This window comes from Dasypus novemcinctus, chromosome 4 (genome assembly GCF_030445035.2).
Source record: "Dasypus novemcinctus isolate mDasNov1 chromosome 4, mDasNov1.1.hap2, whole genome shotgun sequence".
Taxonomy (NCBI): domain Eukaryota; kingdom Metazoa; phylum Chordata; class Mammalia; order Cingulata; family Dasypodidae; genus Dasypus; species Dasypus novemcinctus.
In genome coordinates this window covers 88,553,603-88,617,304 of record NC_080676.1, presented here as the reverse complement: position 1 = coordinate 88,617,304, position 63,702 = coordinate 88,553,603, and the positions used below count along the sequence as shown (strand labels likewise).

Below are 63,702 nucleotides of genomic sequence, written 5' to 3'. Positions count from 1 at the left end.
CAAGAGACACAGAGGAGAGACAATGAGAAGACATAGCAGAACAGTTTGCTGGTGGCACAAGAGAAAGATTGCCTCTCTCTCACTCTGAAAGGTCCCAGGATTGGTTCCCAGAGCCACCTAATGAGAATACAAGCAAACATAGAAAAGAACACACAGAGAATGGACAAAGAGAGCAGACAATGGGGGGCGGGGAGGAGGAATAAATAAATAAAAGAAATCTTAAAAAAAATAAATAAATCACTACCATTATATCTATCCCTGGACAAATCTATTTGGAGGGAGGCTGTCTTGGGAGGATGAGAATATCTTGGGAGATAACTTTGGGAGAAGGATGTGGACAGCAATGTGAGGGGTAGGCTCTTTGTCTACAGTACAGGTATCAAGAAAGTCTCTGTTTTAAGATACTGTGTTTTATTATTGCCAAAAGTTGGAATCAACCCAAATGCCCATCAACAGATGAATGGATAAATAGAATGTGGTATATAAATACAATGGAATACTACTCTGCTTTAAGAACAAATACAGTACAAACACATGTGATAACATGGATGAATCTTGAGAACCTTATGTTGAGTGAAGCAACACAGGCACTGAAGGACAAATACTACATGACCTCAATGATATGAAATAAGTAAACCAAACTGCCTCAGAGAGCAAGAGACTGGATGGAATTTGGGGGTAGAGGAAGGTTGCGAGCTGACACCTACCGGGTGAAATCTATGATAAGCTGGAGATAAGTATTTGTACAGGGAAGCATAAGGATACCCTTGGTTGGGGCTTTGTGGACTTGAGGGGGGCTAGGGATGGGAGGATGGGTAACATGGCCCAAGAAATTGGGGGGAGGGTGGGAACATATGAACATAGGAGATTGTCAGGTATGTGGTTGAGAAAACTTTTTCAAAAATATAATAAGGAAGGTTACCTGTTTAAGATGCTTAAAGGGGAGTATCTGACACAGGACAGGCTTCTAGGGAGTATGTGAGTGCTCATTTTGTCATAGTGGCTTATATCATTGGATGGAGACCCATACAATGAGAGTGAAAGTATACCCACATCCTGGGGAGGACTGATGTTCTCAAATAGAGGGAATTGTACCTCTCAAGAGAAATGGTGGCTCCCAATGCATTAGGGCAGGCAAGCATGTCAAGCCCTCAACATTTTTGCGAGTATCTCTGAACATGGCCCTTCAAGCAATGAAGATTGATTGTCACCGTGGGCCCTGAGGGGAGGGGGAAAGAGATATTGAATAGATGGAATCAGTGTAACTGTAGGGCAATGGAAGTGTTCCACAAGATTATGCAAGGATGGATATAGGACATGTTAAATTACACCAAAAATGTATAGGGGCCTATAGGCTAAAATGTAAATCAATAATGTAAAACATAAGATAACTAAAAATTTAGAAAATTGTATAGTCTAAAATATAAGCCATAATAAACCCAAGTGTAACCTTGTTTGAAAGCTATTCTCTCAATATATGTACATCAGTTGCAGTAAATATAGTATGAACATGTAAAAAGATTATTGCTGGGAAAGGGACAAAGTGTCTGATGTTGGTTATGTGGGAGTACCATATATTGAATATATGAATTACTGTGATCAAAAACTTTTGTGAAAACAAGCTTAATAATTAGAAAAAAAAAGAAAAAGAAAGGAGATAAACACTGAGGAAGAGACGGAAAAAGTTGCCTTGCCAATGTGCATGCAGGGCAACACTTATTGCAGTGATAGAAGGCAAAACATCAAAAACAAAGCTTTTTTCATTTTTTAATTTTTTGATTCCCCAATTTATTTTTATTTTAATTTTTCTAAATTACTATGTATTCTATATCTAACCTTTAAACCCATCAGTATATTCCATTTTACTATTAATGGAACCTGGCAATATATTAGGCTTCATTTTCGAAGAAGTTTTGGACCACAGAGAGGTTCAACAATGGTAGGGGAGGAATACTGGTGTGGGATGTTATTGATAGGGGACACATGGTTGGGAGGGAGTTCTCCAGGGCATATATACAGGGTACATAAAAATGTTTAGGTATTTTCATAATAGTTACAGTTAAAAATGGCAACTGAGGGAGTGCTGAGTTCCTAACCAGGGGAGCTCTATCACATTCCCTAATGGATCAGCAACAATCCCCCAAGTGCAACGGCAAAGACCAAAAAAGAAGGACTGTCCAACAATGAGCCCTTGATACTAATGACTATGCTTGTGAGCCTGTGCGCCTGAAATAAAAACTAGACCTAGAGCTGCAGGGTGCCTAAGAGTTACCTCCTGAGAGCCTCCATGTTGCTCAAATGTGGCCAGTCTCAAAGCCAAACTCAGCATGTAAAAGCATTGCCTTCCCCCCAGCGTGGGACATGACTCCCAGGGAGGAGCCTCCCTGGAGCCGAGGGATTACTACCAAGTACCAGCTGATGATGTAACTAGAAAACAACCTTGAGTGGAAGGGTCAACTCAGACCAGCAGAATATCTCAGCCTACATGTAATATCAGGAGTTAAAAATGCTTTTTGACCTTGAATAAAAGGGGGACATGGAAAGCACAAATGAGTTTATATGGCTGTGAGTCACCAAAAAAGAGCTGGGAGGTTATCAGAGGGGTCGCCCTTATGCACACCTCAGCAGAGTTCCAGAGACAGCTAAAGTAGATACAACCCCAGATATTGGTTCTTCTGAGGGCTACAGAGATCCACAGGTTCTATGGTCACGGCAGATGGAGTTCAGTGCCATGTCATTTGGCCCTACTTTGGAGTTTGTGTTCCTGAGTGTGATGGAGGTGGACTCAGATGTGATCTTTGTTCACAAGCCCCCCGTTACTTTTATCAGACCTGTGGTTGGCACTGGGGTTTAGTGTATACTCAGGGGAACTGAATCTCTGGACCGTCCATGTGATAGCCAGGTCCTGAGCCTCAGCAGACTTGCAACTCCTACCCTCTGGTTTATTGGACTTACCCTAGCCAGCTAACAGAGAGGTGAAGAAGGTCAACCACCACACCGGGGAGAGTGCCTACAACTGCAAGCAGGAAAATTGCATCCATCATCCATGTGGAATCTAAGCCCCCTCTTGATATAGATGTGGAGTGGACATAACCATTCCAGGGTCCACAGGATAGAGGAATATAGTATGGATTAGAGTGGACTTACTGATAGTCTATTCATGAACCATTGTGATTATGTAATCGAAGAAAATGTAGCATTGATGTGGAGAAAGTGGCCTTGGTAGCTGCTGAGCATAGGGAGTGGGAAGAAGAGATATAATGTGGGGGCATTTTCAGAACTTGGAGTTGTCCTGGGTGGTACTACAGGGACAGTTACTGGACATTGTGTGTTCTCCCATGGCCCACTGGATGGACTGGGGGAGAGTGTAAACTATAGGGTGAACCATTGACCCTGTGGTATAGCAGTGCTCAGAGATGTATTCACCAAGTGCAATGAATGTCCCATGACAATGGAGGAGGTTGGTGTTGTGGGGGTGAGGGGGAGTATGTGGGGACCTCATATTTTTTTAATGTAACATTAAAAAATAATAAAGACAAAAAAATTTTTCTGAACATGATTACTGTCTTGAGAGTCTCTTCAAAAGTTTGAAAAAAGAAAGTGTGGGTTGGAGAATCTTCTATTCTGAATTCTTACATACTATCAGATTTGAAATGTTAGTTGGAAAATCCCCTCCTAAGGTCTGAAGTAAATGCGGCCATCAAAACTATAGATATGCTATGCTGTTTGTTAGTAGCAGAGATATTATTTGGGAATGACAGTGGTTGAAAGTGTAAGTCAAATGTAATGTATATTGCTAGAAGGAAAGCTATAAAATGTAACATGGGACTGTATAACATTGTGAAATCTTATGTAAAATGTGAATATGGGTGATACTGCATATATAATTTTTTTTACAGAGTATGAATACAAATAAATTAGAGAGACAGAAACAGAATAGCAGCTATGTGGAGTGGGAAGCATAATGAGATAAAGAGGTGATGAGATTTTTTGATGATGATGATGATGATTATTATTAAAGTAATCAAAATGTTCTAAAAATGATTGAAGGGATGAATACGCTATGTGATTATATTGAATACCAATGATTATACACCTTGAATGGATGGATTTATGCTTTATTAATATTTATCAATAAAATTGACTTGTTTAAAAAAGGAATATTATGATACATGGGAAAATACAATTAATGTAATTTATTAACCATAGTTAATAGTAACATTGTAATATTATGACAGCAAAGGCAAAGAAGGTATTATATCACTGCTAAAGGTTAAAAAAAGGATATGGGATTTAGTGTTATAAGATATGGATATGATTAAGCATTCTTTTCTTCCTTTTATTCATTGATAATGAGACCTTTGTCATATCACTTAATTAAACTGTGCTAATTTATATATATTGCTGAATACTGAAAAAACAACTGAATTTCTTTTTATGGTTAAATGAGATAAATGTGCCTGGACAGAACTTTTTAGAGTAGTGTTTCCATAATTTGTTAAGCTGCCTTTTGTCTGTTACTTCATTTTTTGAAGTTAACATAAAGTTTACTAAAAAAATTTATCCAAACCAAGAAGAAAAAAAAGATACTGTGTTTTATGGTTGCTGAAATTTGGTTTGCTGATGAGAGAAGATCAGGAAAAGAGGTAAATAAACTATTATTACCACTAAAAGAATCAAGATTTACTGGGAATATGGCATCACATATTTAACTTAATATTTGTGTTGAACCCATCTGAAAGCAAATAACAAGTTAACTCCTTGCTCCCAGGATACTAGTAATTAATGAATAAGACAGTACACAAATTGGAATTAGTTTGAGGAAAGTGATGTGCAGAAAGACTTCCTGAGCATCTTTTTTTTTTCTTTTTTGCTTATTTACAGTCTTTTTTTTAAATTTTATTTCTCTCCCCTTCCCTGCCCACTGTCCCCCGGTGGTCTGCTCTATGTGTGCATTCACTGTGTGTTCTTCTGTGTCTGTTTGTATTCTTGTCAGCAGCACTGGGAATATGTGTCTTTCTTTTTGTTGTTGCATCATCCTGCTGCATCAGCTCTCCGTGTGTGCGGTGCTACTCCTGGGCAGGCTGCACTTTTTTTGCGCTGGGCGGCTTTCCTTACAGGGCACACTCCTTGCATGTGGGGCTCCCCTATCCAGGGGACACCCCCGCGTGGCAGAGCACTCCTTGTGCACATTAGCACTGCGCGTGGGCCAGCTCATCACATGGGTCAGGAGGCCCTGGGTTTGAACCCTGGACCTCCCATGTGGTAGGCAGATGCTCTATCCGTTGAGCCAAATCTGCTTCCCAGTTACAGTCTTTTATTCCATTATATTCTTATTCCTAAAGCTATTCCTTCTATTCAAATGCAAATATTAGATAATTCAATTATATTATGTATACATCAATCTGTACCTCTATTAAATGGGACCATTTAAACACAGTAACTTTTAAAACGTATTGAAAAAGATGCTTCCACAAGACAAAGATGCATGATATAAACTTTGTTTTCTACAAAAAGGAACAAATAAGGGCTAAGGGATCAAAATATCCTTTAAAAATTATTATTATTACAAAATATCTGCTTGGCAAAAAGATTCTAAATAGTACAAAAGGATATAAAGCAAAAAGTGAAAATTTCCTCTAAAAAGTGAAAATGTCCTTCCCCACTTGCCATCCCATTCCCACACCCCAATTGTACTAGACAGGATAATACCCATACACACACAAAAAGTCCACTTATTTCCTGGAATCTGTGAGTCTGTTGCCTCAAGTGGCAAAAAACTTTGCAGATGTGATTAGATTAAGTAATTTGTGATGGGGAGATTATCATGGGTTATCCTGGTGAAACCAATGTAATCACAAGGAATCCTAAGGGAAAGAGGGGAGCAAGACTGTCAGAGGATGAGATTTGAAGAGGCTACCCTGATGAAGATGAAGGACAGACCATGATACAAAGAATACAGGTGGTCTCTAGAAGCTGGAAAGGCAAGGAAGTGACTTTAGCCTACAGGTTCCTGAAGGAATGCAGCCCTGCCAACACCTTGATATTAGTCCAGTGAAAGCCATTTCAGATTTCTGACCTTCAGAACTTTAAGTTAATAAATCACTAAATCTACAGTAATTTGTTACAGCAGCAATAGGAAACAAATAAAACATTTAAGCACTGCTGTGCTTTTTTTTATAGACACGTTTATTAACTATTTAGAAAATGAAGTTACCAGGAATTTAACATGCCTAATGTACTTTTGTACCTGATCCAGAATAGAAAAGATAACATTATAATTATTAAACATATATTTAGAACAGGATAAAAGTACAGCCCTTAATATTAATTAATGTATTATTTAATGCATAAGGATTCAGAGTTGCAATTAATAGTTTTAAGTTTCAGGTTTGTAATACTTTACATGTTTTTTTTTTCCTTCTTTTTTAAATTTTTTAAAATTAATAGATCACAAGGAATGTTACATTAAAAAAACATAAAAAAACAAAAAACATAAGAGGTTCCCGTATAACCCACTCCCCACTCCCCACCAAATCATTTTTGTAAATTATATGGTTTTGGAAGATATATATATCATAAAAAAATGTGACACTAAAAAATATAAGAGGTTCCTGTATATCCCCCCCCCCCACTCCTCCCACTCCAACAACCTCCCTCATCATTGCGGCACCCTCATCGCACTCAGTGAACACATTTTGGGGCACTGATGCACTACACAGATAATAGTTTACCCTGTAGTTCACACTCTTCCCCAGTACATTCAGTGGGTTATGGCAGGATATATAAAGCCCAGCATCTGACCCTGCAATATCATTAAGGACAACTCAAAATCACAAGAATGTCCCCACATCACATCTCTTCTACCCTCTCCCTGCCCTCAGCAATTATTGTGGCCACTTTCTCCACTTTGATGCTAAAATATCTTCTATTACTCGTAACAATATTTTTATAGTAGAATATCAGTAAGTCCACTCTAATACATACTTTATTCCTCCATTCTGTGGACCCTGGGATAGCAAAGTCCCCTCCACCTCTTGATCAAGAGGGGGCTTAGATTCCACATGGATGATGGATGCAATTTCTCTGCTCACAGTTATAGGCACTCTTGATTCCCTGGTGTGGTGGTTGACCATCTTCACCTCCCTGTTAGCTGACCTGGGTAAGACCAATGAACCAGAGAGTAGGAGTCGCCACCCTGCTGAGGCTCAGGGCCCAGCTGGCACATGGGCAGTCCAGAGATTCAAGTCTCCTGAGCATGGACCATCCCTAGCACCAACCGCAGGTTCAGTAAAAGTGACTGAAGAGGCATGTGTAGAAAGGTCACATCTGAGTCCAGCTCCATCACACTCAGGAGCACAAATTCCAAAGTCAGGCCCTCTGACATGGCACAGAGCTCCAAATCCATTTGGCATGATTATATACCTTGGGGATCTCCGTAGCCTTCAGGAGAACCAGTACCTAGGATTGTATCTATTTTGGCTTTTTCTGGGGTCCTGCTGAGGTGTGCATAAGTGTGACCCCTCTGATGACCTCCCGACTCTTTTTGGAAGACTCTTAGCCATATCAACTCATTTGTCTTTGCCATTTCACCCTTTTATTCAAGGTCAAAGAGCAGTTTTTAACACTTGATCCAACATATAGGCTGAGATATTCTGCTGGTCTGAGTTGACACTTCTATTCAAGGTCTCTTTCTAGTTGCTTCTCCATATTAGTGATTGGTAGTAATCCATTGGCACTAGGGAGGCTCATCCCCAGGAGTCATGTCCCACGTTGGGGAGAAGGTAATGCACTTAAATACTGAGTTTGGCTTAGAGTGGCCACATATGAGCAACAGGAGGCTCTCAGGATGTAACTCTTAGGCATCCTATAGCTCTAGACCTAGTTCATATTTCAGACACACAGGCTCCTGCGGTCGCCCCTCGGGCTGAAGTGTGGTTTGCTGACCTGGCGGGGGGCGGCGGCTGTGGTAGACCTATTCCAAACCGCTGCCCCTGTAATGGGGTGGTTGGTTGGGCCCACCACCACTCCTGAAGGAAGCTCAGCATGGGCGCAGAGTGCCCTCGGGTCTCCCCTTCTCGGCAGCCATACTTCCGTGGCCGCCCCTCCTCCCAGATAGTGCCACACGATGCCTTCTTTCTCCCTGCGCAGGTGCAGGGTGGAAAATTCCAGTCTGCCCTTTTCCCTTCCCCCGACAGCAGTAACAGCCAGGCGTGGGCGGGAAACTCAAGTCTGCCCTCCACCCCAGCAACAGCAGCCACCAATCCCTAAACCCTGCCACTTCCCCCAGCAACAGCAACAGCCAATCCCTAACCACCACCCCTCCCCCGTCCAGTACCTCCCACTGACCTTTCTCCGGCAACCAATCAGAACAGGGCGTGGCTTCGACCAATCAGCCTTCCCCAGCCCCTATAAAACTGTTGCCTCTCCCTCAATAAAGTTGGACTTGTGTGTTTACCTTGTCTCCGCGGTAGTTCTTCTGCCGTGCGCCCTCCCGTCCTGAGACGCCCCCGACAAGGGCCTGGCCTCCCTTGTCCCCAGTTCATCGCCTGCTTCTCCGGGCGACCCCCTCGTTGCCGGCTTTGCCGGGCGACCCCATCAGCCGAACCGCGCAACCCCTGTGAGACCGACCCCTCGTCTGCTGCCGGACCGACCGCTCGTCCCAAGTGGGACCGACCCCTCGTCCTAAGCTGGACCAACCCCTCGTCCGCAGCCAGACCCCACCTCTACCGACCGAGCAAGCCGCCGCAGGCTCCTAAGCATAGTCATCAGTATCAAGGGCTCATTATTGGACCATCCTTCCTTGTTGACCTTTGCCATTGCACTTGGGGGATTATTGTTGTTCCATTAGGGAATATGACAGAGCTCCCCTGGGTGGGAACTCAGCATTCCCTCAGTTGACATTTGTAATTGTAACTACTATAAAAATACCCACCATATAGCCTAACATATTTATGTTCCCTATATACTTGCCCTGGAGAATTCCCTCCCACCCATGTGCCCCCCATCAATAACACCCCACACCAGAGTTCCTCCCCTGCCATAGTTGAACCTCTCTGTGATCCAAAACTTTTCAACAATGAATCCTAATATATTGCCAAATTCAATTAATAAGAAATTGAAAGAGTGATGGGTTTAAAGTTTAGAAATAGAATACATAGTAATTTAGAAATACTAACATAGAGTGAAAATAAATTGGTGTATTAAGAAAATGAAAAATATTATAAAGCTTTGTTTCTAACGTTTTGCCTTTCATCACTGTAACAGGTGTTCCCCTGTTATACAGTGGCAAGACACTTTCATTTCTTCCTCAGTGTCTACATCCTTTCTTTTTTTTTTTTCTAATTTTTAATTTTGTCTTCAAAAAAAGTTTTAGATCACAGTAATTCACATACACAATATAAGGGACTCCCAGATATCCAACATCAAACCCTTTTCCCCTTTCCCCAGCAATGATCTCTTTACATGTTCATGTTATATTTGCTGCAGGTGATGGACAAATTTTGAAACATAGCTATCAAACATGGTTCCATTTTGGTTTCCATTATTGTTTATATTTTAGACTGTACAAATTTCTAAATTTTTAGTTTCCTTATGTTTTACATTATAGTTTACATTTTAGTTTATAGACTTTTATACACTTTAGATGTAAGTTGACATGTCCATCATTGCATGATCTTGTGGAGCACTTCCATTGCCCCCCAGTTCCCTGCTTCCATCCATGCTATACCTCTCTCCCCCTCCCCTCAGAGCACACCATGACACTCAATCTTCACCACTTGAGGAACCAGATTTACAGATACTGCAATGATGCTGAGGGCTTGACATACTAGCCTGCCCTAACTAATTGGGAGCCAGCAATTCTCTCAAGAGATATAATTCCCTCTCTTTGGGAACATCAGGTCTCCCTGGGATGTGGGCACACCTTCACACTCATTGTATGGGTCTCCACCCAATGATATAACACACTATGACAAAATGAGCACTCACGCACTCCCTAGAAGCTTCCCCTGTACCAGATGCCCCCCGCCCCTTAGGAACCTTAAACATGTGATCCTTCCTTATTATATTTTCTAAAGAGTTTTCTCAACATTATAGTTTCAACCATATACCTGACATTCTCCCATATTCATCAGTTCCCCCCAGCCCTTCCCCCAATTCTTTGGGTCATCTGACCCATCCTCCCAACCCTAGCCCCCCTCAAGCCTACAAAGCCCCACGCAAAGGTATCCCTATGCCCCCATACTTATCTCTTCCCTGTACAAATACTTAACTCCAGCTTGTCATAAACTTCACCCTTGTAGGCATCAGCTCGCAACTTTCTTCATTCCCCCAGATTCCTTTAAGCTTATCTTCCAGTCTTTAGCTCTCTGAGACAGCTCGGTTTGCTTGTTTCATATCAGAGGGGTCATGTAGTATTTGTCCTTCAATGCCTGGCTTGCTTCACTCAACATAAGGTCCTCAAGATTCACCCATGTTATCGTATGTGTTTGTATAGTATTCCTTCTTACATCTGAGCAGTATTCCATTGTATGTATATACCGCATTTTATTTATCCACTCATCCATTGATGGACATTTGGGTTGATTCCATCTTTTCGCAACAGTGTATAATGCTCCTATGAACATTGGTGTACATATATCGTTTTGTGTCCTTATTTTCTGATCTTCTGGGTATAAACCCAGCAGTGGAATTGCTGGATCATATGGCAAATCTATAGTTAACTTTTTGAGAAACTGCCAAAGAGTCCTCCAGAATGGCTGGATCCTTCTGCATTTCCACCAGCAGTGGATGAGTGTTCCCATTCCTCCACATCCTCTCCAGCACTTGTAGTCTTCTGTTTTTTTGATAGCTGCCAGTCTAATGGGAGTAAGATGGTATCTCATTGTAGTTTTGATTTGCATTTCCCTAATAGCTAGAGATTTGGAACATTTTTTCATGTGCTTTTTAGCCATTTGTATTTCTTCTCTGGAGAAGCATCTGTTGAATCTTTTTCCCATTTTTTAAATGGGTTGTTTGTCTTTTTATTTTTGAGATATAGGCATTCTTTATATATGCAGGATATAAGTCTCCTATCAGATATATAGTTACCAAATATTTTCTCCCATTGTGTAGGCTCTCTTTTCACTTTCTTAACAAACTCCTTTGAGGTGCAAAAGGTTTTAATTTTGAGGAAGTCCCATTTATCTGTTTGTTCTTTTGCTGCTCATGCTTTGGGTATGAAGTTCATGAAGCCATATCCTATTACAAGGTCCTGTATATGCTTCCTTACATTGTTCTCCAAGATCTTTATGGTCTCAGCTCTTAAATTTAGGTCCTTGATCCATCTTGAGTTGATTTTTGTACAAGGTGTGAGATGATAATCCTCATTCCTTCTTTTGCATATGGATATCCAATTCTCTAGGCACCATTTGTTGAAGAGGCCATTCTCTCCCAGTCAGGTGGGCTTGGTGGTCTTGTTGAATATCAGACATCACTTATTCTTCACTCTGGTTCAGCCTAGCCATGATGTGGCAAGGAAGCATTGCTTCAGTATCATTAGATCTCCCTGTTCAAGAGCTTGTGTATTTCATGATATTTTTCTTGACACAGGCAATGTAAATGAAATTCAGGTGCCCACATATGTTGTCAGTCCTAATTGCCACCTAGTCTTAGACCTTCAGAGCTTTGTGCATTCACTGCCTGACCCTGCAGTACCCTTTCCGTTGTTTAGTCGATAAATAACTACTCAGCCTCCAGGACTTATCCCAAAGTTGACTCCCTGGTGAAGTCCAGCTCGCACTCGCACACCAGGGATGGCGAGGGGCCTGCAGGGTGGGGGTCCCTGCTCCTAGCGGCCTGTCTCAGAGTAAACAGTAGAGTCCCCTCGCTGCCCCTGACGACAGGCGTGAATCCAGGCTCCAAAAGGCGGGCACTACCGCCTGCCTGTGCCCGCGCTCCCTCCCGCGCCCGCGCTCCCTCCCGCGCCCGCGCTCCCTCCCGCGCCCGCGCTCCCTCCCGCGCCCGCGCTCCCTCCCGCGCCCGCGCTCCCTCCCGCGCCCGCGCTCCCTCCCGCGCCCGCGCTCCCTCCCGCGCCCGCGCTCCCTCCCGCGCCCGCGCTCCCTCCCGCTCTCCTATTCTTTTCTTATATGCAGAGCTGCTACTCAGAAAATTTAATGTGGCTCTTGTTGCTCTATAAATGACCCCCATCTGTCCCCTGGAAGCTTTTAGTATGTGCTCTTAAACTTTCATGCTCTTAAATGTTGATGTACTATGTCTAAGTGTAAGTTTTCTCTTATCTATGTTGTTATATGAGCCCTTTCAACTAAGGCCTTAAACATCTTTAATTGTGGAAATTTTTCAATGATTATTAAATAAAAAATAATTTTTAAACAGCTCTTTCCCTCTATTTTAGTTATTCCTATGATATTCATATTAAATTTTTTTCTTCTATCTCCCACTGCTCTTAACTTTTCTATTTTTAATCTTTTTAACAATTCTCTTAATAAAATCATCCATCCTGGCAAATAATGGATATCTAGGGACAAGAGTGGAAGCCTAGACCCTAGTTGTACTAGTTTTTAGGCAGTAGAGTACAACACAGCATGGGGACCATCTGGAATTGCGGTCTGGGCTAAAACCCTCCCTTATGTGTCCTCCACCCATCAGAGCCTGCCCAACAGAACCACCTAGTACCTCTACCCAGAGGTATCCATTACTCCCCTTTCCAGAGAGCAATCATTTTTAAAAGTCTAACTGATTGTCCAGACCCTGGAGGCAATTGTGTAAGAAGGTTGGAGGGAACAATCCAGGATCTACCTACACTCAACTTCACCTAAATATCCAAGGGGCTCACATAGTCAACCGAGGATCTGCTCTTCACACCAGTTCAATTACTTGTGTTTATTGCACTGCTCTCTAGAGGCCCCATACTTCATTACAGGTAGCCGAGGGCACAGTTTTGATTATAATATCCTTCAAAATGAAGAGTTCTAGTTTTGCCATGTTCTCTATATTTACTAAAATGACTAGAACAAGTTTGTCCCACTTTTCTCAGAAATCTCGAGAGATCATTTGTATTTAGAGAAAAACCTGGAATATATCTTCCCTACATGTATACAATATAACAATTTGTGTAGATCAGAAGCTTCTTATTTTTGAGTTTTTACCTTTTAACTTATATGCAGAAAAGAGTTTTAACATAAGATGACTGAGACTACCATCCTCAAAAAGGCATGCTTGCAAGGTTTGCCCTTGACTGGCATCTGTGAACTTGACTGGAAAACAATTCCCAACACTGACAGAAAACTTTTCCTAAATGGTAAGAGTGGCTCACTATGCCTAAATTGTGTGTACAAACAATGTGGTCTATGCAGGATACCTGCTTTCCCTCTGGGGGTCTAGAATTTCAGTGAGTGTGATCAGTTATGCAGGCACTGTATGCCTACATGACCAACTCCTTATAAAAAACCTTAGGCTTAGACATGACACCAAGAGCACAAGCAACAAAGAAACAATAGATAAGTTTGATTTCATCAAAATTAAAAACATTGGTTAATCAAAGGAAATTATTAAGAAAGTGAAAAGACAAGCTACAGAATAGGAGAAAATAGTTTCAAACCATATATCAGATAAAGGTTTAACATGCAGAATATATGAAGGACTTTTACAATGCCACAACAAAAAGACAAATATCCCAATTTAAAAAATGAGTAAACGACTTAAATAGGCATTTCTCCAAAGAAGATATAAAAATAGTTAATAAACGCATGAAAAGGTGTTCAATATAATTAGCCATTAAGGAAATGCAAATTAAAACCACAATGAGATACAACCTAACACCCACAAAGATGGCTATTATTTGAAAAACAGAAAATAAAAGTGTTAAGGAAGATATGGAGAAATTAGAACCATAGTTGATGGGAATGTGAAATGGTGTAGCCACTGTGGAAAGCAATATGATGATTCCTCAAAAAATTAAATATAGACTTACCATTTGATCTCACAATCCCACTTTTAGGTTTATACCCAAAGAGAGTGAAAACTGGGTTGTAAACAGATATGTGTACACTAAAGTTTACAGCATTATTCACAATAGTTAAAATCTGCAAACAGCCCATATCCATCAACAAGTGAATGGATACATATAATGAGGTAACTTCAAAATATTGTATTATTCAGCCATAAATAAGTTACAAGACATGCTGCAACATGGGAGACACTTGAAAACATTATGCTCAGTGAAATAAGCAAGACACATAAGGACAAAAATTATATATCACTTATAAAAGATAACTAGAAATAGCATATCAGTAGAGATAGAAAGCAGATTAGTTATTATTGAGAAGAGGAGAATGGGAAGAGGCAGGAAGGGGGACTGTTTGAAATAAATAAATAAATATTTGTCAAATGAATAAAGGGAAAAAAAAAACTGGTCTCCTAAACTCAGCCAAGCTTTCCTGGTAGACAGCATTTCACCCTTGCTACAGGTTGAATTAAGTATGTCTTTTGGGACTCTACAGGGAAAATACTCTTGGAAGCTTGTGCCTGGTCTCCTCCAGACTTCTCTTCACATAGGACTTCTCCCTTTGCTGATTTTTCATTGCATCTTTTCACAGAAATAAATCATAGTCGTGTGTATGACTATATGCTGAGTCCTGTCAGTCCGTCTAATGAATCTCTGAACTTGGTGCTGGCCTTGGTGAACATTGACACAATCTACCTGTGAGAAGCCAAACAATTTGAATTTATCTCAGCATATCTTCCTGCAAAATGTCATCTCATCTATTCAAGATGCCAGAGAGCATACCATTCCCTTGCAATAACACAATGAAGATATAAACTAGAGGCATACACCAAAATAACCTGGACTAATAGGTAATAAGAATTACAATCTTAATGAATTAATCAGTGAGATCAACAGAAAAATCCATGCTTTTTCCCAACAACAACAACAAAAAATGAATTCATAAATATAAAAACACAAGTTGAATATGGCAAGAGTATGAAAAGAGGTCAAATATATTATTATAAATGGGAGAAAAATAAGAATTCTTAAAACAATTGTTTTTCTCTCTATGAAGAAAATCAACCTTAAGGGAAATGAATCTTTATACTCCTCTTCCCGCAGAACCCAAATCATTCTAAGAACTCACCTCCTACACATGAGCACTTTCTAATATTTAATCTCCAGATCTTGTTAGAGACATCTTAGTAGAGCAGGCACAACCTTAAAAGAAAGCTAAAAGAATCTAAACCAAGAAGAAAACTTCTCTGAAGTTACATTCTCTGAAGATACATTAATGAGATATAAAATAACTAAATTATTTGATGAGCTCCCAGAGAAGACAGTCATGGGAACTGTGTCTCCATTTTTTCTTGAATGATGATCAAAAAATTTTTTTCAAGAACTACAATATATATCTAATTAAGAAATTGGGAGAAAAGTCATAGATCATGTGAATGATATAAATTTGCATGTGTGTGCCATAAATTTGTATCAATTCATAAGTGATATCTAATGTAAGTTTAGAAATGATGCACAGAAAACTTGAGAAAAATAAGATTAAAAGTATTTTTAAATGAAAACATTCATTCAGATAATAATTATCACAATTCAAACAATTTAAGTTACATATGGAATTCTCTACCATGTTATTTTCATTCATATAACACCTTTTCCTCCTTCCTTTCCCCCAAGAATTCTTCCAAATATAAGAGTCTGAGGTCCCAATTAGATTGTAACCAGGTCTTTCTTATATTATATCTCTGGTACTCAGATCAACTCCTGGCATTCAATAAGTGTTAACTACAAAGGAAGAAGTAAAAATGAAGAAAAGGTCCTGTTTAAATTAGACCTGAGAACAAATCCACTACCTCTCTCTTCATCTAGAAGTAAGTATTCCTTACATTTCTTTTGTCAGGACTTTCCAACCATTTCTAGCCTAGAACCAGAGTTTAATCTCTGTATGTGCTGTGTTTACTGACTCTCTGATGTCCTTGATTTTGTCTACGATCTACTCCTACAATATTTGCCTTCTTCTTTTCTTAGAAGGATTCCCTAAACATTTCCTTTAGTGATATCTTCCAGTGATGATTGGCCATTGGGTTCAGAAAGATTCCATCTTATGTCCAAGTCCTATAAGTGTTAAGTTTAGGGATGATCCTGTCCCAATGGTAAAATCCCCACCACTGTTATGCCCATCTTCCTTCTATTCTCATAAGCTAAACATGACAGAGTATAACTATCACATTTAGGTCAGATAAAATTTAGCAATAAAAACTGATTGTAAGGAATGTGTATATTCCCAATCTTACCTGTCTGACTTCATCTATTATCACTCTCCCCCTTATTTACTCAATTCCAGCCACAGTATTCTTCAAACAAGCCATACACACACCTGCCTCTGAGCCTTTGCATTTCACCTGGAATGCTTCCTCCAGAAAATCTAATGGCTTGTCCTCCAACTCCATTAAGTCTGTGCTGAAATGTCACCTTTTCTGTGAGGACCACTCTAAAATTGCAATACCTCTTGCCTTACACACCAGCAAACATACACATAAATACATCCTATCTTCCTACCCAGCTTTAGTTTTTCCTAAGCATTTATCATTAGCAAACATACTCTATATTTTACAAAACTTATTTTCTGAGACAAGAACACAAGGGTAGGAATTTTTGTGTTTCATTCACTCACTCATGTATCTCCAGGCATAAGGTAGGTGCTCATTAAATATTTGATGAATGAATAGATGATTTAATTTAGACCAGAGGTACCTTATCAATCCTAGTGTTGTATAATATATACTACAGTACAATACCGGGACGAGTACAGAACAGTACACTCCATGAAGACTGCTCTCACTTATCAACCTCCCCAGGCTAACATAGCTTGGCAAAGTACTTTCTTGACTTCAGTGGTGTGGAACTAGACCAAGGGTAGGTTCTTCAGGGATGATTGCTAAGATACTCTTAAATAAAATCAAGCCCTATCTCATACCCTTGTTATGTTTGTGTAATCTGCATGGTTTTCTAACCTGTATACCCTCTCCCCACTAGGACTGAAACCCTATTCTGATTCTCAGCCCTGACACCCTGCCTATCCAAGAGGATAGATCCTGAGTTCCAATACAGAGCTGCGGCTAGGGACCTACATCACACGGAACCAAGATGTTGTCAACAACCAGATTCAGAGTATTGCCAGAACCCAGATGCCCTATTACAACATCCCATCCACCAGACTGGATTCCCTTCAACCCAGTCTGATTTTGGCCTGATTTTCCTGGACTTTGCCATTTCCCTGTATTCCTAGGATTCCTATTGCTGCTTTATGATTGCAGTGGTTCTCCAAAGTTAATTCCTCCAGTTTCTGGCTTTTCCCCCTTCTCACTAGTATGCCTTACTGCTATGAATGCCTCATATTTAATCTTCAGCCTACATGGAAAATTAGAGAAGAGTTTGACCATATTTACTCAAGGAAAATATAGTGTATTATTTACTCTTCTTGAAGTTAAATCTTGTTTACATGAATATTTTTAAAAAGTGATTAGAGGGAAACAGCTCTGGCTAAATCAGTTGGGCTCCTGTCTACCATATGGGAGGCCCTGGGTTCATGTCCCGGGGCCTCCTTGTAAAGGCAGGCTCAGCCACATGCTGTGGAGAGCCACTGGCCCGGGTGCTGGGCAGTGCTGCCCGGCCCACAAGCACGTGGAGAGCCACTCAGCAAGGTGATGCAACAAAAAGGGAGACAAGCAAAAAAAAAAAAAAAAAATGCAGAAGAGCACACAGCAAATGGACACAGAGAGCAGACAGCAAAACAAGCCACAAGGGAGGTAGGGGGATAAATAAATAAAGTGATTAGATAAAGTAGTGGTTTTCCTAGTCATATTTATTTCCAATGGATTATCTGTTTGACTCTCCACCTTTGGAAGATTATTTGTTTTGCAAAACCTCTTCTGTCAAATGATTCTGGATTCAGAATTATGTAGGATTACAAAATGAGTGCTGTGATATCCTTTAATCCCCAAATACCTCCAAAACCCCTGTAAGAATTGGCAAAAGTTGTTTGTGCTCTGGTTTATTTCCAAACCCTGGGCCTCAAGGTTTGGAAATGAAATGGCATATTTGAAAGTATTTTCAAAGTTAGGAGTCCTCTGGAATTAAACCTACTTACACATAGAAATTTGATATATTATATAGGTAGTATTAACAATCAGTGAAGAAAAGATGGATTATTCAATATTGTTGAGACAACTCAATATTTAGGAAAAAATTGCCTACCATACTCTTTCCACTAAATAAATTTCAGATGTATTAAATATTTAAACATAAAAAAGTGAAACCAGGAAACTATTAGAAGAAAAAGTAGATTAATTTGCTCACCACCATCCATTACCAGAATTTTTCCATTACCCCAAACAGAAATCCTACAAGCATTATGCATTTAAACTCCCTGTGGTGGTTTGGAGCTATGTACCCCAGAAAAACATCTTCTTAAACTTAATCCATTCCTGTGTGAACTCTTGTAATGGGACCTTTTTGTTGAGGTTACTTCAGCTAAACTGTGGCCCAGCTCAATAAGGATGGGTCTTAATCCCATTCCTGAAGGATTTAGAAAACTCCTCTAAGATTATGAACAAATTAGCATTTTTCTTCTAAAAGTTTTCTGGTTTCACTGTTTTATACTTAACAGATCTGAAATTTCTTTTCATGAAAAAAGTATAGTAGGAATTTAGCTTTATTTTTTCCAAAATGATTAACCAGTTGGCTGATGAGGGTAGTACAAAATCATGAATGTGATTAATCCCACGGAATGGTATGCTTGGGAGGGGTTGAGATGGGAATGTTTACGCTGTATAAATGTTTCCACAATTCAGAAAAAAGGGAGAGAGAGAGAGAAACAATGACAAGTAAATGCAATACATGATCCTGTACTGGATCTAATAACGGAGAAAAGGTCCAAAAGGACAGTATTGGGACTGATGAAAAAATTGGAATATAGACTGTAGGCCTGTATCAGTGCTAAATTTCTTGAACTTGAGAACTCTACTTAGGGTGGTTACATAAGGACTAGCCTTGTTCTTAGGAAATGGAAATATTAAGTATTTAGGAGTTATGACATGTACAACTTATTCTCAAATGTTTAGAAAATAGATAGATGGATAAATAGAAAGATCGATAAGGCAAGTGTGGCAAAATGTTAACAGTTGGTGGATTGTAGTTATCTGGATAAATGTATGTTGGAGTTTTCTGTATTTTGTATTATTTCTTATCTGTCCTGTAAGTTTGAAATTATTTCAAAATAAAAAGTTAAAAAATATATAGAACCTAAATGACGATCAATAGGAGACTGGGAAAATAAATGAAATAATATACCTGTATTAAAAATAATCACATAGTATGTCGGTTGAGCCCTGAATCTCAGCAGAGTTGCAGTCAACACCTACTCTCCAGCTTATCAAACTGACTAGCCTAGGACAACTAACAAAAGGATAATGATGGACAACGCCCATCCCAAAAAACAGAGGAGTATCTACAACTGCAAGCAAGACAGTTCCATCCATTTGCCCCATGGGGGAAGTAGATGTGGCTCAAGTAATTGGGCTTCTATCTACCATATGGGAGGACCTGGGTTTGATCCCTGGGGCCTCCTGGTAAAGGTGTGCCCATGTGGTGAGCTAGGTCTGCTCAGCAAGATAGTGATGCAAAAAAAAAAGAGAGACGAAGGGGAGAGTCAAGGAGAGATGCAACAGAAATCAGGAACTGGGGTGGCACACGTGACAGGGAACCTCTCTCCACATCAGAGGTCCTCAGGATCAAATCCCAGTGAATCCTAAAGGAAAAAAACAAGAAGAGGAGAAAAAAGAGAAATAGACACATCTGCCCCATGAGATCTAAGCCCCCTCTCATTTGGAAGCACAGTAGGCATCACCATCCCAAAATCCTCAAGACTGAAGAATGAACAAACAAAGGAGGGAATGCAAATATGGTCTATGTAGACTTACTGTTCTTGTAATGGAAGAACTTGTAATACTGATATAAAAGCACTCATCAACTGAGGTTCTGAGTGCAGGGAGAGGAAATAACAGGTGTAACATGGGGCATTTTGGGAACATCAGAATTGTCCTTTATGACCGATACAGACCATTAAACATTTTGTCAAAACCTATAACATTGTGTAGTGCAACAGGTAAACCATAATGTAAACTATAGTTAGTAGCTCTGCTTCAATATGTGTTCCTCAATTGTAACAAATGTACCACACTAATGAAAGATATTAGTAATAAGGAAAAGTGGGGGAGGGAGAGACAGTGGAGTATATGGGAATCCCCTATATTTTTTGATGAATCACTTATGTACTCTAAAGCTTCTTTAAAAAAAAAAAATTTAAATCTTGTAGGTCACTATAAGGATAGAATATATACAAAGCATACACTGTCCAAAAGTTCTGGATGTATACAGTAAAGCATTTTACTACTTGGGAGTGAGGCTGGGAGAGAGAATCAGGGCCTCAAAGATCAATAGAAAAAAATTAGCTGGCCAGCAGTAGGTCAGGCTCAAAGTCCTCAGTCCTGCTCACTGATTTTTGTATCACATTAGTAATCGTACTGATTAGTTTTTAAAAACCCTATGGAATCATTCAAGAGGCCATGAATTAACATTCCTCTGCTGTTTGCTGCTGATGCTTTAGAAGACCTATGATCTTACACAGTATTCTTTAATTCTTTCCTTATGATACCTGTATCTTCCATTCTACCATTAATCAGTTTAAATTTTTTAAAAATTGCTTTAAGAAATTTTTGAAAGAAGATGCTATTATGAAACTTCTATGAAACAATTTTTTATCACTTGTGCAAAACTTTTTTATTTCATAAGAAATATTAAAAGTTTAAAAGTCTCTAACTATAGAGAAGGCTGAAATATGAAGTTTCTCCCTGAAAATGAGCCAGTTTCAAAAACATTTCTCACCAGTCCTTTACTTTTTTTTGCAAAAGTGCTTTTCCTAGTGATGTTTGCTTATGACACATGTCACCGATCATTAGACGTCCAGAAATTGTGAAGACAAAACAGGCCTGGAACCCCAAGACCTTCACAGTTTTATGCCTTCCCTAAACTCTGAAGGGCCACACAGCAAGATGTGTCCTTTTGCCTCCGAAAACCGTTAAACATCCTCCCTAGAACGACGGATAAGTCAAAGGCACAGGTCTCAGGGCCAGGGTGTTAAAGGAACCCAGCAGCACCCCACCCCCACGCACCCTATGACAAGAACTTAGCCAGGAAACGAGAGAGGCCACTGGAGACTACAATTCCCAGCAGGCATAGCGGGAGCGGGTTTACGCACGCGCAGCCCAGTTTCTAGTAAGAGGTGCCATTCCGGAGGTTTTTGGGAGAAGAAAATGGCAATATCACGGTTAAGGCTTGGAATAATCAGGTCCCCTGAGATACGGACGGTGATGGGGCGCTCACGCCGATCTCACAGCACGTCCCAGGCCTTCGCTGAAGTGCTACGGCTGCCGAAGAGGCAGCTAACGAAGCTAGTGTTCCCACTACAGGAGCTCGAGCGGCACCTCCACCCGGACTCGAGGCCCGACCTTCACCTGAGGATCTTCGACCCGAGCCTGGAGGACATAGAGAGAGCCGATGGCTTCTTCACGTCCACCGCCCAGCACCGCATCGAGTACCTCAGCTCGGCTGTCCGCCTCGATCACGCTCCGAACCTTTCCCGCCCGGAGGTGAGAGTTGCGAGGGTTCACGTGCGCAGAGGGTGTTAGAGCTCCACCACCCCATCGGTGGTGCCTGCTTGGACGGGGATTTTGCTATCACCCATATTTTGTTACCACAGGGAGAGATATTTTCAAGCTTCGTGTTACTTAATTTTCTAACTTTGTTTTGACAAATATAGTTATTTTAACTAAATAAGCGTATATACCTCTAATTGCCTGGGTAACGAATATAGACTGTAGAAGGTTTTAAAGCGTAAAAGGATTAACTCTGTCCTTTTATTATCCTTTTGCAATAGGGAAAACATGTCGAATCAACCTATTCCTTTGTGACAAAGTGACAAATGTGAGAAAGCATAATAATTTCACAAATGGCATCATCCTTATTAATATATAATTTTCACGCAATCTAAATACCCTATCATAGGCAAAATAATGATTACAATAGAGATGGCAGTAATATGAAATATTTTTAAACAGCTTTTATTAATGTGTTCATTAGTCTGCTAAAAGAAGGCTCAGATCTCTACTGCTACATCACTGTAGCCGTAACTACAGTAACTGCATCACTGCACTGAAACTTTTCTTCTAAATACATTTAGAACTGATATAATAAATTGTGTAAACAGAACTCAGGGAGTACATAAGTTATTTAGTTAGAAGTCCTGACCCGGTTCTGCACAATATATAACATCCCTGGTCCCCAGTGGGGTTTTGCTTTGTTTTAAGATTTGTTTTATTTATTTATTTCTCCCCACTCCCTCCTTTTTTGGACTTGCTGTGTCTCTTGTCTAAAGGAGGCACTGGGAACTGAACCCAGGAACTCCGATGTGGGAGGGAGGTGCCTAATCCCTTGAGCCACCTCCATTCCTTGTTTTGTTGTGTCTCTCATTGTGTTTTCTCATTGTGTCATCTTTTTGCATCAGCTCACTGTGCCAGCCCCTTGAATCAGCTCACTGTCTCATTCGTTTTCTTTAGGAGGCACCAGGAACCATGACCTCCTATGTGGTAGGTGGGAGCTCAGTTGCTTGAGCTATATCCCCTTCCCTCAATGGTTTTAATAACCAAAAATTCCCTCACAAATTCCCAGAGGGGGTTGTGGGGGTGGGCAGTACTGCTCTCATGCAGAACCATTGGTTGGTAGTCCCCTCTTCAATATCAGTGTTAAAAAGAAGAGCTATGTATATTAATGATAACTATCAATAATATTTCATTGCTTTCCACACTACAGAGGATAAATACAAAAATCTTCATTCGGACAAGAGAGGTTAAGGGAAAGGAATAACCTCTTAATTGCATTGGTGTCAGTGTACTCTGGGAGTTGGTGGAAAAATGGGATTCCAAACGTAGTTGTATTTTAGAACCAGTTATGTTGAAATGTACTTGTTTATTTCAAAAGGCTTTGTAAATGTAGAATGCTTAATAAATGTTGCAGTTATTCTTGAATAGCATATTGTATTTAAAGCACAGGTTCTAGATAAAGATGCCCTAAGTTAAGTTCAAATCCCAATTCCTTCACTTTTTAGCTTTATAACTTTGAGCCAGTTATTTTATCTCTTTTGGCTTCTGTTTTCTCCCATGCAAAATGGGGATAATAATAGTACCTACCTCACAGAGATATTGTAAAAGGTAAATAAGAAAATATATGGGGAAGTGGATGTAGCTCAAGGTGTTGGGCTTCTGCCCACCACGCGGAATGTCCCAGGTGCCTCCTAAAGAAGATGAGCAAAACACCAAGCTGACGTAATGGGCTGGCACAGCCAGCTGATGCAGTGAGGAAACACAGCGAGGAAATGCAATGAGACAAAACAAGCAGGGAGCAGATGTGGCTCAAGAAAGCCTCCCTCCCACATGGGAGGTCCTGGGTTCAGTTCCTAGTGCCTCCTTAAAAGAAGATGAGCAGACACAGAGAGCTAATAGCAAGCACAAACAATGCGGTAGGGGGGGAATAAATAAATAAAATCAAATTAAAACCAATGGAGACTGCTTAGAACAGTACCTGGCATTAATAAATCAATAAACATTAACTGTAAGTTATAATTTGAAGTTTGACTAAGCATTAAGTCACTTTCAACTTGGGCAGGCAAGCCTACAAATAGTTTGACAGAGTCTTGCAGTTAATACAACATAAAATAAATAATATGTATAAATTAGTACTCGGGTATCTTCTTTTTTCTTGTTTAAGGTATGTTTTATAGGGAGAAGTAATGTTGGAAAATCTTCCCTAATTAAGGCTTTATTTTCACTGGCCCCTGAGGTTGAAGTCAGAGTCTCCAAAAAACCGGTATGTTGAAATTTTAAAATATGTCTGGACTATCTCTGAATTGATTAAGGTGAATAGCAAAAGTTGGGTGGTACAAGAAATCATGACTAAGTTCCTACAGAAGTAATTTCTTCCAAACAAGTAGTAAAGCATTTCATTAACACCTGTGTATTTCTCTGAAGAAAAAGGAAATGTGACTGGATTTACTTTAGTAATTTTGCCAATATCTTGAGGAAATCTTCATCAAAATCTTCTCTAAGAATTGTCAAAAAATATTCTATTGTCATTCTACATTGCATCTATGAAAGCAGTCATCTAGTTCCACATTGATTTTAAGACAAACAGCTTTAAAAGTTTTTTTCCTACTATAATCTTTTATACTGGAGGAGCTTTCTATCATTTTCTAATTCCCTTCACTTCCTCCTCAATGATGCAAGCTCTATCAGAATCTGATGCCTTTTCCTCAGAACTCATTCCCCCACACACACACTTTATTACCTATCCATGACAACACCTTTCTTCCAACCCTAATGCTCTGTCCCCTTTCATCATGTGGGAACCCTTCTGTGAGACTTCACTGGTTTTCTCTTCCTCCGCACTTCATATAGTTAATTCCCTGATTATTCCCTATTGCTGATGATTGGCAGAAATGGAGGGCTGATAAAATCCAATCTGTTTCCATGCCTTAGCCATCCCATCCTCACTCCTGTCCTGCCTCAGCAAATAACCCAGCTACACTATGACCCCTAGGTAGGGAAGTTCCCTTATTTTTGTGAGAGAACAGTGGAGGGATTATATTCTTGACATTCCCAATAAGTTGACCTTGGAACTTAGTCACCATTTATAAAAAATCTTTCCTCTAAGAATATTTGTTCTCAGTTCCAAGCAATTGACTAACTTATAAACTGTATAACTTAAAGCTCTTCTTTTCTGGTTAGTAAATGTCCCATAGATATAAAACCATGAGTAAACTACTTGTTATTGTCTTCACATCAATTTTAGTTACACAAATATTTATAATTTGAAAAAATTGTTGAAAGAAAGCATTAAAATCCAACTCATTAAAGGTATGTAGAGCATCTTGATTTTAGGGAAGCCATAAACCAGGTATAACAAAATATCAGACTTTAGATCTAGGTTTTCTAAAAACCTGTATGACTACAGTAAGCATTTTAACCGATCTGTGCCATAATTCATTTCCCTTTAAAGTAGAGATATATTAATTATCAGAGAATATGGACTAATACAGTCACACATTTAGAACACAGTGACTTTTTTAAGAGAGAGTTAAAGACTCCAAAATATTTTGTCTATTTGTTTATATAAAGTTCTTAAGTCACACAGACTTTTTTTTTTTAAGATTTGGTAAGAAGAAATGGTGTGATCTAAGCTTATCCTCCTACCACTTCTTTTCTATCTTCTTTTTCTGTATCACCAATCTGTTTAGTTCAGAATTTACATGGAATACTTAAGCTTTTAATAAATATTTTTTTACTGACTAGGTAGCAATATTGTGAGTCATGAAACATATAAAAAAACATTTTAAGACACTTTTTTTTTTTCATTTACTTTATCAGGGGCACACAAAGAAAATGAATTTTTACAAAGTTGGAAAATATTTTACATTGGTGGACATGCCAGGTTATGGCTATAGAGCACCTGAAGATTTTGTTGATATGGTAGAGGCTTATCTAAAAGACCGAAGGAAGTAAGGAAGAATTTTTCTTATAATAGTTTATACTTTTAACCCCAGAACACTTTTTCACCAATAGAGCATTCTACACATAAAGAACACTACTACTAAGTTTTATGAACTTATTTAGAATGTCCAATTTATTCTCCTTATAATATTCTGAAATATAATATTTACACCAAAATATGTACTGCTTGCTTTGTTTCTGCTTGAAGGTTAGCTTAATCTTAAATTCAAGTATTTTCCTAAATTGAGACTATAAAATGTCCTTCAGTAGAGTTTATTAATTTTTTAAAAAACCAAAGTTTTAGCTGGCTAATTTTGAAAATGAAAACAGTTAATGTGGTATATACTAGATTTAAATAAACTTCATTGAATTCTGATCATTGTTAAAATACTTCTGACCTCACATCCTCTGTAAATGTTATCTTTTCTTGTCTCTATAGATAGTCAGGTAACAAGTTCTGTTTCAAAAATTGCACAATATGTAGAAAAACTAATGTTAAACTTGCAAAATGTAAAGAAGTATGTACAAGTACTTTGCTTATTGTAGCTTTGCAGGCTAACATCGGTTTTCATAGAAACTAAGATGAAGTATTTACATAAGAAAATGCAAAATATGGGGCTGTCCCCTGCTTTCTATTAGGTGTCTTTAAAGAAATTCTAAGAAAATTAAACCTGACTATGATAGCTTATGTTAATTGGATTCATGTCTTTTTCACCCACTAGAGTTTAAGCTTTTACAGGAAGGGGCTCACTCATCTTTGCATCCAGTCCTAAGCAGAATGTCTTAAGTTCAATACATGCTTATTAAAATAGATGAATATTTAGTGAATTTAGTTTTCAAAGGTAAACAACACTGAGACTTGTTGAACTGTTAGATGAACTTCCTGGTGAATTGAGAATTCATTTTGCCCAAAGAAATTTTTAAAATTTGAATTGAGAATTATTCAAAAGAAACTTTCTTAGTCTAATGGGGAGTGGGGAGGAGGGGAGATAGGAATGAGTTTATTTTATATTGTCATTAATCTTCATTTCTACATTCTTATAGTTTGATGAGAACATTTTTGTTAGTGGATAGTGTTGTTGGAATTCAAAGTACAGACAATATTGCCATAGAAATGTGTGAAGAATTTGCATTACCTTATGTGGTAAGTATTTCTTTTGAACCCTAGTTGCAGTTAGAAACCCAAGTTCTGCATGGGTATTTGTATGTGTGGACTTTTTATTGAATGAGCAGGTTTTGCATCTGCAGAAGATAAGCAAGAGTGCCTTTTGGATAATTTCTTCAATTATCAGCTATTAATGTTAAAATAAGTTATCTGGCACTTTTATTCTTTTCCTGCTGTCAACTTTTAAGTTTTTGAAATTATAGTCAAAGCAAAAGTACCCTTTTTAAGCTGTGTTCTTAAGTGTTCTTTTTCATGTGTGTATGTGCACATGCATGTTTTAAGGCATTGTAGACTTCTTTCTAAAACATGTCAGTAGTTCCTTAATAGCAGCTTAACAAATAGTACTTATCAGAATGCAAGGAAAACAACTGCAACTGAGAAATTTGCTAAACCAATTTGGAATTTAAGAGCCATTCTAAGAACATAGCAGGCTCTAGCACACACATGTAGGATTATTTATGTTACTGGGAATATCTTAGCAGTGTTCTTTCTGTTACTGACCTAAAATAGAATACAGACTAGTAGTTTGGTACCCCCAATAATTCTGCTTTGTGAGACTTCCAGATAAGATAGCACTCTTTAAGTTCCTTTCTAAAGAAAAGTAAGGAGCCCAAAGACTATAATTTGGTTTCAAAAAGTGGCAGAAAATCACGAACATGTAACAGTGGATTTAATGCAAACCAAATCATATTAGATGGCCAATTTTTTGTATTGTACAGAATTCTTGAGATTTGCAAAAGCCCTATGAAGCATTAGCAATAATTTAAAGGAGTCAACAGATTATTGAACATAGTTTACACAGTAAAAATACCAAAATACTGCAAAATTGATTTTATTATTATTGTATTCCTGATTTGGTATTGTAGGTACCAGTTTATGAAATCATAACTTACTTTTTTGGAAAAGTGTTTGGGATAGAAGAATTATATCATTTTAAATATAAGCATATTTGCCTTTATAAGGAAAGACTCCTATTTGGGAAGATTCATAGATTAGAACACCTACACTTTCTGCTCCTTTTCCTTCCGCCATTAGCATTTTTTATGACGGAAAAGCATTAGTGATTGGTCAGGAAATTTAATTTTATAGAAATTCTTTAATTTCCCAGAAAAAATAGATCAAGGGTCTATTTTTTAATTGATTTTGTAATCTTCTTTGCCTTGACCATCCTCCAGGATGTAGTTGTCTTTGGACAAGAAAAATTTGAGACTTGGAATTTAACTGTAGTGGATACAACCTATAAAAACCCAAATTCTGATTTTTTTCCCACTAGTGATTATATATGAGATTGAACTATTTTATAAGTTAAAAATGATCACAGGATAGCAATTTTTTACAGATAACATAATAATACTCATTTATATGTCTTAGACCACAAGGTATGTAATGATTGTAAGAAACATATGGCTTAAGATGATTGCAAATATGACTACAGTGTCCTTTTCCACCTGATCTTAAAACCAAAATATTATGGCCCTGTGTAGTTAAAGCATTGTCAAATATCACAAACATAGTATATACATTATATGTTGCATATATTAACTCATTTAATCTTCAAGAGCAACTCCTTTAGGAGGGTATTGTTTTTATTTTATAGATGGGGAAACTGAGGCACAGCGCTTAAGAAACAGGCGTGGACCCCCTATTTGAAACTAAAAATTGGCACTAGAAAAACTGGCTAAAATGTGTAGAACTGTATGAAGAAATATTTTGTTTCCAATGCTTAAAAACAATATTTTCTTATAGATGGTATTAACAAAAATTGACAAATCTTCCAAGGGGCATCTTTTGAAACAAGTGCTACAGATCCAGAAATTTGTTGACATGCAAACACAAGGATGTTTTCCTCAATTGTTTCCCGTAAGGTAAGAGTTGAATTCTTTCTATAACTTTATGTAATAAGAACATTTAGTATTAAATCAGTTTCTTAAATTGAGGTATCACTTAAAATTAGAAGAATTTGGAAGCCTGCATGCTTAACCATGATTTGTTGGTACAATCCATTAGCACTTCTATTTTTCCCTTCCCTCTATTCTTCCTTCCTTCTGCTGGTTCTTGTTGGATCTTCCCAATGAGCATTTTGTTCATTTTCTACCTCAGCCTAGCTCAAACCTAGATCTTTTTCACCTTTTAAAATCAGCTTAACAATAGCCACAAAAAAAATGCTGCCATCCCTTTCTCAGTTCCAAAGAAAAACAACATATTCTTATGGTAGAAAACGGATAGAGGCTGTAAGGAAAGGAAAAAATTTCTTTTAAAAGGGACATACATAAAGTAAAAATGCTTCATATTAAGTTAGAATTAGTATTGGCACCAGAGGGAATAGTTATTTCCTGAGCTGGTAACTTTTAAGATATTATAATATGGCTTAATGATGAAGCATGAGCCTTTACTTTTATTGTATACCTTGGGTATAGTAAGTAACTTACTCTTAGTGGAAGCAACTAGCTAGTTGCTGTGAGAAAATAATGAATCCAAGTACTTCTTGGTTATATATGAACCTCCCCAAGCAGTCATTTTAGTTTCTCCCAGTCTAGATGAGATTTAAGTTTTTTGGAAATATGAACATGCCTTTTGAAATCCCTCTTCATTCATTCCTACAAAATATTATTTTCTCTTGGTTTACATTCATATATATATCATATTCATTTAACTATGTCTCTTATATACAATGGAAACTCCTAGAGGCAGTAATAAAATCCTAATTCTTCTTAGAGCTCTAAGCATCATCATATAAAATTAGCTATTCTTTTAAGTATTCAATAAGAAGGAAGTGAGGCTTCTGCTTAAAAAGCAACATAGACAAAAGTATGGGCAAACCATGGATTAACAGGAACATTTGTTGAAAAAAAAAGGGAAGTTTTAGTTGACTATAAGCTGAGTTTGTACTTATAGCGTGATGTGGCTTGGGAAAAATTGCCAATGTTTTCTTGGGCTACACTAATAGAATTATGGAGTTTAATACAAGGTTACAGTCAAAGAATAGTCCCACTGTGTAGTTGGGGTATGTGCTGCTAGACCAGTCAAGGCAGCATTAAGAACTATTAGCACTATCTGAAAACAAATGGACTTAGAGGAGATTATGTCACTATATAATTCAAAACACTTAATTGATCCTCTCAGGAAACATGCCTATTTCACAGTAAAGGTTACAAGTCAGAGATGCTAAGTGAGTTATAGCAAGGTGTAGCAGTTTAATATTATTGATGAATTCCTAAAAGAAATATTGGATTATGCTTGTAATCTGATCTGTACCTGGGCATGATTTAGTTATGATTAGAGCGTTGACTCCCCGCCCCTTGGTGGCAAGGGACTCACAGATAAAAGGCAAGGCAAAGGACAGAGTTGGAGCTTTTGATGCGAGGGTTTTTGATGTTGGAGTTTGATGCTGAAGCCGAAAGCTGGAGCCCTGGGAAGTCAGCTCACAGAGGAAAGAGAAGCCAGCACCAGGAAGAAAGGAACCTTAAACCCAGAGAAAAACAAGCCCCAGGAACATAGGAAACCAGGAAGCCTAAACCCTCACAGACATTGGCAGCCATCTTACTCCAAATAGACCTTGGTGAGGGAAGTAACTTACACTTTATGGCCTAGTATCTGTAAACTCCTACCCCAAATAAATACCCTTTATAAAAACCAACCAGTTTCTGGTATTTTGCATCAGCACCCTTTTGGCTGACTAATACACAAGGCATTTGCTAAAATAGAAAGAGCCTTAGAGTCAGACACCCTGGATTTGCGTAGTTCCTCTACTTCTTGGCTATCAATTTTATAGCATTTATTTAATTTTCTGAGTCTGTTTTCTCACTGATAAAAATGTGATTATTTAGAAGTATTAAAATGTATTGTGACTGATGTACACACTGTAGGTAAATAGTAAATGTTCGTTTCCTTCCTTTCCAGAGGCCAGGGTATCAGTAAATGGCTGAGGCCAACAGCCTCGATTATGAGATATCCAGTACTTTCTAGAAGCATTCTTTCTTCTTGTATGCCAGCATTCACTGCTGTATGATCCCAGAATCAGTACTGCTATCACACTCACCAGAGGTGACCAAGGCACTGCAGAAAGCTGTACTGCTCTTAAAACGTAATAATTGGGACATGGGAGCCTACTGGCTTAACTTTAGTATTCACTCTGACTGCTTTTTGTTTTGTTTTCTTTTATGATTTATTTTTATTTTTTTGAGAAACTTACTTTTCCTAATCTTTTTTTTAATCTTTTTTTTTTTTTAAAGATACATAGATCACACACAGTGACTATTAACAGCAGGAAGTTGGCAGGCTGTACCCTGTACCTCTCAAAACCCAATTCAAAAAGTAGAGTTATATATCCTACTTAATTTACCAGCATGACCAAGCCCCATTTCTTCCCTCCTAAAAGAAGTCTGGCCTATTCACAAAACAGTTATTATAAAGGTTTTATTTCATTCTCTTCCAATGTGTTCTTGGAAGGGGAAAGTTAGAAGGGTAGTGTAGAGATATAGTCCAATGAAGATTGGTCTTTAAACCTGTAGAAAAAGGTGAGTGCTAACCTTCATGCCTGAACTCTGCCCCAGCAGGATAGAGATAGTACAAATAGTGAAAGGCCCTCCAAGACTGATGCTAGAATCAGTCTATTAGCATTTTTTACAAATGGTATGGAAGAAATATATAAGTGGGCACAGTATGTGTGTTTCTATGGTTTTCTGTGAAGTGAAATTCCAAGAAGATAAGAACTGATTATAATAACAGAGGAAATTATGTATTAACAGAAATGTAGCAAATGACATCAAGGTGCCATATTTAGTGGGCAGACTATCAAACACGACCTTTTCTTTAAATGGTGTACATATGACTTCATTCATCCAAGAAATCATGTGGTTTTCAAGCAGCTTGCTTTGGTCAAAAAGTCTAACATGCTGCACTTTATCAAAAATGGAATTAGTAATAAAGCAGAAAATATTTTACCTGTATATAAAACCATAGTGTATCCATGCCTGAGAAACCATGTGGTCAGTTTCCATGCTGATGTATGGATGAACAAGTGACTGGATGGATGGATGGGTGGATATAGTCAGAGATAAATAATAGGTACACTAATGTTGATGGTAATTTAAAGAAACTGAAAAAGATCTAATTTACCAAGGTAATTGAATTTTTGTCACAGAAAGAACAAGCCAAAGAGATCAATACATTTATCCTAGAAGATAGAAAGCAAAGTAGAAGGCATGGGAAAATATTTAGAATTCATGAAGGAAATGGATAAGATTATTTGGATCATCAGATTTTAGAATGTTGGAAGCAGAGGCTAGGAAAGAGGAAAAGTAAGAAATATTAAAGGACATTCTGCTTCATACATGAAACTCAAAAGATTCTGTAAGAAAAATTTTTTAAGTTGAGATGAATTCTACCTCTGAGGTAAGGATGAAAATGACTTTTCTTTTCTTTTACAGTGCTGTGACCTATTCTGGAATCCATCTTTTGAGATGCTTTCTGGCAAATATAACAGGAAATCTTAAAATTAATGACTGAAGATTCAAAATTTCTATGCTGACTGGAGTTAAACACCTAAAAGAATTTAAACATTTTAAAAATGTGGGTCTGAAGCTTGTAAGAGGATTTCTTTCATTTTAAAACATGCATCTTCCCAAACCAAGAATGAATTTGTGCCTGGGAAAATAATTTATAAGTAATTGGATTATGCCGTTCATTAAAACAGATCCTAGCTGCTTTTCCTGATTTAACAAGCAAAAGCATACAGAAATCCATCAAGTGAAAACTTACTACAACTGTGTAGAGAATCTTTTGCCATGTTTTTCATTGGGGCTTTTGTCTTTTAAAGAAAGTGTCTATTATGTACACTTGTAAATATTAAAAGGAACTAGGTAAAAGAGACTGCTTTTCAGTTAAGCATTGATAGGTAGGTTGACAAATGCTCCTATATATTCCTATAATTTATCTTGTTTCTTGAATTTTTGTATATATAAAAAATATTTTTGTTAAAATTTAAGATGTCCATGCTGGAACATCAGTCATTTCATTCTAGGTTCATTCACCTTTATAGGTAGAATCAGAACATCAGAAGTCAAGTTCCAGTTCTAATACTTACATGTTGGAACAGATTACTTGATTTCTCTGAGCCTTACTTGTAACTGTAACCTCATTAGTTATGAAGATTAAGATGGTATTACATGGAGTAATATATGAAAAGAACACCTGCCAATTTGTAAAGTGAAACCAACTAGAGAATACAGCAGAATTCATAGGTAGATTTATCACAGAAAACATCCTGTCATGGGGGAAGTAACTTTTTCTCAAGTGAACAGAAAAAAATCCAAACTAGCTTGTAAGTGTGAAAAGTGATTTGCTAAAGACAAGAGAAAAAAGTTGGTGGGACAGTTTAGAACTAGCACATTAAGATTCAGAATAGAAAGATAAAGCCTTATTTTGAATTAAGTTAATGGACAAGCTTTTGTGAAGATGCCACTGCCCTATTCAGAAAGGACTTTTCAAAGTGAAGCTGAATATTAAAAGATCAGAGCTATAGTACTAGGTAAAATATTTATTAAAGCCATTAAACAGTGTGGCTCTTTGAAAGAACTCAGTTATAAAGATACTTTTACCTTTGTTTTATAGTTGATAGAGCAGATCTTTGTTGTTCTGTCAGTGTTTTAAACAAAAAAGACTGTTTTATTTGGATGAAATAAAATACATGGAGATGAGAATTACTTTTGAAGTCATCTTTCTGCATGCCAGTGTTACTGCTTGCCTTGACCTTAGTTCCCCTAAAAGCAGAGCCTGAGAAAAAGCTTGCAAGCAGATAGTTGATTTGGGAAATGATCCCAGGGAACAAGAGTGATGGACAAGTGAAGTGGAAGGAAGGAAAGCCAATCAAGGACACAGAGAGTTGGTCACCGCTGAAGACCACTAGTGCTTGAACTTGAGGGACTTTGAGAAGGCATATGGAATATGCCTCTGAACTGTCTGCAGTGTGGGGAGAGGGAGAAAGATTGCCCCACTACATTTTGAGGTTGCACAAGTCCAAGTACCAAGCAGTTCTTGCAATTTGTTAGAAGCTGGTTGGTGGGGAGGGGAAAGTAGTGCAATATCCCCAGAGCAAGAGAAAAGGTGCTGTCCCATCCAACTCGGAACTGGTTGCCACAGCAATGGCTCAAATAAGGCCAGGACTGCGCCCAAATCTAGAGGGCAGAGTGGGATGTTTCAGGACACTGTCCCTCCCACCCCACCCCCACTCCCAGAAACTTTGAACTGGGAGAAACATCTTTCTAAAAGTTCCAAAAAGCAGTTATAGAATTACAGTAACAGGGCGAGCACCAAATCAAGAAAAAGGTAATTTAGAAATAGTATTAACAAAAGAGGCCGAATCAAGAAAAAGGCCTCTTGGTGCCCTGGCTAATCCAGCATGGAGTAGGCCTATGCTCCCAGTGTGGAACCTTAGTCCTGGTTCATGAGAGAGCAGAGGAACCCTCACGCACATACTGAGAACATGGATGTCTGGCCCATTCAGTCTGGTGGTGGCCTGAGGAACTCGCTGTCCCAGAACTTACCTGTATATAGAAGGCACTTCCTGGAACTCTCCTATAGAATGTTGTAAGGGAGCAGTGAAGTTGTGCTTGAGGGATTGCTGGCTGTAGGACTTAACAGTGCAGTGCTCAGGACTGTGAGGAGACCTTCCTAGGGAAGAGGGGGCATTCATGTCTGTGTAAATAGGGGAATCTTAGGGCCATATGTGCAGCACAGAAAGGATCAGAGGCCCCTATGCCTTAGCTTGTGCTAGTCTCCAAACTCCTTATATGGTTAGCATTGACAGGTTAATCTTCAAAGACTGGGAAAGCTCTCATAAGACTAGCTAGATAAAAGCTTAAGGAAAGATGCCTCAGGGTCTAAATTCCAGCCAAAATACACTGCAATATCTAAATATCCAGGTTTCAACAAGATTACAAAACATATAAAGAAACAGGAAATGAAGGGCCAAGCAGAGGAGAAGATTAAAGCATTAGAAATCACCAATGAAGAGGATCAGACCAGAGATATTCCAGGCATAGACTTTTTTAAAAAGTGGTCCTAAGTATGCTCAGAGATAAAGGAAAACATGGACAAAGAACTAAAGGAAATCAGGAAAACAACAGATAAACACAAAGGAAATAATAAAAAGATGGAAATTATGAAAAGGAACCAGAGGTGAAAAACCACAGTAAAAGAGGTTATTTAAGGGGAGTGGGCGTGTAAGTATAGATAACTCCCAGAAATAAACCAGACTTTATAATTCATCTTCAGTTCCCTGTATATAAAAGAATACACTGAACACAAGGCCACTTAGAAGTTGATGGCAATGTCTAGATTTATCCTGAACAAGATCTTGGTATTGTCTGTTTGAAGGTACTAAGTAGCTACTACCACTTTGTAAGAATCCAAAATGAATATAAATAATTAAAGGTGATTAGAGAACAAGAACTCTGAATTAAACCAGGATGTTTAGCAAGGCTTCAGGAGAGAAGGCATAGCAGTCTAATTGTGGATTGCATACCACTTCTGTCAGAAATCACCTTGGCTTACATGGCTCTATGAAATCAACATCCCCTCAATGGGCCCTATATCTAGGAATATATGTAAATCTATTCCCCCAAAATAATACAGGTATACTCATTTATAAGTTCCCTAATCCTGATTTTTCTATCCCTTTTATCTGAAACTATAATTTTACATTTACCTGTTAAATATAGTTTTAAGAGAAGAAAAGCCTTTGGACTGTTCATATGCTGGTTGAGCCCTGAAACAGTAGATACGTGGTAAATGCCTAATCTGCAGTTCTTCAGGCCTGCCCTGGATAGCCAACAAAAGATGGACCAGTCCCAACCAAAAAGAAGGAGTATCTTCAAGCAAAACATTTCCATTCCTCTGCCTGAAGCTGTCAGATCAGATGTGATGGTTAGGCTAATGTGTCAACCTGGCCAGGTAATGGTGCCCAGTTGTTTGGTTAAGCAAGGACCGAGCTAACTGTAATACAAGGGCATTTCATAGTCTGTAATCATGAGTTGATTACATATGTGGATGTTTATATCTACAACCGAGAGGAGATTGCTTTCAGCAATGAGTGACATCACATACAATCAGCTGAAGGCCTTAAAAGAAGTGATTTCACCATTCAGAGAAAATTTCCATCTCTACTTCAGACAGCCAGTGTCTCCTGGAGAACTCACTGAGGACCTTCATTGGAGTTCCTGCAGCCTGCCCTACAGAATTTGGATTTCTGCATCCCCACAGTTGCATGAGACTATTTTATAAAATGTCATGCTATTTACAGATATCTCTGGTCAATTCTGTTTCCCTAGAAAACCTTAATACTGCAATCATCATCCCAAAGCCTCAAAACTTAGGAATAAACAAAAGTGGTAGTGGTAGTAGGGAGGAGATGTAACCACTGAACAGAGCAGATCTATTGTTATTGTAGCTGTTAATTGAATAACTTGTAACATTGATACAAATAAGTTTTTAAATTAAAAATATATATCAAAAGAAAATAACTTTTGATTATCTTGGCTTCTTGTTTTAAAAATGAGAACTTCTGATCCCATCCCCTCACTCATCTTTAACAATCTCTGGGAATGGGGCTAGGAATCTGCATTTTTAAACACACCAGGTGATTCTTAAACTGCCTAAAGTTTGAAAATCTCTGCTATTGATAAGCTGGAAAATGTGCAGAAAGCAGGGAAAAGACAAGGCCAGAGAAAAAACAGAAAGGAGCTATAGAAAAGAAAATTAAAAAAAAAAAAAAAAAAAAAGATAGGATGGCCAAGTAAAAGAAGGATGTAGTATATACTAACAGACCTTTTTCTGTAAATACATAAAATTTACAGATACAACCTACTTACCCAATAGAAGCTTATTAAGCTAATTCTAGTAACCTAGAACATTGAAAGATACCTCAAATTTCACATCTGAAAAAATTAAAATATAGTCTCTCCAAGCAGTTGTATGACCAAAGTACAAACATAATAGAATCAGCACAAAATTACAAATTTATCATCAGCCTCATTCCTGAATCTACTTTTTGTCACCTGATGTTATTTTTCATTTTACTTTCTCACCTACTTCCACTTTTGTTATCCTGTTGTGTTCCATGTATAGCCATATGCCACCTTAAATCCTTTCTGGAGGAAGATTAGGAATCAATCACTGGCACTCAAATACCACCAGAGAATAAACAAAAACCTTTAGAGCCCTATAAGATGAATAAATACAGTGAAATAATGGATGCAACCAAGCCTTAGTAATAGCTTGTGGCAAACCTTTGATGATCAATTCTAACATAAAAGCAAGACAGAAAAACAATCAGAAGCTAAAAACCTTGATATGCTATGAGAGACAACAAAAATGGAGCCAGTAAGGCAAAAGAGACCTCATGGGTACTTCCTTGCTATTCCCCCACCCCCACAATTCCACTCAAGGCAGAGAGTAGATTTTTGCAAACCTAATTATTTCACATTTAACTCCCTGATAAATCAAATTATTCAGCTTTTCAGAGACCTACAGCCTCAGTCAAGGAACTTTTACCTGCTTCCCAAGAGCAGGCTGTGGCAGATTTTCTATTTTAATACCTGGCAAATAGTCAAAATCAAATATTTGTTGATTAAAAGACACAAATACTATAAAATGTTTATTGAAATGAACTCTTGTGCACTATAGCAGCTCCTCTCTGAGTACAACCAGTACTTTCATACCTCAGAATTCCACTTGAAAAAAACAGTAGAACAGTGGATCAACTTGTTATTCACTTGAACATCTACACTCCCATTAAAGCAAAAATATCATCAATGTCATCTGTTTTCTTAATGGTTCTTGATGTATTATGTTTGTTTATTTGGGTCACTGTCTGTGAAACAGTAGTTTCATTTTCATTGCTTCCTGTAAGGTTTTCATTGTTTTGTTTCTCCTTAGTTTGTATGACAGGGTTTAAAGCTCTGCTAACCAAGAGTTGCTGCTTATTAAGGTAGAGAGCAGTTCCATGAACTGTAAGGTTTGAGAGTCTTCGTTTAACACTGGTATCTGTAGCACTCTTCTGAGTCTCTTGAGGGAACTGCTGAATTTCCTTTAAAAGTATTGATGGCAACTTTCCATGTGGTTTCCTTTGTCTCAAAAATTTATTTTGTGCTCTTCGACTCAGATGATACTTTGAAGTTTTGTTAACTGAGCCACGAAGAAGGCAGTTGCAAACAGATGTTTTGATGCACTCTAATTTCTTTGGCAAACTTTGAGAGAGAGAAAAAGGAACAATCTGAGCTTAAGATACAGAAAAACATTCTCAAGCACTTTTAATGTGTCTTCCTTTCTAGTTTAATCAACTGCCAACTAAACAGAAAAGAATACAATTTATTTACAAGTGCTATGCCTATATATAAATCCCAGAATCATAGTGAAAAATAAGAGACTAGACGTTTCAATCTATATATGTGTTTTCAGATCATAACTTTACTCTGATTCAGGTTGTAGGCAGATGTGTTCCCATTATGTTCCCAAAATAACTCAGGAAACTGCCTACCAAGGTAACTGAATAGTGAGATACCTCCATATTTTAATGGCAGAGCTTTTCCTGATTCCTGATAATCTGTTCATAATGTCACATGAACAAAGCTGGGGAAAACATGTATCACAAACAGAGAAAAGTGCCAGAATATATGAATCTGTATCTGGATAAGGAACTTCATGTTGTGGTAGGAAACAGACAAGAAAAAAGAAAAGTGAAGAAAGGGATTAGAAAAGAATAAGATAGAGCTTCTGGCATAGACAAACTGACAACTTAAGGCTACCCTAATTGTGATTCACTGTCAGCCTATCATTTTCAAGTCTGGAAATTGAGAACTCGAATAGCTGATTTTTTTTCAGGTGCTTTGTTTCTAACAGGGTACGCAACCACAGGTACATCAATGCCTTGAACTGTCTCACCTCTAGGAAAATTAGATTTTAAAAGATGAGCACGTGGGAGCCAATGTAGCTCAGTGGTTGAGCGCCAGCATCCCACTTATGAGGTCCCAGGTTCAATCCCTGGCCTGTACCTCAATAAATAAAATAAATAAATAATCTAAAAAGATTAGCAGGGATTTATCCTCCTTACCCAAATACACTCCCTCCTCTCTTTTCTTTTTTAAATAAACAGAACTTTGCAGAAACCCACTTTTATGTAGTATTTGTTTCCAAGTCATTTTCTTGTCTTGGTATAAGCAGTGACTTTTAAGTAGGGAGAGGGTAGGTGTTTCTCCCAGTTGAAATGTAAACAGAAAGAATGAAAACAGAAGAATCAGAGGATATAAATTGAGTTCCTGATCCCAGTTTTAACACCTTAAGCAAAATCTTCCATTTCCTCAACAATAAAATGGGAACAACACTGCCTACCTCACAGAGTTATTATGGACATCAAGTAAATTGCAAAGTATACTACAAAGATAATGTATTACTGAAACAGCAAAATAGGGCAATATTAAAGAACATCGTTAGCTGGTTTAACCAAATGCCAGTATTTTACTCTTCTCATTAACTTTTAATAAGTATCATCTCTGCCTCATCTAACCATGACTTTAAATCCAGTCTTAAATAGAACTATTGCTTCTCCATCTCAGGCTGAGTTACCACCCTAAAAAGCTTCCTTTTAGATAGCTACAGGTCTTTAGGGAACCCCAATGTAAAAACCTATTCAGCAAGTCATCCCTTAGGAATATTCGACAACTTCTGCCATGGTTTTAATCAAAAGTTGTAACAAAACCTTCACTGTATGTCAATCTCTTTTCCTAAAAAGTATCTTTCCTACAATTTTAAAGAGAATTTTAATAGAATTCCTCCACAATAATCATTATAAAGACCTGTATATTTATACATACAGTGGAGGAATTATAGTGGATGCACAGAATATTTCTTGAAGGACACACAATATGAGGGTTTGTGTTTAAACATGTTACCATGAGCATGTATTACTTTTTCAATAAAAATATGAAGTCCTAAAGTGCCTAGCTTCATATAATGCTTCATGCAATACTTACAGAGATAACCAACTTTACAGCTGCATGAATTTAAGAAAAGAAAAAATTAATACATGGAGACCCTAGCTCCTATGATTAATCAACCTGAACCTTCTGCTTGTGCTCGCACTTAAGCTGTCTGCAGACTGGCCATCAGATCTAGAGCACGGGCTCGGAGAGGACTAAATCCGTATTATGTACAGTTGTATCCCCAATTTAGCATACCACAGACACTTCTAATGTGTACTGAATGAGTGATGGAAAGATGGAGAGTATAAATGATTAAATCCAGTTAACCCAAATTTACTTTCTTCCTCCCAATGATAGAGCTTTGTCCACACACTGAAAGCAGCAAACAAAATTACAGTTGGAAAAGATCCCACTTTTAACCCACCTAGGGCTACTGGATATCCTATTTTAAAGGAACATGGCTTAAATGTATATGTGTTTACCCTAAACAACAGAAAAAGTAAAAAAACAAATTTTTATAATATGCCTACCTGTAACCTTGAGCTTCCACATGTTTAAGCCGGTTACTTTTAAGAAGTTTGTTACCCAGAAAAGTGGCCTGAGTCTTAAGTTTTTTGCTCCTGCACCATATAATCGCCATTTGGATTTCTTCAGAAAGTTGTATGAAAGTTTCAGCCTCTTGGAATCTTTGCACAAAATTTTTGGCAGAGGGAGTTTCTGTCACTTTCTGAGAAGAATGTTTGGCTTGAGAACATTTAAACTCATAGCTGGCTTCCTGAAATGTGGAAAGGAGAGAAAAATATATTAAATGTGTTACTGACTTATAAATGTATGACTTGTAAATAAATGACAACCAGGAAAAGCTGACTCATGGATCTCAAATTTTAAAAATAATCAGTTTAAAAAGAAAAACTTTTTTTTTTTTTTTTAGCTTACAGAGCTTTCCTTTTGTCTTAAAAGTCTTAATTTTTATTCCACTGTTCCTAACAAGTTTTTTTTTCCTCTGTACTAGAATAGGTCCCATCTATAGCTAAATTCAATTTTATATAGAAGCCTACTATAAATATACAAACACATTATGTAATTAACACACAGACAAGAATAAAACTCCAAATGATTAAAGTTTAATCAAAGCCTTCCTGGGGGAGAAATTCATTGACAGGACTCTTTCTTTCCCTCTATATCACTGGACAACCAAAACTTGTTTTTCCACTTACTTCTATACGCTGAGTAACCTTTTTCAACAAGAGGTCACAAATGATACTGAAAATGCCTGTGGATAGGGAAGATGTAAGACCTTGCAAAGCATATAGCAGGGTAGGCTCTCAGGAAATGACTGCTGAATGTATGCTAAAAATGCTTAGCTGAGCCAATATTTCCAATTCTACTTGAACCACCTTCTTACTATATCAAGTCCAGTTTAGATTTCACCAATTTTTGCTGTGTTTTTTTTTAATTAAAATATGCTAGGGAAGCGGCTGTGGCTTAATCAGTTGGGCTCCTGTCTACCATATGGCAGGCCCTGGATTCACGTTCTGGGGCCTCCTTGTGAAGGCAGGCTCACCCATATGCTGCAGAGAGCTGCTGGCCTGCAAGCACCACCCTGCCCGCAAGCGCCGCTGAAAGCCGACTCAGCAAGGTGACGCAACAAAAAGGGAGACTAGCAAAAACATAGAAGAACGCACAGCAAATGGATACAGAGAGCAGACAGCAAGCAAGCCGCTCTGGGCCGGGGGGAGGGGAAGACTAAATAAATATGCCAACGACTAGGTCTGCTTCCATCATTAAAAGCTTACCTTCTTCCAAATTTCTCCCCATCAAGAGGAACTTCAAAGTTACATAAAACACTTAAAAGTAGAGACCTATTAATAGCTTATGTTTGGCAATGAATAAAAGAAGTCTGACCTAAAAGCAAGCTAAGCATAGCAGCATTAACTGCTAATATGTGGTAGTGATTAGTCCTGAGTGAAAGGGATGCCTACCAACTAGCTTCAAAAGCAGCTCACCTAGGAGCAGGTAAATGGGCCAGAGGAGTTTGAATAGTCACAAAGAGCCACAGTTCTTTAGACAGTTAAAAAAAGAAAAAACTATTTGGGGGATGGTATAATGGTAAAGAACAGAAACAATGAAACCAAACTGCATGCATTCAAATTCTAGCCCTGCCATTTACTTGCTATGTGGCATGGGCAAGTTTTTTGACCTTTCTCTATATCCATTTCCTCATGTGAAATACGGAAACCATAATAATAGCACCTACTTCACAGGACTTTTGGGAGAAGTAGAATATGAGTTAACACAGATAAAGTGTTTAAAACAATGTATAGCAAAGAGTAAATGGACTGTAAGTATTAGCTATTATTATTATTCCTTCCCCTGGAACTTATGAATTAGACAGATTATAAATGCAAGCTGGAGTCCTTGTGAAAGTTCAAGGACTCTGACTTATAAGAAATAATTAAGAATTCTTAAATAGAATAGAAGAACTGACCCATGAAGGAAACCAGAAGAGAAAAAATTTTTGAGAAGACAGTAATAGAAGTCAAGTAGTTGTCAAGTGAAAGAGTGTTCCGCTCATCTGTTATTGGTCCAGGAAAACAGAATCTATAGACACTAACTAATAAGAGGAATCATGGTAAAGCTTGAACCCCAACAGAAGAAAGAAACTTCATGACTAAAGATGAGGATTATGACACTGAGGAATAACACCATCATAACATGAACAACTAGCACCAATTAAGTGCTTACCAACTCCAGATTCTGCTGAACACTTAAAATTGGCCCAACCCTATGAGATATGTACTAATATTGGGAAATAAGAGATGTGGAAAGGCCAAGAAACTTACATAACTTACAGCTAGCACAACCAAAGCCAAGACACAAACCATTTGTCTAACTACAAAGTCCATACTTTTAAGCTGTAGTACAATACAAACTTACAACAGATCCTAGGGTCACTTTAATATTGTAGAGAAAATTTTACTAAAATGCATTCTATTAAATTTACTGAATACATTAAAATCCTTTCAAAGTACCTCTATTCATTCAGAGGAATATATGAAGACTAAAAAGGCACTAAGTTTAGAGGTGGGATAAAAAGAGAAGATTAAATCCCTGCCACTGGTAAGTGGCATCCACTCTACAAATTAGCAGACATCATAAATTGTATTAAAGTAAATCAGACAAACCTGAGTAGCTTTGTGTTTCAGCTGTTTGCAGAAAGCCCTCACATCAAATTCTGATGACTTTTCTGTGGAGATAAAAAGATCCCAGATACAAAAACTTAGGCATACTATTTTCAAATGTACAATAAAAATTCTTAAATGCAGGGGAACATGTAAATGCCAAACACAGTAAGAAAAATAAAAGGAATCAAGCATGTAAAGAACTATGAAGCAACAACAAAACAACTTAAATGCTCACGTAGGAAACAAAGATACTACTATATCTCTCTAAAGATTATCAATGTGGATTAGAGAGATGCTGAACTTCTCTCAACACAATGCATTATTATATTATAATCGTAATAGTTTTTTATCAGCATATATGCTGTAACAAAGCAAATTACCTTGGAAGACTTTTTTTTTCCTTACTGGCTGTCCAAGATCCACATTATTCTGTTTCTCAATCTTCATTTGTTTTGCTTTTTTAGTAAGTCTAAGAAAGGTTTCTTTACTGGACCTCAGTGATTGCTCTTTTGTTAAAAATAGCTTATTTAGCAATCTAGTTATTCCTTTTGCCACAAAAGCTGTAGGCATTTTTTTCTTAATGACCTCAAAATAAGGCTCTCCTAGAAATTCAGCAATATCAGAAGGAAAGATAAAATTTTTGAAGTAAGGCATTGACTGAATCCTGGAGACTTCTTGTAGCAAGCCAAATAATGGCCCATATAAAGAAATAAGTCTTTTCAAAATATCTTTATAGAGAACCCTGGAGAAAGAAACAAGAACTCATTAAGTAAGCCAGTAGTTAACATTTACAGACTATATAATAACCATAACAGACTTAGTTCTAAAAATAAATGCCTATCAAGCTCTGCCACTACAGATTTTTTAAAAAACATATTTGCCAACAGCCAGATTAGTCCAATCCAAACAGAAAACTTCAAGTATAAAACGTTCCTCAAAACCAAATAAAGTGCTACACAGAAAAAGATGTCTCAAAGGAAACACACCAAAATCTTAAGTGTGGTTATCTCTGGATGGTGAAATTTTAGGTAAATTTCAGGTCCACATTTTTCTGTATTGTTTGACTTTTTGGTAATAAGCATATATTATTATTAGCAAAAAATTAAAACTATTTTCATTACAGAAAAGAACTAATGAAGATTCGACATTTTAATATATTATGAGTAATGCAAACACTGTAACCTCTAATTAAGTAGAATAAAAAGCCAGCTAGTTGGAAAGAGTATTTGAAACAACCAGGGTAAGAGCAAGGTTTTGCTCTCCAAAGACAGAAAGAATTTTATACTTTTTCCCCTAGGTTTTATTACATTCAAATCAAATCTAATCATCCTAATTGTTTGAAAGAGGTTTATTTACAGATTCTGAGTCCAATTATCCATTAAATCAGTTTCACAGTATTTATTGAGATATGCAAGAGAAGGTCTCTTTAGTTTTCATATATTAGTTAACAACAAAACAGGACTTGCAGGGGTAGTTCAAGTGGAAACAAAGATTCTAGAGCACATAAGGAGAGTAAAAAATTTTATTTCTCATTGCAATTAAAAATTAGAAACTAGGTGCAGAAAGAATCAAGTGATATAGCCAACCCAGGAAAATCATAAACAGACCAGTTGCTTTATGATCACTGCCACTATTTTATTATTCCAGTTCTATTATAATCTTAAGATTTCATTTGCTTAGTTGTTTAGTGTTAGGTTGTTTCCATGGCTTCAGATTCAAAGCCTAGTCCTTTGATATAACCATCAACACCCAACTTCCCAATCTACCCCCAAATAAACTCTGATTAGATAAAGAAAGGGAACTGTTCACACTTTCAGCATCCCATTGGAAAGCAAATATGAAAACTACAAATGAGAAGCCCAGGCTGCGGTAGAATGAAAAAGAAATAAAAGATTTCAAAGGCATGTACATACCATAACCTGCTCACCAGTGCAACCATCACAAGGTTTAAAATAATGAATTCTTGCAAACCAAGATGTTTCACGGTCAAGCTGGAGAATCAAGTTAAGGTCAGGAAACAAAATCAAAGCAATTTGGGTTTTATAAGTTATACTTATGAAAGAAATAGATGTGAGATAAAAAGAATTTTCTGGAAGGTTTTAATTTAAAGCTTTATATGTTCTATTTAAGTGGTGGAAACTTAAAAATAATGAACAGGTTCTAGCTATTAATGCTCTTAGGATAATAGAGGTTATATATATAGATAGGCAATCTCTGGTAACAGCTTTCTCAGACAATTCCTGGGAAAAAGAACACAAGAAGCAAAATTTTATGCATTCCCCACAGGTTTTAACTCCTACAGAGGCCTAACTTAAAAAAAAAAAATACTATTAAATATACTCACACAATCCCTATTCAGAAAAAGGTATTCAAATTTATTCAAGGTTACAGAAAAGTCTTGCAGCAACAATCCAATAAGCGGAGTAGCAACTTGCAGGCTCCCAAAATCTTCATCAATACCATCTCCACCACTGGTTGACTGGGGATGACACATTCTCGGATAGTTACAGGCTGATTTTTACTGGACAAAAAATGTAAGTAAATTACTTTAGTTTTAAATATAAAAGATTTATGTAGCAGCTTTCGAGTGCAAACTTGAATTAAATTCAATTTGAGGTAGTTATATGGTCAATAATGACCCACTGAAGTTGGTCAATACTGAAGTTTCAAACCTATTGTGCCCCAGATTTCAATGTCACGCCAGTCTCTTCCAGAGACCAATGAAGGCAAAATTATTACCACACGGGCCAAGTGACTCTTATTAAAACAGGATCTGTACATCTGAGGTCTAATTGGATATTTTCAAAAACCAAGGCAAAAAAGTACAGATATCACACCACCACATCATAAAGCAACTGGGTCACTTACTTGGAAGAAAACAACTCAGACAGATCTTGAATTGAGCCCTCTAAATTCATATTTTTCAAACGTTTTAAACATTGTTCAACCTGAAGGAAAAAGAGCGGCTCAAGATCATACATATATATAATATATATTCAGGGTCATTAATGTGACCAGAAAAACAAAGAGATCCACATTTTCAAAGTACGGAAATATACTAAGCTACAGTGTACCTTTTTTAAGGGTAAAGAAATCCAAAGCCTAAAGCAAATGTTTCTGATAACATTTGAAATTTATCCAGTCAAACAAATTTCTCAAATTATCTAGAACCCAGCTTAGGAGGCTCTACTCTAACTAAGGGGGAACACCTGAGCCAGAAGGCCTAATTTTTTCTTTAGCTCTAAAGTTACACAAACTACTTTACACAGCTTGTTATATACCTATTTAGTCTAAGGTACTACTGATTACAATATATACCCCACAAAAACCAACTTTGTTCTTTTTTATGGTTTTAGAATTTTGATTATGCTCAGAAAATTATTTCTTGGTGTCCAATACTTTATACTGTTTAAATCACTATATCTTTGAACTGAGCACAGATGCTCTAATTTATTATAAATTATATAATGTAAATTTTTTTTTTAATAAAAAATGACCTATCCACTAGAAACAAGACTGGGAAAGAACTGATCTGAACATTATTTCCCTTCTAACAAAAAATGTTTAGTGAAAAGCTTTCAGGGAAAAATATGAAAATGAAATGGAAAGAAAAAAAGCCCATGTGCAATTGTGGGCTGAAGAAACATATAAATCACAAGTAATTCACTGAGACTTCCATAAAAACCAAATAGTAAGTAGCAATGTGATCACCATCCTCAGGTTAACATGCTGAATCTTACATAGAGGGCTTTCTCCTCACCTGTTTCAGGGCCAAATGGGGTTTGTGGTGGCCCATTCTGTTGTGGTTGCTGTAAAGGACTGCACACAACACATCTGTTTCTGCATCCAAAGTTTGGTTCTTCAGCGAAAGAGTGAGAAGGAAGCATTCTTTAATTACAGCTGCAATGCAAAAGTCTGAAAAAGAGACATTTAATAAGACTTAGTATGTATTTCTACATCAAGTATATTGTATGAATACTTCACAGTCACAACTCCACTGTTAGTTCCATGGGGTAAATGTTGTGGACTTCTTTAAATCCTCCATTTTGCTATGCATAAAAGCAATACAGAATAGACAAATTCATATTCTCAACAAGCAAAGGTACTATATTTGGGTACCATTTTTAGGTGGTAATATATTCAGAAAAGAAAACCTATCATGACACCTGGAAACTATATTATTTGCTGAACGTAGAGCTCAGCAAAACCAGGTAAACTGTTTCTTAATCTAAAAAGCTGTTAAGTAGAAGATGGAGTTAATGTGTTCTCTTTGACTCTAAGGGTAGCACTAGCATCCTAGGCAGAAGTAACACAAAAGCCTATTTCTGCATAACATGAAGAACTTCAATTACCTTCAATTACCATTTGGGTTGCCTTAGGGACAGGGATAATAAATTGGTGAATTTCCCATGCCTAATAGGAATCTTGTTCAGAAATCCTTGAATAAAGGAAGAAGGAACATTAATCTGTAAACAGTATTGGTTATATGGAAGAATCATAATGAATATAATTACAATATAATTATTGCAATGTTAATAGTATCAGCTATCACACAAGTGTTTATTCGCCTGGACAGACAGTGCTGCAAATTCATTTACTCTTTAAGAATAACTCTTTTATTCCTCAAAACAGCCCTAGGAGGTAGGTGCTCTTTGTATCATATTTCAAAAGGGGAAAACTGAGGAACAGAAATGTTAAATAATACACTCAAGCTCCAGCAAAGAGCCAAAATTCAAACTCAATGTGGCTTCAGCGCCAAGCTCCTAACATAACAATAGTGTCAAGCATTGGTAAAACATTTTCGTTTAGAGCATTCGCTCCTAATTTGTATCCTCGGATACTCCCAACAATCCAATAATGGTAGAGGACTAGCCCCATTTTACGGATAAAGAAACAGAGACCCATAAAGAGAGCGGCTTAAGTCTAGAGTGCTTAGGTGATTCTGCCAGCTCCGCAGCGGTAAAGTCGCGAAACAGAAGGAAAATTAAACAGGGATCCCAGACCGCGCTTTCCCCTAACGATGGTAGCATCCGCCTTTCTCCACTTTCTCGATGTGGGACTGGTGCTGTCTTAAGCACACAGCGAATGCTGAAGGCTGGTTTAGAGAAGGATTCGACAAAACGCCAGAGATTAGAAACGACTTCTAAGCAACCTCAGAAGCCGAAGCCCCCCAGACCCCATCCTGCCCAGCGCCGCGTCCCAGCGTCCCGCGGTCACAGGAAGTCCCGCCCCCGGCCCATGTGCGCCTGGCCGGCCTGACGGCCGCCTCAGCAAACCTCCCCTTTCCCCCCGCCTTCTCCTCGTCTGGACCCCTTGCTCACCGAGGGCCGCGTCGGGGTCCCGTACTGTCACTGAGCTACGGCTCCCTGCTTTGGGGATCCTCACGCGGTTCCACGGCTCCAGCCCCGGCAGCACCACAGCCATCTTGCGAGACGCGAGGGAACTGGGCGAGGCGGAGCTAGGCGAGACCAAATCGAGAGAATGGAGGGGAGATGAGGCGGAAGGGGCGGGACAAGGAGCTGCAGGAGAACTCCTGGGCAGAAGGCTGAGGCGCGCTCTGAGCAGATGTTTAGTCCTGGTTACCAGAACCCGGTACTACTCAGTCAGAATCTCTAGGAATGGCACAAGGAATCTGCCTTTTAAAAAATATAAGCTTCTCGTGGGTTTCTGAGACTTAACCAAGTATGGAACTACTTCAAGGCTTTTTACAGATATGGAAACTGAAGCCCAGAGTTGAATTGGTGCATGCATCCCCAACTCTACCCTAGACGTCAGAGGAAAAGGAAGAAATGAAATGAAGAGTCTTATGCAAGATGCGGAATTTGCCAAAGAGTGATTTACTTTAAGATAGTGAAAAAAGGTTCTATGTCGGGCTGAAGCAAAACCACAATCACATCAAAGACATCTGACTCTCCCTACCCCATCCCCTATCAGTGTCCAAGACAAGCTTATATTCCAGCCGCCATTGCTTCTCACTAAATGAATATATTTCTAATAGTTCACTTATCTTTCACCACACTGAAGGGAGAAGAAGTAGAGGGGAACGCTAGGTTCCAAAACTGGGGCAAGGGCTCCAATAGGGCATGTGAGCTCTTAAGAGGCCTAGGATTCAGAGGGAGACGTGGTGGTGGGATGTCAGATTAAGATGATGAGAAAAATGCTAGGGACTTCCAGGATGGGACATTTTCCCCGTTCACTTTCCCCTTCATAGTGGTGGTGATGTGAAGACTTTGGTTCCTCTCCCTCTCAAGTCCTCCATTGCCCTTGTAACTTCAGTGTCCTCATCTCCAGTAACCTTCACATCCACTTCATTTGATTAAGATGATGAGAAAAATGCTAGGGACTTCCAGGATGGGACATTTTCCCCGTTCACTTTCCCCTTCATAGTGGTGGTGATGTGAAGACTTTGGTTCCTCTCCCTCTCAAGTCCTCCATTGCCCTTGTAACTTCAGTGTCCTCATCTCCAGTAACCTTCACATCCACTTCATTTGAGCCATGCAATCCCAGGTCTTACCCCAAATCTTGTCATTTAGAATTGTTCCGTCTCTAAAATCGTTAAGTTCAGACATCTCCCATTTTGACAATGGCTTCCTATTTTTTTTACTTTCTTATATAAATTACTCCTTGTAAGTCTGATCTTAAACCTCACTGAATCACTAATCCTCAATCCTCTGCTCTCCCCCATCAGTATCCTCCTGCCTTCACTTTTAGTTCTGTATACTTAGATTCTCCAGCATGTGCCAATGTTCTCAATTGCCTTGCCACTTTTTACTTCCATCACAATTGCCTGGCAAATGCCCAACCCTGTATTAACCCCACTCTCTGAACTTTCTGTAATTACAGAAAAAAAATGGAAATCTTCAGTCAAGAACTCTACGAACTTTTTAAAACCAAACCTACCAACTTATTTGTACTCACATCTATTCTGTCTTCCATCCCTCCACTACAATAGATAAGGTGACCCTCCTTCTCCTAAAGTGAATTGCTACATCTGTGCTCTATGTCCCCAATCCTTCTGCCTTCACATAAACTTTAGTGATTAATTTTCTACTCTCTTGTGTTTACAGTATACCCTTCTGTATTTTCCCTTTCCATTAGCATATAAATATAAATAAGTCTCCTTCTTAGTAAGAAAAAAAAAATCTTTCCACTTCAGGGTTACCTCACTTATCCTATCTTTCTCTCCTTCCCTTTACAGCAAATTCCTTGAAAGTCTAATTCCTTCTTGACCTCCTACTCACTCTTCATTGCAACTTGGTTTCTACCTTTTTACTAAAATTACTGTATCAGTTGTCCCAGCAGGAAGTAGAATCCATCCCAGATGGTTCAAACAAAGGGACTACTTATGGAAACATAGGTAGTATTAAGGCAAACAAACAAGGGATGGTGGGACACTCAAAGAGTACTTATGGTGGGAAGCCATTATCATTCCTAGAGCTGAAGAGACAAGGGGAGGAAATAGTGTGGACTACAAAGAGAAAGAAGATGGCATTCAATGGGTGCTGACATTGAGGAGGCAATGCAGCTACTGCCAGGGGTGAGGAACTCAAGCAGAGAGGGACTAGGGGAAAACGCCCCCCCCCCCCTTTCTTCTTCTGCCTTCTGAGCAGCCAATGCCTCCTGTTGACCAAACCCATCTGGAAGTCAGAGGAACAGGGAGTCAAAATGCTAAACTCTACATGACTCAACCTTCAGAAGTACAGAGGAGGAGGAAGAATGATGGACAAACAGAATAACCAGCATACTCACCCACAAACCTCTTGCTTTGACACTCTTAACCACTTCCTCCTTGAAATAATCTCTTCCTGTGGCATCTATGGCATCACATTCTGATGGTTTTCCTTCTCTCTCTGGTTACTTCTGCTCAGGCTCCTTTGCCAGTTCCTCCTCCTCTGTCTATTTGTTATAAATCGGTGCTTTCACTCCACACACTCCCATGACCACAACTATAAATTGAAGACTCACAAATCTATAGCTCCACTCATATTTCTCTTTTGAGTTTTAGACTTCAGAGTAGATAACTGGAGTATATATCTGCATCTTCACTTTATGACACTGAGTCACCATATATTCAACATGTTCCAATTTGAACTCACTTCCCTCTCTCCTGTCTTAAAACATGTGCCTCTTCCTGACTTACTGAATAACAACTTCATCAAGCCATTCTCTTTACTGCTGACAGAATAGTTTTTCTATAATGAAAGATATCATTTTACCCCTCTGCTTTAAATGATTTTAATTCCAGGATAAAAGCCTGAACTTCTTGACATGGTTTACAAAACTCCTGTAAAAGATTGCTTGCTATTCAACAAGATCCATGTTCTTCTTTTATTCCTGGGTGCTACTTTCCCAGGCTCTCTTTGAATTAGGTGTTGCTACATGACTGAGTTCTAGCCAAGGAATGTCAGTTACAGACAGAGCTTTTAAGAAGTAGCCATTAATAAATAAATAAATAAATAAATAAATAAATAAATAAAAAGAAGAAGTAGCCATGGCTACTTCTGAGAAGATGGAAGACTAGAAAAACAAGGGACTCTCTTCTCTCCAAGAGGACAGGCAAAAACAATCTGGAAAATTCCTTCAGGGTTTAGGACACCAGAGGAAGACTGGACACCACCCAGAAGAGAGAGAGGGACAAAAAAAAAAAAAAAAAGGAATTGTCATGGCAAAACTTCTCCCTCCCCAAGACCCTTGGAAGTGGGTCTGCAAACCATTACTAGATCCAGGGTCCAGATTTGAACAACTAACAGGAACAATCCTAAAGACCCAGATCAGGTTAAACCAAGAATCAAAGAAGACCAGTAACAAGTAACATACAGCCTCCAGCTGCTAAATCCCTTTGAAAGAGAAATTAGGCATCTGATTAAACTTGCCATCCTAATCAAATTCCTAGACATCAGCAAAAAATTACAAACCATACTAAGAAAATGGAAGAAGTGGCCCAAGAAAAAAATATATCAAAGCCCCAGAAGAGACACAGGATTTGAGACAATTAATCACTGAGATGCACACAAATTTCCAAAATCAAGTTAATGAGTTGAAAGACAATATGGCTAAAGAGGTAAAGTACGTCAAGAAGACACTGGGAAAACACAAAGAAGAATTTGAAAACCTGAATAGAAAAGTAACAGAGCTAATGGGAATGAGACATGATAGATGAGATAAAACACATTAGGGGCATATAATAGCAGACTTAGAATGATAGAAGAAAGAATAAGGGATACAGAAGACAGAACAGCTGAAATTGAAGAGAAAAAAGAACACAGAGAGAAAAAATAATGGAAAAGCCTGAACAGGATCTCAGGGAGTTGAATGACAGCACAAAATGCAACAACATGCATGTCATGGGAATCCCAGAGGAGAAGAGAAGTGAAAAGGGGCAGAAAGAGTACTTGAGGAAATAATGGCTGAAAATTTCCCAACTCTCATGAAAGAAATGAGCTTACAAGAAGCACAGCATACCCCAATCAGAATAAATCCAAATAGACCTACTCCGAGACACATACTACTCAGAATGTCAAATAACAAAGATAAAGAGAAAATTCTGAGAACAGCAGGAGAGAAGCAAACCATCACATTCAAGGAATTTCCAGTAAGACTTAGTGTGGATTTCTCTTCAGAAACCATGGGGGTTAGAAGACGGTGGTATGATACAATTAGGATACTTAAAGAGAAAAACTGCCAGCTGAGAATTCTTTATCCAGCAAAATTATTCTTCAAATAAGAAGGTGAGTTTAAAATATTCACAAATGAACAGAAACTAAGAGACTTCATAAAAAAAGAATCCACTTTTGCAGAAAATATTAAAGGAAGTCTTACAGGAAGAAAGAAAAAGACAGGAGAGAGAGGTTTGGAGGAGAGTATAGAAGACAGAATAGCAGAAAGGATAACCAAAAGAGTAAAAAGACAGGTCAAAATAAGATATGACATATGAAAACCAAAGAATAAAATGGTGGAAGTAAACAATGAATTCACAGTAATATTATTGAATGTGAACAGATTAAATTCCCCAATAAAAACATATAGACCACCAGAATGAATTTAAAAAAAAAACACAACATGAGCTATCCATATGCTGCCTACAAAAGACTCACCTTAGATCAGGGTTGCAAACCAGCTAAAAGTGAAACATTAGAAAAAGGTACTCCATGCAAACAGCAACCAAAAAAGAGTAGGGGTAGCTATACTAATATTGGACAAAACAGATTTTAAATGCAAAAAATTATTATGAGATACAGAAAGCCATTGTATATTAACAAAAGGGATAATCAACCAGGAAAAAGTAACAGTCATAATTATCTATCCACTTAACCAGGGTGCCCCAAAATACATGAGGCAAACTCTGGCAAAACTGAAAGGAGAAACAGACATCTCTACAATAATAGCTGGAGATTTCAACACACCACTCACATCATTAGATAGAACAACTAGACAGAAGATCAACAAGGAAACAGAGAACTTGAACAATATGATAAACAAGTTAGAACTAATAGATATTACAGAACATTGCAACCAAACTCAGAGGTTATACATTTTTCTCAAATGCTCATGGATCTTTCACCTGAATAGACAACATATTAGGTCACAAGGCAGGTCTTAATAAATACAAAAAGATCAGAATTATACAAAGCACCTTCTCAGACCATAATGGAATGAAACTGGAAATAATAGATGGGAAAGTAGTAAAATCCCAAATGTGTGGAGGCTAAATAATCAATGGATCCAAAAAGAAGTTATAAGTGAAATTAGTAAATATATTGAGACAAATAAAAATGAGAACACAACTTATCAAAACTTATGCAATACAGAGAAGGCAGTGCTGAGAGGGAAATTTATCACCCCAAATGCCTATATTAAAAAAGAAGAAAGAGCTAAAATTAAAGATATAACTGAACATTTGGAGAAACTAGAAAAAGATCAGCAAACCATTCCCAAAGCAAGAAGGAAAGAAATAATAACAATTAGAGTAGAAATAAATAAAATTGAGAACAAAAAACAATAGAGAAAATCAACAAAACCAAAAGCTGGATGTTTGAGATCAATAAAATTGACAAACCCTTAGCTCAAGGGTCTTAACCAGAGATCCACGGAAAGATTTCAAGGGGGCCATGATCTTGAACTGAAAAAAAAAATCAACTTATTATCTTTATTTTCTCTGACCCCTAACTGAAATCTAGCATTTCCTTCACTTATGAACATATGCCATAAATTACAATAGTATTCATTTTATGTCACATTACAGTTGTTGCATATCTTGAAAAATCACTTACACTCATCCATATTTTGAATTTACAGTAGTTGTTAGACCCAATGTTAGTTGAGTGTCATAAAATTATCTGCCCCGTTCTGAGAAGTAGTCAGTGGTTTTCACCCCTCTGGTCAAGGGGTCTGTGGAACAAAAAAAAGTTAAGAACCCCTGCCTTAGCAGGAACTAACAAACAAAAAAACTAACAAAGAAAAAAACAGAGAAGACACAAATAGATAAAATCATTTTCATTCAGAAATGAAAGAGGGGAAATTACAACTGGCCCCACAGAAATAAGTAGGATCGTAAGAGGATATGATGAGAAAATATGTACCAACAAACTGGACAACCTAAATGAAATAGACAAATTCCTAGAAATGCATAACCTACACTTATGCTAGAAGAAATACAAGAACTTAACATACCAATAACATTTAAAGAGATTGAATTAGTCATCAAAAACCTCCCAACAAGATGCTAAAGTCAGGGAGAGGGAAAATGGTGTAATATGGGGGCATTTTCAGGACTTGGAATTGTCCTGAATGACACTGCAATGACAAATACTGGCCATTATATGTCCTGCCATAACTTACAGAATTGAGTGGGAGAGAATGTAAACTACACTGTAAACTATATTGCATGCTTTGTGGCTCCAAATGTGTTCATCAATTGCAAAGAATGTACCACACTAATGAAAGAAGTTGTTAATGGGGAAAAGTGGGAGGTATGGGGAAAAGTGGGAGGTGTGGGGAATGGAACATATGGGAATCCCTTATATTTTTTATTTAACATTTTATGTAATCTAAGTATCTTTTAAAAATAAATAAAAATATTTTTAAAAAACAAAACAAAAAAAACCACAGCACACTACTAATTAGCACAAAGGTCAAATAGGAAATGCCAAGAGAAATTAATAAATATTTTTAAATTTTTGAAAAAGAAAGATAAAAAAAAACTCCCAACAAAGAAAAATCCAGGACCAGACGGCTTCACAGGTGAATTCTACGAAGAATTTCAAGAATTAATACCAATCATGTTTAAACTCTTCAAAAAAATTGAAGAGGAGGGAAAATTGCCCAATACATTTCATGAAGCCAACATCATCCAAATACAAAAGTCAGATAAAGACACTACAAGAAAAGAAAATTATAGACCATTTCTCTAATGAACATAGATGCAAAAAATTCTCAACAAAATACTTGCAAAGAGAATCCAACAGCATTTCAAAAGATTTATACACCACAACTAAGTGGGATTTATTCCTGGTATGCAAGGGTGGTTCAACATAAAATCAGTTAATGCAGTACACCAAATTAACAAATTGAAGGAAAAAAACAACAACACATGATCATCTTGATCAATGCAGAAAAGGCATTCAACAAACTCCAGCATCCTTTCTTGATAAAAACATTAAAAAAATAGGAATAGAAGGAAAATTCCTCAATATGATAAAGGGAATACGTGAAAAACCCACAGCCAACATCATACTCAATGGGGAACAATTAAAAGCTTTCTCTCTAAGATCAGGAACAAGACAAAGATGCATACTGTCACCATTGCCATTCAACATCACACTAGAAGTCGTTCTACCTAGAGCAATTAGACAAGAAAAAAAAGGCATCCAAATAAGAAAAGAGGAAGTAAAACTCTCAATATTCATGGGTGACATGAATTTTAAAAATTTTGAAATATCTATGACAAAACTACTTGAGCTAATAAATGAGTTCATCAAAGTGGCAGGATACGAGATCAATACAGAAAAATCAGTAATGTTTCTGTACACTAGTACTAAACAATCTGAGGAGGAAATCTGTGGGGAAATTCCATTTAAAATAGCAACAAAAAGACTCAAATACCTAGGAATCAGTTTTGCCAAAGAAATACAGGATCTAAATGCAGAAAACTACAAAATAATGCTTAAAGAAATCAGTGAAGGCCTAAACAAATGGAACAAAGTGTTCATAAATTGGAAGACTAAATATAATGATGCTCTCAATCCCACCCAAACTGATTTATAGATTCAATGTAATACCAATCAAAACTCCAACAGCCTACTTGGCAGAAATAGAAAAGGCAAATACCTAATTCATTTGGAAGGGAAAGTGCACCTAAATAGCTTAAAGCATTCTAAAAAGAGTAATGTGGGAGGAATTTCACTGTTTGACCTTGAAACATGTTACAAAGCTACGGTGGTTAAAACAGCATGGTATTGCATAGACACATTGATCAGTGGAATATAATTGAGAGTCCAGAAATAAATCCTAACCTCTACGGCCAATGGGCTTTTGACAAACCTACCAAAACCATGTTAACAGGACAAAATAGTCTCTTCAACAAATGGTTCCGAGAGAACTGGATATCTATAACCAAAAGAATGAAAGAGGACCCCTATCTCACTCCCTATGCAAGAAGCAACTCAAAACGGATAAAAGACCTAAATATACAAATTAGGACCATAAAAGTACCAGAAGAAAATGTAGGGAAACATCTTAAAGACCTTGTGTAGGTAGTGGTTTTTGTAGCATATATCCAAAACAGTAACAACAAAAGAAAAGATAGGTAAATGGGACCTCCTTAAAAATTAAACACTTTTGCACCTCAGAGGACTTTGTGAAAAGGGTGAAAAGGCAGTTGACTTAATGGGAGAAAATATTTGGAAATCATATATCTGGTAAGGGTTTAATATCCATGATATATACAGAGATGCTACAACTCAACAATAAAGACAACCTGATTAAAAATGGACAAAAGACTTGAATAGACATTTGTCCAAAGAAGAAATAAAAATCTCAAAAAAAAAACCCATATAAAAATGTTCAATATTACTAGTAATTAGGGAAATGCAACAAGACATCATTTCACACCTATTAAAATGGCCACTATTAAAAAGACAGAGAACTACAAGTATTGGCAAGGATGTGAAGAGAGAGAAATATTTGTTCACTGTTGGTGGGATATAGAATGGTACAGCCACCGCGAAGGACTCTTGGCAGTACGTAAAGAAATTGAATACAGATTTGCCATGTGACCCAGCAATACCACTACTGGGTATATATCCAGAAGAACTTAGAGCAGTGACACAAACAGTCACCTGTACACCAATGGTCATAGTGGCATTAATCACTATTGCCAAAAGATGGAAACAACCCAGGTGTCCATCAACCAATAAATGGATAAGCAAACTGTGGTATATATACATGATAAAATATTATGCAACTGTAATAAGAAATGAAACTGTGAAATATATGACAACGTGGATGAACCTGGAGGATATTATGTTGAGTGAAGTAAGCCAGACACAAATGGAAAAAAGGACAAATTCTGTATGATTGCACTACTATGAACTAAATATATTGTGTAATCTCATGGAGTTAATAACTTGAATATGGGCCACTAGAAAATAGAATGGAAAGCTGTGCAGAAAGCTAAAAAATGTAACATGGGAATCTATAGCATAGTAATACCAAATGTAAAATATTAATATGGGTATAATTGCATATATAGGACTGTTTTTCTTTGAAACTGAACTAACATATATGTTAATACTACAAGATGTTAATATAAGATCCAAAAAAATCATTATGCTAAGTGAAAGAAATGAGACACAAAGTACTACATATTGTATGACTCTATTTAGGTAAAATGTAAATATAAATCAATTTATAAAGATGAAATTAGATTAGTGGTTATGTAAGGCTAGGGAAGGGTAGAGGGATTGAGAGGTGACTGCTAAGGGGTGTGGGGTTTTTCTTTTTGGAATAATGAAATTGTTCTAAAATCTTTTGTGGTGATGAATGCACAACACTATGATTGTACTAAAAGCCATTGATTATACACTTTGGAAAGATCATATGGTATGTGAATATAGCTCAATAAAATGGCTTTTAAATAAATAAATAAGTAAATAAGTAAATAAATAAAGAAGAATAGCCAGAAATAATAGCTATGTACATAGCATAGAGAGATTGAGAGGTGAAGAATTTTGTTTGTGTATTTGTTTATTATTTTTATTATTATTGAAATAATGAAAAATGCTCTCATAATGATTGAAGTTATGAAATGCAAAACTATGTGATTATACCAAATACCATTGGTTGTACATTTTGTACGAATTGTATGCTTTATTAATATGTATCAATAAAATTGATTTTTTTAAAAGTAGCCATACCTCTTCCACTTTCTTTCCTGTTTGGTAGTTAGGATGAGACCCTAGTTGATGGCAAAGCCACAAGCCAGGGAATCATTTCCAGGGGAAAAGCCATTACAGACCAGGAACACCTATTTGGACCTCTGGATGAGCTAGAAATATATTTCTTTTGAAAACGGAAGCACAAAGAGGCTAAGTAAATAGCTCAAGGTCTCATGGAAAGAATTCAATGGAGCCCAGATATGAAACCATATTGCTTTATGTAAGAGTCAGATTATTGATCACTGGTGTATTGCTTTTCTTATTAAATGTTAAGATTTTTTAATTTATTGTTTAAATGGCTGTCTTCACCATTAAACTACAAACTTTCAAAGAAAAATGATAATGTGTATTTATTAATTGTTGCCTTCCAGTACCTAGCAGAGTATCTGGCATATGAGATGTACAATAAATACTGATCAAATGGATAAACTTGGTGACTTGAGGAAACAATAGGGATAGAGAGAATGAATAAAAAGGTTATTCCAGGAGAGCAGATGTGGCTCAAGCAGTTGAGTGCCTGCCTGCCACATGGGAGGTCCAGGGTTTGGTTCCCCATGCCTCCTAAAGAAACAAACAAATGAACGGACAATGAAAAAAAAGCAACAAGCAGACAAAAAGCAAAAGTAACAAGCAGATCATGAACAAAAAAAAAACCAAGCAGACAATGAGCAAAATAATGAGCAGACAATGAACAAAAACAAACGGGCAGGGAGCGGAAGTGGCTCAAGCAGTTGAGCACCCGCATCCCACATGAGAGGTCCCAGGTTCAGTTCCCAGTACCTTCTAAAGAAAACAAAACTGACAACGAGCTAAAACAAAGAGAAAACAGCAAGCAGGCAACTAGCAAAAACAATGAGCAGACAATGTGCTTACAATGTGCAAACAAAGAGCAAACAAGGAGAAAACAGATGAGGGAACCAACTCAGGGGAGGCTATGTGGCTCAGTGGTTGAGCACTGCCTCCTACATATGAAGTCCCAGGTTCAATCTCTGGCCCTGGTACCTCAAAAAAATTTTTTTTACTCTTCCTTTCTCCTCTCTTACTTTCCTACTTTGGGTTAGGAGAGAGAAGAATATTTTGAAGAGGAGAGCAGAAATCTCATATATAAAGGACAGAGGTCAATCAAGAATTAAAAGCACCTAAAATGCTTTTAATTCTCACATTTCAAAACATGTCTACAGGGGGAGATAATTTTCATAGCACTTCTTAGCTGCTTATAATTTATTTTCCTAAGAAAAAATCCTTAGAACAAAATCAATATGTTTTTGCCATATAGAATGCTTTTATGTCCAAACCTTATCCATCCTTTAATTCCTGGTTAGATCTCCCCTCACCCAATTCATCTACCCCCCAAAAAACTGGAACTAATCTGTTCCCTCTCTGAACTCCTGTCTCCCTTTATCTCTAGCTCTTATATGACACTGATCATAGGGCCTGGTTCTGATACGTCTGTGTTCAGTTCTGTAAGCAATCTCATGCAGATGATGTGTTTCTTACCCAGCGCTGGCACAGGAGTTCTCAATAAGTACATGTTGAATAAATACTGAATGAATACGTTAACTCACAAGCAAAAAAGCCCTCCAATTTGAAACCAGTTTGAAATTTTAAATTCAGAAATTATAATAGTTCTAGAAGTAACTAGAAGTCATTTGAAAGGCCAGTCATATGCTTAAATATAATGTGCTAATTTCCCACACTGTTATTCAAAAATTTTCCTTGATTATAAAATGTGTCCTAACAAAGATTTTAATTTAAAATGCAGAAAGCAAACAAGGAGCCCTTCCATAAGTGCATGCATAAACAAATGGTGGTACATCCATACAATGGGATATTGTTCAGTGAAAAAAGAAATGAACCATCAAGCCACAAAAACATGGAGGAGGGAAGCAGATGTGGATCAAACAATTGGGCTCCCCTCTACCATATAGGAGGTCCAGGGTTCAATACCCAGGGCCTCTGGTGAAGGCAGGCTGGCCCATGTGACGAGCTGGCGCACATGGAGTGCTGCCTGGTGCAGGAGTGCTGGCCCATGCGGAGAGCTGACGCAGCAAGATGACACAACAAGAAGAGACACAAAGGAGAGACAATAGGAGATGCAGCAGACCAGGGAGCTGAGGTGGTGCAAGAGAACGTCCACCTCTTTCCCACTCCAGAAGGTCCCAGGATTGGTTCCCGGAGCTGCCTAACAAGAATACAAGCAGACGCAGAAGAGCACACACTGAAAGGACACAGAGAGCATACAATGGAGGGAGGGGGGAGAAATAAATAAATCTTAAAAAAAAAAAAGCCATGGAGGAACCTTAAATGCACATTGCTAAATGAAAGAAGCCAGTCTGTAAAGGCTACACACTATATGATTCAAAGTATGAGAGGGAAAGGTAAAACTAGAGACAGTAGAAAGATCAGTGGGTTTCCCTGGTTCAGTGGAAGAGGGGAAGGGAATAGGTCTAGATGGGGGAAATAATTTTCACAACACTTCTTCCGTAATGTCAGATACTTGACAATACACATTTGTCAAAACCCATAGAACTGTACACCACAAAAATGAACTCTAATGTAAAGCATTGTCTTTATTTAACAATAATATGTCAATATCAGTTCATCAGTTGTAGCAAATGTACTATCCTAATGTAAGTTGTTAAAATAATAGGGAAACTGGGATGCGGACTTGGCCTAATGGATGGGGCGTCTGCCTACCACGTGGGAGGTCTGCAGTTCAAGCCCCGAGCCTCCTTGACCCATGTGGAGCTGGCCCATGCACAGTGCTGATGCATGCATAGGGGAGCCCCACGCGCAAGGAGTGCGTCCCATAAGGAGAGCTGCCCAGCATGAAAGAAAGTGCAGCCTGCCCAAGAATGGCGCAGCATGCAGGGAGAGCTGACACAACAAGATCATGCAACAAAAAGAAACACAGATTCCTAATGCCCCTGATAAGGATAGAAGCTGTCACAGAAGAACACACAGCAAATGGACACAGAGAGCAGACAACTGGGGGAGGGGGGGAGGGGAGAGAAATTTTTAAAAAATCTTTAAATAATAACAATAGGGAAACTGTATGGGGGGGTGTATTTGGAAATTCTGGCAATTTTTCTGTAAAACAAAAACTGCTCTGAAAAAAAAACTTACTATTTTAAAAAGCATGCATGCTTCTACATGACTGTGCTTTTTTTGAGAAGTTAATTTAGGCACTTTTAGGTCTTTTAAAAATTAAGTGAATTTTCTTTTGAAATGAATTTTTCATGCAAAAGTCTTAAGAAGACAGCCTCTCACTTGCATTGAGGGTCTCTCAGAATGCATGAGACTAAAGCATGTTTCATTTAAATACCTGGAGTGAATTTTGGCTTGGTTTTTTATCTGCCTTTATATGCATGAATTTCAGTTTAAGGTCTGGAGTATCTAAAAATTACAGTTTTCTTGAGTCAAATGCCAGTTGCTCCTTTTTAGACATGTTTGAAGATAATCTTACAAGAATGTTACATTTATCTCAAGATGCATGAAATGACAGTTGAAGTAAAGGAAAACTTTGGAGAGAGAAATGGATTTGCAGCAAACAGAAATAAGAATCATATTCAGAGCCAAGGTGGTTTCCAAGTTTCATTTTCCTGAAGAATGAGCAAATTACACAGCAATGTTTCCCCATCCATAGGACAAACAGACCACCCACAACTAAACCATGGGCAGAAAAGACCCTTCATGCTTTGCCGCACAGCTCTACTCTTCTTTTTCACCATTTTGATGTCAGTGCTCTCCACTGCTTAAGATTTGAAAATGGGTGGAAATTAAAGCGCCATTGCTGAGAAATCAGATTTTTAATAGAGTTCAAACTCCACACATTTAATATATATTTTTCTATAATAACTTTTAGATTCCCATTTAAGTGTAAGTTGATAGCGTCAGGTGCAGTTATTTGCCGTAGAAACCTGAACGGCATTTGCTCATGTAATGAAAATCCAGCTCCTACACCTGCTGTAGTTACGACTTGGTCAATACCCACGTTTTCCACCAGATGGCAGCAAGACGCTGTGCTGGGTTATCCTCTCTAAATCGGTCTCTGACTTCACTTAGAAGCCACGCCGAGGGACGTAATCTATATCCATGCTATCCCGCCAACGGAATTTCTGTTCCAAACCCTTGGACAGAGTGGAGGGAAATCGATTTACCCCTGGCCGAAGAGATTCAACTGAACAAAGAAAAATCTCACAGGAAAATAGATGCACATGATTTTAAGACTGGTCTCTGAAGTGGAATAAGGTCTCATGGCTTGAAGGAATACTTTGGGATAAGCGTGCCATAACCTAAGATTATTTTAAAGGTGCAGAATCACCAGAACCTGGGAATGGCTAGATTAAAAAAAAAAAAAAAGTTAATCAGAAAATTGGATGTATTTTCTCAATGTTAAAGATGTAATGTCCAAGAATTGGCCTTGGAGATAAATGGAATCGTTATTTCTACTCTTTGGCAGCCTTGAGGCAAAATTTCCAAGTCAAATTTATAAGGTGTATAGGGATTTGGTCGCTTGTTTTGCTTTCTTCTTTCTTGCCATTTACCCCCTAAGAGCTGGGCATGGATCAGTAAGATCCCTCCATGTGGCTGCCAGCAAGTCTGTGTCTGATTTGGCAAATTTCTGAAAAGGTACCTGTACCTCCTCCTACCAGAGCCTCTAATGGAACGAAACACACACCTCAGCACTATCCCCTGAGACAGGGTCAAGCCACACTTCAGTGTCTGCTGTGAGACAAGCCCTGAGCATCTTCTCTGCCAAGGAAATTGTTACTGGAACCTTTCAAGGGTTTGCGTGGGGGACTACACTGGTCAAGACCAGAAAAAAGGAGGGAGTTTACTGTTTACTTAGAAAGGAAACTGTCTCTGTAGGCACAAAATTCCAAAAGACCCATCTGTGCACCCCTTAAAAGCTTTCTCCTTTACACCAGTATTTACGGCTGACTATTCTCATGAAATATACCATGGGAGGTGCTGGCATAGCAAGAACTTTGCCTTAGGAGTTTATAAGAAATCCTGAGGGAAGTGGATGTAGCTCAAGTGATAAGGTCTCTGCTTACTCTGTGGGAGGACCTGTAGATCCCTGGGACCTCCTGGTGAAAAAGAAGAAGGGAAAGCATGCCTACGTGGTGAGCCGAGTGCCCACGTGAGTGCCCATGCAGCAAGCCAAGTGCCCATGCAGCAAGCTGAGTGCCTGCTAGGTGAGCCAGTGCCTGCGCAAGTGAGTCATGCAGCAAGATGATGATGCAACAAAGAGAGACCAAGGGGAGAGTCAAGGT

General features: G+C 37.9%; 2 protein-coding genes across 5 annotated transcripts; one reads left to right on the top strand and one right to left on the bottom strand.

Annotated features, from left to right (window-relative positions):
• Positions 1-21,315: 21,315 nt before the first annotated feature.
• On the top strand, positions 21,316-33,528 carry GTPBP8 (GTP binding protein 8). The gene is made up of 6 exons (XM_004475576.4): positions 21,316-21,711; positions 23,885-23,983; positions 25,540-25,670; positions 26,707-26,806; positions 28,574-28,692; positions 32,257-33,528. Exons 1-6 carry the CDS (start codon positions 21,376-21,378, stop codon positions 32,333-32,335), a joined length of 864 nt encoding a protein of 287 aa, XP_004475633.1. The 5' UTR covers positions 21,316-21,375; the 3' UTR covers positions 32,336-33,528.
• Positions 33,529-37,468: 3,940 nt separating this feature from the next.
• NEPRO (nucleolus and neural progenitor protein) lies at positions 37,469-48,454 on the bottom strand. 4 transcript variants are annotated; one of them, XM_071214822.1, is made up of 10 exons: positions 48,311-48,449; positions 47,342-47,427; positions 46,750-46,904; positions 45,858-45,937; positions 45,379-45,510; positions 44,903-44,980; positions 43,370-43,731; positions 42,990-43,051; positions 40,335-40,579; positions 37,469-38,073 (listed from the first exon to the last, which is right to left on the bottom strand). In XM_071214822.1, the coding sequence occupies exons 2-10, from the start codon at positions 47,352-47,354 to the stop codon at positions 37,608-37,610; spliced, it is 1,593 nt and encodes a 530-aa protein (XP_071070923.1). In that variant the 5' UTR covers positions 47,355-47,427; positions 48,311-48,449; the 3' UTR covers positions 37,469-37,607. The 4 variants fall into 4 exon arrangements, with proteins under 4 accessions (XP_071070923.1, XP_004475638.2, XP_012373889.2 ...); XM_004475581.5 differs by lacking the exon at positions 48,311-48,449 and adding an exon at positions 48,142-48,210; XM_012518435.4 differs by lacking the exon at positions 48,311-48,449 and adding an exon at positions 47,993-48,198.
• Between the last annotated feature and the right edge of the window lie 15,248 nt (positions 48,455-63,702).

Bases quoted from the DNA above. Each gene is read 5' to 3' on its own strand.
- GTPBP8 (XM_004475576.4), top strand. From the start codon at position 21,376: ATGGCAATATCACGGTTAAGGCTTGGAATAATCAGGTCCCCTGAGATA. The intron at 23,984-25,539 runs GTATGTTGAAAT...TTACTTTATCAG, and splicing joins TCAGAGTCTCCAAAAAACCG to GGGCACACAAAGAAAATGAA. The intron at 28,693-32,256 runs GTAAGAGTTGAA...TTTCTTTTACAG, and splicing joins CCTCAATTGTTTCCCGTAAG to TGCTGTGACCTATTCTGGAA.
- NEPRO (XM_004475579.5), bottom strand. From the start codon at position 48,413: ATGGCTGTGGTGCTGCCGGGGCTGGAGCCGTGGAACCGCGTGAGGATC. The intron at 45,938-46,749 runs GTGAGGAGAAAG...TTTTTCCTTCAG, and splicing joins CCCATTTGGCCCTGAAACAG to GTTGAACAATGTTTAAAACG. The intron at 43,732-44,902 runs GTATGTACATGC...TTCTTTCTCCAG, and splicing joins GCACTGGTGAGCAGGTTATG to GGTTCTCTATAAAGATATTT.